This window comes from Rhyacophila brunnea, unplaced genomic scaffold, assembly GCF_057557595.1.
Source record: "Rhyacophila brunnea isolate RB1 unplaced genomic scaffold, BYU_Rbru_1.0 scaffold_17, whole genome shotgun sequence".
Taxonomy (NCBI): Eukaryota; Metazoa; Arthropoda; class Insecta; order Trichoptera; family Rhyacophilidae; genus Rhyacophila; species Rhyacophila brunnea.
The window spans coordinates 30,354,227-30,415,174 of NW_028232827.1; the positions used below are offsets into that span (position 1 = coordinate 30,354,227).

At 34.1% G+C, this 60,948-nt stretch overlaps 1 protein-coding gene across 1 annotated transcript; it reads right to left on the minus strand.

Annotated features, from left to right (window-relative positions):
• Positions 1 to 5,960: 5,960 nt before the first annotated feature.
• On the minus strand, positions 5,961 to 60,639 carry LOC147073942 (uncharacterized). Its single transcript, XM_085944705.1, has 8 exons — positions 60,348 to 60,639; positions 45,485 to 45,708; positions 30,569 to 30,768; positions 20,169 to 23,629; positions 12,887 to 13,072; positions 9,712 to 9,790; positions 7,142 to 7,317; positions 5,961 to 6,183 (listed from the first exon to the last, which is right to left on the minus strand). Exons 4-8 carry the CDS (start codon positions 21,520 to 21,522, stop codon positions 6,020 to 6,022), a joined length of 1,959 nt encoding a protein of 652 aa, XP_085800831.1. The 5' UTR covers positions 21,523 to 23,629; positions 30,569 to 30,768; positions 45,485 to 45,708; positions 60,348 to 60,639; the 3' UTR covers positions 5,961 to 6,019.
• Between the last annotated feature and the right edge of the window lie 309 nt (positions 60,640 to 60,948).

The following is a 60,948-nucleotide window of genomic DNA, read 5'->3' on the forward strand; positions in this document are numbered from 1 at the left end:
ATCTTTCCACAAACATTAGTATTCACTAAATTTAAATTTCAACACCTACTAGAATCACTTAATACTATTGGTTGACTAGGTACTCAAATGATTACATACATGAAACATTTGGTTTAAGTATATATCGTCACTGTTCTGGCAGAAAACACTAATTCGAAAAAATGACATATTGAGTTAGTACCAAAATGTTCCTTATTTCAAAGTTTACCGTCTGGAAACCTTCTTAATAAATAAACAGTCTTTATTTTAAAGTTACGCTTTTTACGATTACTTAATAAACTCACATATTTCTTACAACCATAGTTTATAACTTAGGTATAACGGTATAACTAATAATTCGTGGATAAAAGTGCATATGTATATAAATTTCAGAGCTTAAGAGAATATTAAAACAATACCTATACAAGCAAATTATGCAATCTAGGAAAATAAGCACATCAACAAAATATTTAACACCTGCTAGAATAGTCATCTAAAACATCAATAATTATAAAATAAACCTCTTGATGATTGTAGGAAGCAAAACAATTCAATCTCACTATGTACAAACAATTAAATTTTAAAACAGGTTTTAAGTAGATAATGCTATTTGACTACCAGCCCTCGAAATTTTGACGTTAAAAACTCTCAACAGCAACATTCTTGACAATCATTAAATATATTCTTCATGTATGGATGTGGCACCAGTGTTCAAATATGACATGGTAAACATATCGCTATCATTTGGAGCAATAGGCGGGTCTTGTGTTTCTGATGTCTGCACACAGCTGGATGTTTTACACATAATCTGTAGAAAGAACAGTAGAAAGTGATTATTTTAACCATAATATTATTATCACTAAATCTGCGACTTGGATAATAACATAACGGTAGGTAAACACATTTTTTTAGTCAACAAACGTAAGTATGCATATTTTTACATTCTGCCATACAGTATGCTACTCAGTGGCGAAGGGTGGAGGTAGGCTGTTAAGATCCGCCATAAACAGTGCACACTAAACTTTATCAGGCATACGTATTTGTTTTCATTAAAATAATACTGCAATTATTTACAGATGGTGTTGGTTAGTTTTTAAAATACAATTAAAGCCTGCGAAACCACGCCATAATAGATAATAGTCAAATAATACTCGTCTAGCTATAAAATATATAAAATTATGCAATTAAATCAGACATAACTTGAAATATTTTATAGATAGAATGATATTTTTTGTCAGGGCCTAATGAATTTAAAAAAAATAACCAACAATACTTGTAATATGCATTACTAATCCAACGAAAACAAATAAGTGTGAATGAAAAAGTGTGTACAATTTCGCCGTATCGCCCAAAAAATACCAATACCATTATGGTTTGGTTTTCAAGGTTTAATTGATTTTTAAAAACTAACGAATAATATCTGTAAATTGTGGTCTTAGTTCAATAAAAACAAATACGTATGACTAACAAATTTTAATGAGCACTTTTTATGGCGGATCTTAACAGCCTATCTTCACCCTTCGCTCCTGATGCTACTACTATGACCTAGTCAAGCATATTGTTAACAAAATATTATTGGACGGATAATTCAATCTGTTGGTAGATTATTTGTGTCGCCTTTTGAATTCTTTTTGATAAAAACTATCATCATCATCGGTACTACAACCCAATGTGGGTCTGGGCCGCATCCAGAAAACGTCACCACTCCCCTCTGTCTGCCGCAAGCTCTTTTCACTGCCCTTATCTCAGGGATGCTGTGTCTCTTTCTATACAGTCCAGCCACCGCAGTTAGGTCTCCCGACCCTCCTTTTCCCTTCTGGTCTGTTGAAGAGTGGTGGTTTGGTGGTTGGGTGTCTTCCATCCTTGAGACATGGCCTGCCCCACTTTCACGTATGAGACTACAGGGGGATCTACGCATATATTTCATGGTTGTACCTTCCTCGCCACTCTTATTAATATCTTTCTTTCAGAGATATCCAGCTTCCTCTCATCTTTTTTTGATAAAGCCCAGCATTCCGACCCATAGGTTAATATGGGTCTGATGAGGGTTTTGTATAACTTTATCTTAGTTTTCTTTGAGAGGAGTCTTGATCTGAAGTGTCTTTGTAAACCGTTGTAAGATTTTTTTGCCGGAGTAATCTTTCTGCTACCTTCTTGGCTGATGTCGTTTTGAGGGGTAATGCACTCCCAGATATATGAACTCGTTGACCCTTTCGAACTGATACGTGTCAATCGTGAGTGGTGAGCTTGAAGGAGCCTCACTTGCAGGCATGTATTTTGTTTTTTCTTGATTGACTGGAGTCCCATTTCTATGGCAGCTCTATCCAGTGCGATAAATGCCTCTTTTAAGGCTGGTTCTTATCTTGCCACTATGTCTATATCATAAGCATAGCCAAGAAGTTGCACAGATTTATTGTATATGACCCCTGTTGTTTGTATTTGAGAGTCTCTGATGACTTTTTCCAGTACTATGCTGAATAGAAAACAGGCAAGCGCATTACTCTGCTTGATTGTATCCTTACTTGACATTCCACTTTTGCCATTGACATCTTAAGGGGGGACATGCTCGTCGAAGGTCAAAATTGAGTTTTTATTGTATTTTCAAACCATGATCCTGGACACTCCTTAAACGTTGTAGATAATCTATTTATATAATTTTGAAGCCTTATTATCCTTTATAGTTATTTTAAACATTTGATGACTGCATGAAGTATTTTTGTTACATAAAATAGTATTCTTTTAAACCTCTCGCTCTAATGTTTTAGAATATAGTCATATTTCGGTACAGAACTGTGCAGTGGTGTTAAAATTTTTTACATTTATTAATTTTTAAACGCATTTATAAAACCATTAGCATAATTTATTACGAGATAATTTTTGTAAAATATTCACGATAAAAAATTATATTGATAATCTCTGTGATCCCAAATTTGACAAGAATTAGGCATTTTATTATTCAAAAAATCGGCAAGATTAACACATTTGAAGATGATTCTAAAGATATTTATTATAAGCTATGTCTTTGACCATTCAAGTGTGATAAACATCTTATGAATAATGATTGCTTTATAATAATTATTGACCTAAGAATAAGGTAGTGTTTTTTTGAAATACGCCATTTCTTTTGTCATTCCCTAGTGGTTAAGCTACAACATACGGCCGTAGCCATAAAATGACAAACTATAATTAAAGTAGGGAGTAAAATTATGTTAACGCGCGTGTTTGAACATGTACTTAACCGAATTTTTTTTTATTTTTTTTTAAACGGTACATGTTCAAACACGCGCGTCAATATCATTTTACTCCCTACTTCAATTATAGTTTGTCAATTTATGGCTACGGCCGTATGTTGTAGCTTAACCACTGGGGAATGACAAAAGAAATGGCGTATTTCAAAAAAACACTACCTTATTCTTAGGTCAATAATTATTATAAAGCAATCATTATTCATAAGATGTTTATCACACTTGAATGGTCAAAGACATAGCTTATAATAAATATCTTTAGAATCATCTTCAAATGTGTTAATCTTGCCGATTTTTTGAATAATAAAATGCCTAATTCTTGTCAAATTTGGGATCACAGAGATTATCAATATAATTTTTTATCGTGAATATTTTACAAAAATTATCTCGTAATAAATTATGCTAATGGTTTTATAAATGCGTTTAAAAATTAATAATTGTAAAAAATCTTAACACCACTGCACAGTTATGTACCGAAATATGACTATATTCTAAAACATTAGAGCGAGAGGTTTAAAAGAATACTATTTTATGTAACAAAAATACTTCATGCAGTCATCAAATGTTTAAAATAACTATAAAGGATAATAAGGCTTCAAAATGATATAAATAGATCATCTACAACGTTTAAGGAGTGTCCAGGATCATGGTTTGAATATACAATAAAAACTCAATTTTGACCGTCGACGAGCATGTCCCCCCTTAACAAGGCTTATTAGCTTATTGGGGATCTCCATTTCATATAATGCTTCGTAGAGTTTTAGCCTATTGATGGAGTCATAGGCTGCTTTGAAAACAACAAATAAGTGATATGTGTCTATCGTATGTTCATGGCATTTTTCTAGGATTTGTCGTCGGGCAAATACTTGATCGGTGGTCCACTTTGTTGGGCGGAAACCACATTGATACTCGCCTATTGTGCATTCCGTGTATTTAACCATTTTTCTGTACATGATATTGGAGAACACTTTATAGGCTGTGTTCAGAAGAGTTATGCCCCTGTTGTTAGTACAATCCATAACGTTTCCTTTTTATGAATGGGGCATATTGTTCCCATGTTCCATTCTTTGGGTATTCTTTCTTCCTGCCACACCTTACTCATAAGTTCATACATGCATGTTAAAAGGTTTTCACTGCCACATTTGATTAATTCAGCTGGGATATTGTCCATGCCAGGGGATGCAGGGGTTTTCAGTTTATAAATGTCGTTAGTGACTTCCACCAGTGAAGGCGGTGTGCTTTCTTCGTCGTCATCTGGATATGTTTGTGGGTCAGAAGTCGATTTCGTTGTTTGATTACTGGAGTTACTGTTTAGAAGAGTATCAAAGTGTCTGTTCCATCTTGCTAATATTATAAATATACAATATATATAAATACCTGTTTTATAAATATTATTCAGTTGAAAATGTCCCTCTGAGGTGGACGAAACCGGTCCAGATTTATTTATTAAAAGTGGAATAAATACTATTTTTTTTTGTTAAATTAAATCAATAAAACATTGCATTTCCACCCAATACAAGAAAAAAGACGGTGGGTTGTGCAACACTGGTAAAGATCTAAACTAAACTAAAAACATACATTGTTCACGACGTGAAGGTATTTTAAAACACCATTAACTGACGAGTCTTTCTGCAATTTTTGACAGTGGTGAGTGTATATTTAAATTAAAACAACTATTATATTGATAAATTTATAGCAAAAAGCATGTTATGTTTTCTCCATATGGCTACACATAGTTGTCAGGTTGTGTTGAATATTGACGATTTGTGCTTGTGTTGAATTCATATGGGCGAACTCGTTTACAAATCGCATATTAAATTATTGTTTAACAACGACATTATCAAAATATTAACACCTGTGTTGCTTACCTGTTTGATATAGTTGTACATTGCATTTATCATGTGATCTTTCAAAAATATGGACGATAGAAATGTTCCTTGAAAATAAATGAACACAATTGCCGCATATCTTAGCTCACCATTGTCCTGAAATATGGATAGCATTTCCAGTAACCATCCCAATGTTATAAATACGTCTCCAATAATGCAATCCACAACCCTGAAAGAAGGTATTCAATTAGTTTGACTGAAATCAGTTAAGTATATCCAGCTTTTCAGAATTACTGGAAATGCACCAAAATTGGACACATTGTGTTGAACTTTACGCTAGAGACACCGATTGGTGATTCTAATCGGATGCGAATAGAATCAAGTAAGACTTGCATCGATGCACGTCGACTGCAATGCCGTATGTCTGGCGTCTGCACCCTATGCATCAGTGGCGAAGAATGGAGATAGGCTGTTAAGGTCCGCCATAAATAGTGCTTTAAATATAAACTTTGTCAGTCATACGTATTTGCTTCCATTGAAATGATACTACAATTACAGATGGTGTTGGTTATTTTTTTTTAAATTAATTAAACCCTGCGAAAACCATGCCATAATACTCGTAGATAATCGTCCAAAAATGCTCGACTATCTATAAAATATCTAAAATTATGCAATTAAATCATACATAACTTTATTCAAATGAACCAACAATATTTATTGTGTAATATGTATTTTTAATCCAACGCAAACAAATAAGTATTAATTAAAAAGTGTGCACAATTTTGTCATATCGCCCAGAATATACTAAAATTATTATGGTTTGGTTTAGGCAGGGTTTAATTTATTTTCAAAAACTAACCATTGCCATCTGTAAATTGTAGTCTAGTTCAATAAAAAGAAATACGTATCGCTGGTTGTCCACACTGGCCATTAATGATAACTCGCGATGCCAAAAAGTTTGCGAAATTAAAAAAATACTGACCTTGTTCTGTCTCTGTCAATACGTGGTATGGCCAGACTCTTGTCATTGTACAAATTTGATATCCTCGCTCGAACTAATAACACAACAGCAATAATCAAAGAGATTCCAACTGGGACATAATAGGTTACGAACATATGTACTGTATTTTCTGTAACATACATACAAAATATTATTAATATAGTTACAACAATGTTTTAATTTTATTTTGGTATGTCTAAGGCTGCAGACACACTGCATTGCAGTGAACGTGCGTCGATGCAGGTCTTATTTGATTCTAATTTCATACGATTAGAATCACCAATTTGATAAAAGAAATTGAATTGGTGATTATAATCGGATAAAATTGGGATAAAATAAGACCTGCGTCGACGTTTGTCTTACTTGATTCCAATTGCATACGATTATAATCACCAATTAGGTTTTTTATCCAATTGGAGATTCTAATCGGATGCATTTGGAATCAAGTAAAATGGAATCAAGTGTTAACACGCTGCAACTGCAGTGCTGTGTGTTTGAGCCCTTAGGCCGAAAGGAATAATTAGAAAACATGTCTTTCGATTGCTGAGCGAAATATTTATAATTGAGATGAAATATTTTCCTTATAAGGTCGCAGACACACACTATTTCAATTGACGTGCGTTTTTAATATAATTACACTATTTCAATCAAAGTCTGAACAAAAACGAACCATAAGTGCGAGTGAGAAAGCATTCGACGCGGACGGTTATAGCTCCTCAAAATGCGTTAGAGTAAGATAGAATATCGACTTTAAATAGATTTTGATTTGAATGACTACATTTATTTAAAAACTGCATGCAGGTGTTGCTGACGTTTATTGTTTTTGTGTTAAAAATAAAGTTAGTGGTAATTATTTTTAGTTAATTTAGTAGAAAATATAGTTAACTATGTTGTGTTCTGATAGCCGTACTGAGAAGCAACATGATGGTATAAAGTTTTATAGTTATGTTAAGAATAATAAAATTGTACGTTATACGCAAGAATTACGGCTTCGTTCTGCCGAACAATACCCACTCTCTTTATATTGTTACTCTGAGATTTCAATAGTGTTAATTTCTGTCATAATGGAAACATGTTATTTCACCTACCATTGAACTGACGCTGACTGGCAAATTCAATTGTCTCTTGGCTGAAAATTGGTATCCACGGCTTTGCGCCAAGCGCTGCAGCAACAATGATAATTATGAACATAGGTGAGACGCAAATCAAAATGTTATTGCGATTAAAATTGTTTCCATGCTTGTTATATTCTTCTGTGGATAGCCTGTAAATAATAAAAAAAAACTTTCATTTTCATCGATTTGTTACCCAGTTGAGGATATTATCAGACAGATGGAGCGGCTCTACCTTAAGGGTTCATAGGGACCATCCCTGCATAATTATCATGTCAAAAATATATATTTATAATATATATATATATATATATATACTTAATTACATGATTAAGTGAAGTATTTATTTATTTTATCCATCTAAACCCGTTCCAATTTTATTTAGATATTTATTATTACATATTATACAAATAAATAAAGCATTGATTGTAACTGATGGATTACGCGGTAGGCATTAAAATAATTAATCAAATGAAATATTCCCTATTTCACGGTGACACCTATATACAAATTAAGAAAGCTATTGCGTCTATTTTTTGATGACCGGGGTTACTCAGTCCCATCCCGTCGCCACTCGTCGCCTTCGCTTGAATCTTCGTGAATTGTGGCAGACGGAAACAGGATTGCTTCCAATTTACTCACGATCGTTTACGATCCCGGAAAACCGTAGATAATAGATTTTTGGTAATCGTGGCAGACTATCGGGCCAGACGAAATCTGCCAATGTAATATGAGCATAAGACCACCACTGACTACATGTTGTATCTACGAACAAGTACTGCGATACACGTACTTTACTCCGCCTGCTGCCCAACCCATGCCTGTCTTGATCATACGCTATTAATTGTAGTAACGTATAGCTGCCGTAATGAAGGCTGCATACACACGACATTGCAGCGGATGTGCGTAAGCGTACGTCGACACAGGGTCTTGTTTGAATCTAATCGGATGCAATTGGAATCAAATAAGATGTCGCTGCAATGTCGTGTGTCTGCAGCCTATGACGAACTGTGAACAAAAAGCTGTCGAATCTGACTTTGAGAGTAGTTTTTTGGCCGGAAAAACTAATAAAATAAATAAAAATACTCGAATTCGGCTCTGAAGGGGAAATTTTTAATCGAAAGTGGGGCACGCCGGCAAAAACTATATTATATGTTTTGGAAGCACCGATGTAAGTCATTGTCCTCGCAGAAAATCATCAATTTGTGATTGTGGTTCCTTTCTGATCGTCAATGGTGTTGATCAAAATGATGCAATGAATAGTCAAGTAAATAAATATTATCGCTCCTTCAATGGCATCTGAAACCTACACACATTCGTTTATATAATAATAACACCTAGTTAACATTGATAACACGATAATATTATTATATTTTATTTGAATACTTGCAGGGCTATTCTAACTAGTTAAGATTGTAACACGTTTCTGTTATTTTTCTTCATAAAAAATAACACGATTATCACCCCGACAATTCCTGAAATACTGAACCCAAATCAAACCCTCAAGTTTTTTATTAATTAAACTTTATTAAAAAAGTCAATGCTTAATGATTTTTAAATGTAATAATTCCTAAATTGGAGGACCATTTTAATTTGTCGAAGAGGAGTTGATGAAGGGAAGAGATTTGCCATCGTATAATGTTTGATATTTTGTTATAGGTTGAAAAATTGAGGCTATCACAGATACGAAAGATTGTGTGTATCGGTGTATTTTTGAAGAATACAGCATTCTTTTACAGGCTGTTCCTTTTTTGATAAGTTCGTTTTTTTTCCTAAATCACAACAAAGAATCTCCCTTTTTAGAAGTCGATTTAAAAATTTTAAACATACTGTTTGTAAACAATGCGTCTGTGTGAGTATTCTGGTCGCCTCAACTTTCGGTAACAGACCTTCACCTAGGGACGTTAACGAATATGTCACTGTTTGTGACAGTATCACCATTTTTTTTTTTAAATATGAAACAATCATTATTCTCTATAAATTGTTTACTATATTGCATTCAAAGAACAAGCAATACCTAGCACAACGATCGAAATTTACAGTTTCGTGCCATGGAATGACTATTACAGTGGGCCTTGGGTGTAAGTACATAATATGTCGTTCCTACATTCATCATGCTATTTTTAAAATGCACCCCCGAAAATGCTTTTAAATATTTATAATATCTTAAAAATGTCCAGTGCCCTCTCATTATTGTTACATTAAGCGCAGTGATCAGTTTCGTAGGTTAGTACGAGCCTGACGACAGTTTTATAAAGATTACCTGATAATATCGTAGGGTTGCTGCCAAAATTTGGTAAGTCGATAATTTAGTTATTTAGAGTTAACTACAGATTATGTGTTTTTAATTTTATATAAAAATATGTATGCTAGAATAAAAACTCAAGGTCATCTGATATAATTATATAACATGCAAATTTATTTTAGAGGACACGCCAAACTTCAAATCGCAATTACCCCATAATATGATTTTGAGACTTACCAATTTTTGGCAGTAACTCCACGAATGTAGTAAGTAATTTTTGAAATGATTTTTTGTTACTTACTTGAATATGCGATAAATATCAAAACATAGTATGGTGAACCAAAAATGATATATCAGGAAACCAAAGTGGATGAAATAACCTGAAAGAAAACAATAAAAATATTTGTCAGTCGCCTTTAATGATGCAAAACATTGTCCAATAGTATCTGGAAATTGTCCGTAAGGAAATGCGGACTGATTCCCAAACTTATTAAAGAAATCATTTAAATACCAAGTCACTGCGATATCAAATAACATTAGACATTTATTAGTAATCAATCAGTAATCACAATCACAATGGAATATTATTAAACTATAATTGTTTATTGAATACTTCGTTTCACATAACATAACATAACATGTAATAATATAGATTGTCTCGTTTAGAATCTTCTGACTAATAATTCTAGTTTATTATCGATTCAATGTATTTTTTTTACCTTTTCTGGAAAATACAGCAACCATAAAGTGATAGTATTAAAAAACAGTTAAGTAACGAAACGAGGGGGGGGGGGGTGTTGCAAAAATCTGGTAATTTTTTTTAAATTTCAAAAAAATATTTTTATTTTTAAAAACAATCCAAGTAGGTATATTTATTTATACGTGATTGAATGCCATATATTTTTTAATAATTATTTCAGACAAAGCTGCAGTCATAGACAATAATATTATGGCAAAGGTTTTAGGTTTGGCGTTTGAGCCTACCATATTGAATAGAATACGATAGACAGACTGAGGTCACGTGACCTAAAAATCATACAAAAAAACATCATCACTCCCGGCGAATAATCCGATGAATAAGAACCTTTAATAGATGGTGCTATAATCTTCATTTATTTATAATCAGCGCTCGAAATGGAAAATTTTACAAACCGGAGCGTTTGATAACTTTACGAGAATATTAACACAGCTATTTAATTTTATGGGTATTTTATAATAATAAGTGTGTTAGATTTTTTTGTTATAATATGGCCGGTAAAATTACATTACACTTTTGGGGATTTTATGAACCGGAACATCGCTCCGGTACGCTTCAGTCAATTTCGAGCCCTGTTTATACATTCTTACATATACGACATATTTTTATAGAATATAAGTGATTATTTAAATACGTCAATATGCAATTAAAATTTGTTAAGAAGGTATGCTTTAAATAATCGCCTAGTATGGAGACCTCGCCACCGGTAGGAACTTATATAGGGGAGAGCAGGTAGGATTCGTACACTTTTTACTCTAAGCCGTATAAAAACAAAACTGTAAGATATTTTTAAATAACTTCAATGCTGTTATATATCCAATATATTTGGCTTTAATAATAGTGAAGTATTAGTTTAGATACAAATCAGCATGGCGAAGCTACGGTAACTTTTCTGAAAAATGGAAAACGTACGAAACTACCCCACACGTGGGGTAGCTTCGTACATAGTGTGGGGCACATTCGTACATAATGGGGAACCTTCGTACAGTCAAAGAAAATGCTATTTATTCAATGTAATATATTCATTTATTGAGATCAAAGCTAACACAGAATCAGCCTTCATGTAATAATAATTAACAGTTATTGTTTTTAAAGTGCTTATAACTACTTAGTCATAAAAACATAACACTTTTATTTATTTTTTTGTTAATAAAGGAACGAATAAACCAACATTATAAAATTAACCATTAGAGTAATAGGTCTTAATCGTATTTAATAGTTGTACTATCCAACATTATATATAGATAGGTCTTTTTCGAAGCTAAATATTATCCGGGCTGTTCTTGCTGTAAAAGCAGATTTTGACAGCGGGAAAACACATACCACATCTGATATGTAAACTGTTCCTTCATCTTTGGTAGTGGGAAAGACAAATTTCCAGGTATGAGGCTTCTTCCTTAAAAATGAAACTTTGTATTCAACGGGACTATATTTTTTAAGCACCTGCCCAAGATAATTTAAACGGTCTTTGTTTTCTTGAACTCTACTATCATAAAGCGTTCTTTTTTGATGTTCTCTGACGTAACTGGAGTTTCATTGTCATTATCCGATCCTTCAGACGTCTCTTCGATTAGAGAACAACAACTTTCTCTTAAACTCATATTAGCCTCATCCTCACAATCAGTTTCATCCTGACTATCAGTCTTTACAGTTTTATTTTGCCTCTTTGGTTTAGTTGTCCCTGAAGTTTTCTTCTGTCTCTTTGTTTTGGTTCTTGTATCTGACAGTAAATATAATGCTCGCTTCATCTCCTTAGCCCCTTGTTTCCTCTCTTGCTCTTGCTTCTTCAACTGTTTTGCTTTTTCTATTTCTTCTAGTCTATTTTTTCAGGGGTATCTGTATATATTCTCGATTTTCCTGGTAGTTTTCCTTTCTTCGACTTTTTTAACGCATTTCTGTCCACTCTGGGATAGGGTCGGATAATTTCTGGAGTTATTAATCCTACAGTTGATGAAGATGCAGGTGCAGTTGTAGGCGATAGCAAGGAGGATGATACTGGCGCTGAGCTCCATGGAAGATCTTGTTGAGTAATCTCTGTTTCTGCAGGTAGAGTTTCTGGCACATTGGCATCTTGGCCCGCTGTAGAAGTTGATTGTCCACCTTACGTGGATTCTAACGGCTGCATCTTGCATCATTGCATCTTCATCAACGTCTCCTGTTCCTGTCCCCTTTTTCACATATATTCGCGGCATGGTTCTGTAACAATAATATTTTTGGTGAACAATCTTTCTACTGCCACGCAGTTAGGAATGGGGAGCATTCGTATTGTACGAATCTACCCCACTCATAACTGCACGAAAGTACCCCAAACCGAGAAATCAACAAATTAATTGAAAATAAAAATAACCGCTATAGTTAGCCTAAAATGACTATTTACATATTAAACAAAGTTATCACTTCATAAACTATACTAAGTCACTTATAACATTCGTGCAAAACTTATAACAGTTAAGCGTGTTCAAAAGTGAATACAAAAAATACTTACGTAGAGCGAAAACACGTATCGGCGTGCTCCGTCGAAGCTGTTGGCCGCACTGATGCCCTGCCCCGCGGTTACACTATGCGTATGAGCGGGAGTCTTACATACAAACGTGAGCACGCCAATGAATTGGATAGTGAAGATATCGCCACTGTACGAATGCTCCCTGTGTACGAATCCTACCTGCTCTCCCCTACTATTATAGTAACATCATTTGACATAAAAACTTATTGTTCTGACCTACAATTGGACAGGCTTTTGGTAGATTTTGGCAACCAGTGGTCCCAATGACGATTACCATAATCTCTTTTGTGAGCATGCACGCTAAAAGGATGGCCAGTGAACAGGAGCAAGACGATCTGAATTCCTTTATCCAGACGTGAGCAGCGAATGCGACTGCGAGGAAAGGTATAGAAATCGTCGAAACTGGAAATTAAAAATATTTTGTTAGTAATGGTTTTGTGTGTTGTGGGAAAAGCAAGGCAGTGGCGTCTTGAATAACGAAAAATAAATTATTTAATGACCTATTTCAGGGTTGGCGAAATTTTTTATGTACGCTTGCCAAAATTTCCTAAATATTATTTTTCAACTGTCTGACGTGCCGAGCAGTTTCTCATGAGGAAAAATTGGCTTTTAATAATATTATTAAAAAAAATGATGATATTCTAGATACCACTCAAAGAACATAGCACACGTATTAATAGCTTTATCGCTTTTTTCAATTACGCCATACATTTCGGTCCACCAATTTTGAAACAGAATTACTACTATTAGCCACACCAAGTTTTTTATTCTTATTTGGTGCAGTCATTTTTATGTGGGTAGAAATGAAATTGTGTATTAATATATTAATTAGTTTAATTCTTATCGCATAAATTGACATGATAATTGCTCCGTTCAGATGAGACGTTCTCTCGCTACAGTGGTATCAAGCATCGTGAATCGATCAAAATTAGAGGTTCGCGGCGCGGTATCCTCCGCCGCCTGATGATGTTAGTGTGATAATATTATATGTGACGCATAAAGTCTAAGGACCGACCTATGCAATTATATACATATTTACATTAAGACTATACTTCAGCTGAGGCATGGTCTAAAACGACGCGTGACGAACAAAACATAATTTGTCATAAAAATTCAACATGCATCCATGTTATTTTATGTTTATTGTTATTTAGGTAATAATAATAATATATTCATTGACATGTTTTGTTTTTCGAGTAAATACGTAGCGTTTTTTAGTCGTCTTTACATGATTTAAGAATAAATTCCTTCGACGCCATCACAAAACAAATTGACGTGCTCACAGGTCGACTATTGCTCTTCGATTGGCAATGCTTGCAAAATTACGTCCCACCTATTGCTAAAATTTATTTGCCGTTTCACTGAAGTATGCTCTTAAACGTAATGCTTATTCTTGAAGAGTATTTGCCATCTATTTTTTATATAATGCAATCTGTCATTTATTATTATTATAGGTAAGTATTTTTTTTCTCTTCAAACGCGAGCCATGCAAAATCATCTCGCGTGGCACCAGTGGCACGCATGCCATAGGTTTGCCACCCCTGATATATTTGATCGCAGATTAATTTAAAATCGAATATTTGTATAACGTAACAGATTGTATGTCAAAACATTCATTTCAAATTGCAGATTCGTTTATTGCAAGATCATAGTTTTGAGCTGTATTTGTTTGCCAGGGGTGCACTGATATAAAAATGGTCAAGAAAATGACTCCTGCAACGAGCCCGAAACGTCGATAGCAGAACGAGGAAGAACACACGAAGATAGTTCAAAAATCTATTACGATATTATAAAAATCAGTGGCGCACCCAGGGGGGGGGGCAAGAGGCCCTGGCACCCCCCAAAAATGAAAATTATCAGAATTATTTTAAACATTGAAATTGAAAGCCAATAAACTATACATTTGGGCTTAGACAAATAAAAACACGGCAAAAAAATGATTTGTAATAATTCTCCAGCACCCTTTTTAGAAAAATTTCTTAGATTTTAATTTCTAACACAAAAATTTCGAAACACTAATGTCAGGTTTTTTAGAAACCCAATCTCTAGTGGAACTGTCAAAAAAAGATAAATGAGATAAACACACATCATAAATTAGCTTTAATAGTAAAAAAAGTCGCCTGCGGCGCTATTATACTTCGTGCCCATGAACATTTTCAATTAATTATATAATTGTGCAATATATTGTTTGATTATTATGTGTCAATACTCGACAGCTCCATTATTAAAGTAGATATATTAAAAATCGCCAATAATTCACTGTATAAGTACCCTTAATTTGAACTAAAACACAATTTGAAAAACGTTTCACACTGCCTTTAATCTTAGCGGTAGGTAGGGGGCCCCCCAAATATTCTAGCCTGAGGGCCCGCTTCAGGATGTGGGGACCATGGTGTAGGTATACCGAGTGCAATAGACAAAATACCGATAAACGAGAAATTAGGCTGTGAAGAAGAAAAAGAGTCTATAGGACTAATTTACATTCTCCTCCTTGGCCCCCCCCCCAATATTAAATCCTGGGTGCGCCACTGATAAAAATTATGATATTTTGAAGTACGTACTAATACCTAAGAAGAAGGATGACTCACATGTAGGCTGGTAAGATCCTTCATCCGGCATTACTTCAGGTTTTGGAAGTGTGGACGTCTTGGGACACATTTAGTTATAACGCGGAAATTTGATTTATGATTCCGCGTGGAAGCAGATTTATTTACACTAAATTATACAAGCTTGGTATACATAGGTTCGGCATTACTGAGATAAAATACGGCGTGCATTTTTGAAGCAAGTATTAATAGACAATTTTGAAAAGTTTTTAAATAACAACTGTCTGTCAACTGAATTTTAAATTAATGGTAAGTATTTATTTCAAAGTATCGGTATAAGCCCGCCAGATTTAATGTTGAATATAAAATATTGGTACAGCAAGAAATAATATTCAAAAATCAGTAGTAAAAATAAATAACCATTATTTAAATGACATGGGCCAATAGATAAAACCAATATCCATTATTATTTTGATAGTATGAAAAGTAAAAAACTTTCAATGGGGCGCACGGCATTTAAGGGCTACCATTATCGCATATAAAGTATATTAGTCTATGCATTCATGAATATCGGTAAGAACAAATTTTCATGTTCATTATGAACATTTATGATTACATTATTACTAAAAGAAGTCAACTAAGAAGTCGCACAGGTGCAGAAAAAAGAGCTAGATGGACATTTCACACAATAAATGCGAATAACCTCAAAGATTAAATTAATAATTGATCAAAAATATAAGTAATCTAGGTAGGTACCTACTACAAATATTACAGAAATCATTTTAATAAATTTTTATTTTTTAACTACTAAAGTACATTTTCATTACCTATTATTGTCTAATTTTATAAAAAATGAATCTCAGTTTGGGTACAACAATAATTAATAGTATGGTATTAAATTTATCTTAATTAAAATTGTATGCTTAATTAATTAGTTAGGGCTCGGGGATTTTTTATAATTTCACATGTTTTGGACTCATCACTACAAAAAAGGTTTTTTCAGCGTCTTTTAAAATTACTAATTTAAGTACCTAAGTATATTAATTATTTATATGTAGGTATATTATTATTTTTACTATTAGTGTAAATGCCGAATCTGATAATAATTTAATAATGTCAATTTATTATAGTACCTATATAATGTAAACAAGACCATGAAACTTATTGCCAGCACTCCATTGGCGAGCCAAAAGTCCGAGGACAATCAGTCGTCCGATTTGTCTATGCTCTGATACTGATCAACGAACGAATAAAAAAGTCGAGCTGTCAAAAAAGTCAAAAGTTGCGATTATCGGAATGTCTTCCGATAATCCTAAAATTTTGTGTTATTTATAATTATGTAGACTTTTATATGTTTTCTTTTATGAATTTCATAAATACAAATAAATAAAATAATTTATAAATCTCTCATTTTCTAATGTTTGAATTAACAAATTAATCAATAAAAATGTTTAAAATAATAAAAAAAAATCGTTCCGAATGATTGCATATTAATGACAAATCGAATTTATGTAGTGATTGACGGACGAATTCTGGCAACTCGGAGAGTAAAATATCAAACATGTTTGAAATCCAATGGGCCTGGTCAGCGGATTAATAAATCCGCAGATCTGAGGTGCTCCACGCGAAAAAAAGTCCGAAGACTGTAAATTGTCTGACTTGCGTGCCAATGGAGCGCCCGCATAAGATCTTTCATCTTTTAAAAAATAATATAGTAATCCACCCACGAACGTTTCAAAATAACTAACCTTTCCCTTACCATGGTAAAAAAATTACGCCCGTTCCCATGCCGTCCACTCAGTGTCCCGCTAGAAATTTGGCATTTTAAGGCATTTTAAAAGCTAATTGATTGCTTCAAAAGGTAAAGTATGTTTTTAAATACTATTTAGTCATCGTTTAACATGTTATTCTGTGTATATCACATGCAATTATCTTATAATCGTGTATAATAATCGGACATCGATAAATGTACGTCATAACCAAACCACGGTGTGTCTCGATCTGTTTTAAATGGAACAACGAACACACGCTGTCATTTCACGGAGAGTGGGGATGGCTAATTCATCCGAAGCGGACGAGGGTGTTGTAAGGTAGAATAACACGTGTGCAGGCGTTCGTTATTACGTTCGCCACATAAAATAATAGATACCTAGCATATTATGAAATAATATTGGCTTCGATATATTTTAATGAACACATTAAGTTTTATTGCTTACATTTTGTCCAATATATAGTGGACAAAAACATATATCTAAATATATATCAAACTCAAAATTTTATGAAAACCTTTTTAGGGCTTCTGAAACTAGGCGCTTCACTTGAAGAGTTAAAAAATACCAACAACATGACGTGTAATAATAATATGTATTTTATATTTAACGAAAAGAGAAGTATGAATGAAAAAGTGTGCACAAAATTGTAGGATTGCCCAAAGCGTACCGAAACTATTATGGTTTTATTTCGGCCTGGGTTTATCTGATTTTTAAAAACTATATAACACCATATTATGTAAATTATTGTAGTATTAGTTCAATAAAAACAAATAGGTACGTATGACTCACAATGCACTATTTATGTCGGATCTTAACAGTCTACCTCCACACTTCACCACTGAGAAATAATATAATAGTATATTATTATGTATATACCTACATCAGATTGAGTATGATAATATTTATTTATATAATAATATTATTTGGTAAGTACTTATGAAATAAGAATGATTCAGTAATCTTAATATGAATTTCTTGTACCTACATACAATCCACCGATATTATGGACATATTATTATATATAGTTAATAATAATATATAATATTATAACACAATATCATGTAAACACAACAGGTTCACTATGATTATTTATTTACATATTAGGTATGTAAGTAGGTACCTACTTTATAATTTTATTATTGGTACTTGTAAAATTAAAAAATAAAAATGCTGCAAACACTATAAAATATTTTTTGCAACTGTGTGTCTACTTCATAAACAAAAGAAACTCCACGTGTACTACCTAGTTGCACTTAAATTGCATTTGCTGACTCATTATTATTTTCGGATGAAAGCTATTATTAGTGATTTACGACGACAATACAATTTATTACGGTTCAACCATGGACCAACAAAATAATGTCTCATTTATAATCTTTTATAATTAAAAAAAACTAATATAGGTAGGTATTAGTAATATCGTCAAAAAAAGGATATTTTAGAATATCGTATTAACCGCACCGCACCGCAATTTACAAAGCTACAGTTAACTATAGATACAAATATATTATTATTGATGCTAGTCATTAGAACATACCTACATTTTCTGTAGCTGTCTGATTTCAATGCAGGGTATTTATTTAAACGGGTTTAATATTTGGGTTTGAATACAACATTTGAATGGGTAGGTACATCAATATTATGAAATTTATCGCATTGTATTATTTTCCTAAAATTCTAAAACAGAATGAAATAATATTACCCTTGCCAATATTTAACATATTGCATTGCCTAATATGATAATAGTATAAACATGTAGAACATGTGAATACGCCACGCCACATGCTGTGCTGTTTTTATTTAGCCCGCTCGAGAATTTTTTTCAATTGCCTATGTCCCACAAACTGATGTAATCTTTACAAACCTTGTAGCAAGGGTCTGTATTCTAAATCCGGGAAAAAAGGTTTTATGACTTGACTAGACAATGGTCAATAGCATTGGATCCTTTTCGTTAATTGTTTATGAATAAACGCCACATGTAGCGAAGTTAACACGGTAAAATGAACACTAATAACATTGCGTTAAGGGTTGCTTTGGCGTTTATCGTCAGATGTATTTAAACAATGTATACTTCAAGGTTCGATATATTATGGGAGGCTATAACTGATTGCATTATTCACAGAATTATGTTGAACAAAGACATACATTTCTATCTCTGACTAACAAATGACATTTTAAAATAGTGTCTCATGTTTACATTACTATTTTGCGCGTTTCTCTAACGTATATCTTTCTAGATAGCCCTATCACTGTCTTATCGAAATATTGATTAGACTTTCGAAAAATGATTAATTTTACATATAAAACATTCAATTCAACCACCTATATATTTTTCTTTTTATGCCTAAATATTTTATCTACAAATAGCTAAAAGTAGACGTTTATATACATAATAATAAGTGGGGTATCTATGATTTAAGGTCATTTCTAAACTGCGAGACCATCGTGGCAACGGGAGTGCTAATATTAAAAAATAAACAGAGGATTTAATATTTCTATTTATTATAATATTATAATTTTATTTATATGTACCTAACTAACTATAACTATTTTCATAAATATTGATAGTAGGATTCATTTTCAATGATATTAAAACCATGAACGAACCACGGTCAAGGATTTAATAATTTAACAAAAGATTTCACTACAAAGATAGGTAGATAAGTTATGTGAAATGATTAATTTACACTATATACCTACGTCATTCCAAGGAAAATGTGAGATTCATTTAAACATTTTGAATTCATTGATCAACAATAAAATTAGTACTCTGTCCACGCCATTTGCGTTTGAGGAAATATTTTTTTATATTCAAAATTTTCAATAGCCTGGCCACACTGTTCGTTTGTTTACTAGCTAACCGTTCTTGTATGTAATTGAAAGACAAGATTTTTATGTTATCGTTTGACTGTAAATAATTTGTTTCCCATTGTTTATTCGAGGGATGTGTATTCTATCCGCCCCCCTCTTATTGGCTAGTGCTTCTTCTTGTGCCGCTTTGCAACGGCCCAAATTCCACTGAATTACTTTTGTGGTGCCTGTAGTATTTAATTGGGTCCCGGTGGTATTTGGAACGATGGAGTTAGCCATAGTTGACTCTTTTCATGGTTCGCATCATCATTTTAATCCGATAAGGACAATTCTTGTCGTTGGCTCTGTGTTTTGACACCTCGGTCTTACCTTTGGCCATTTTAATACAATTCCAGCAGTGGTGTTCGTCTTCTTGATCCTTCTTCGTGCAAGACATAGATTTGTGCTCGCCAGCGCAGTGTAAACAACGATCTTTGCTCTCCATGCACCTGGCTAATGAATGTCCAAATCCCATGCACTTGTAACATTGCATAATGGGGCAGCTGTCCTCTACCTGCACTCGTTGGTATCCGATACTTATCCTTCCCTGGCTGATCATGGCTTCTCGGACGTCGCTGTTGACGGTTAAGACGGCATTTCGTAGGCGGTCGCTGTTTCTGTTCCGGAAAGTCCTTTGTAGTTTAATGGCTTCTTTGTCCTGGCCGACGGCTTCAAAAATTGAATCATTTTGCTGGAGAATATATTCTACGATCTCATCATCTTTGGTTTCTTTTTCGATTCCTTTGAGAACGACGGTTGGCGCTAGGCGTTTACCTTCCTTAGCGACCAAGTTTCCTTTGGTCAGCCTTGGAAGAGCGGCTCTGATTCTGTCGGCGTCGTTGGAGGTCGGGCATTTGATGATTACTTTGTTGTCCTTGGCGGCTATGAGTCCGCTGACTCCAACTTTCAGTTCAGAAGGCCTCAAATCTTGCCTTAAGGCTGCTTTAATATCGGAGGTAGTTTTGGTTTTATCAGCTGCACTGACGATTACAGCATGGGAAGAACCCGACGCTGCCACCGAAGCATAGCTGAATGAGGTAGGTCCGGCTGTTGAGGGAGGGTTGATCATAGCGCTCTTTTGGATTAGCGCTATTTTCTCCTTCAGGAACGTCGTTTCCTGTGATTGGCATTTTTTCGTTAACTCGGCGGCCAGGTCGATGATATCCGTGAATATGGACATCAATCCTTCTCTGGTCTCTTTCGTGATATTCCCCTTTAAGGGGTCTACCATGCGCAGGCCTTTAGTTGATAAATTAATAACCTGTAAAGAAAGAGAGTCTACAGTGTTAGTTTTTAACGACGCGGATTCAGGCTGGGAAACAGGCTGTGTCGGGGTAACGTCCTGGATCGGTTGTGTCGTCTGGGTGTGAACGGTCTTCTTAGCAGCCATCTCAGGAGATGCCGAAGTGAGATCCTTCTCCACCGCCTTCCTTGTCTGCCTGGTAGTGATCTTTGTTGTAGACTTGGCTGGTTTTGTTGTTCCAGTTGAGGTGGGAATAGTGACGGGCTTGGATGGTGGCTTGGGTTGGACGTCTAAAGTTCCGGTCTTCTTCTCCGTTCCCACGATCGCTGCGCGCAAAGTTCTCCCAGTCTCAGTCAGGTTCGGGCTCGATCGTGATCTCTCTGAGGGCCTGGCATCGTCGCCAGACGGCGTCGACGGCGGCGACCTCAGCACATTGGGCATGTCTAAGGAAGGGAAATTGATGGAAGTTCAACTCCCCTTCGTGAAAGTGAACGTCGTCAACGAACTTCGGTCAACCGAGTGCGTGAGACTGTTGAACTGAGTCTGTCTGACTCCGGTTGATCCGCACCAGTCTTAAACTGTAGCGGACAACCAGACTCAGAAGAAAGGTCGTGCGCAGCGGAGCCGGTATGCACCAACGCCGAATCACCGAACAAGGGACTGGTTACCCTTCGGACGGGACCCAACTGCTAGCGCTGTCTCTCCCTTTTGCAGCCCACTAAGCCGTGTCAGCGACCAGTTGACCGCAATCGGGGTAAGACCTCTCCAGTCGCGCGGGTGATATGGATTGACACCCGAGTCGCTGCCCTGGGTAAGGAATACTCAGAGAGCGGAAGGGATAGAATATGAATCGTCTCCAAATCAAAGGGACGACGATGAAGGATGACGTGCACTCAATGACAAGCTTCGAGACTCAATGCGAATCAATCCGACCCGAGAAACAGGATCGATATCCTGCCGAAGTTGAATAATGCTCTACGGTCTACGCAGTCGTAGCCTGAGATATCAACGCTCGGTCAAGCGTCAAGCTCGAAGGAGATCTTAAAACGCGGGAAAAATCCGAAAGCAACCCGAAGGAAGTTTTCCAAGAGTTTTCCGGATTTCACTGGATTTTTCCGAGCTTTTCCGACATTGTAGGTGCTCGGACTTCGGAAAGAATTTTTCCGGAATTTTCCGCCTACTCAATCTGCTGGGACCAGTCCGAGAGGAGGAGATTGAGAATCCGGCAAGAGACTTCAACGCACGGACAAGTTTTCGAAAGAAAACTTAATCTTGAAGGTCAAAGGATTTTCCAGGAGTTTTCCGGATTTCACTGGATTTTTCCGAGCTTTTCGACATTGTAGGTGTTCGAACTTTGAAACGAGTTTTCCGGAGTTTTCCAGCACACAATCGCCGGGAGCACGTCCGTTCACTGTCAATGTTAAACTAAGACTAAAAGTAGGTATTTATAAAAAAAATCGGTATGTAAATAAGTCGATAGGTAATAGTAAAAAACAGATTAAACAAATTGTCACAAAAATATTGGACACTTTAAAATGTACACATAACCTCACTTTCGGCAATGCCGAACACGTGGTTAACACACAAAACTTAATATCCTAGGAATCCCTCAGGATATTTTAGAGATAACACTCACACATATATATTACACTTGTATTTTCACTTAACAGCAAAAAGAATTTGTAAAAACAACGTATTTTTCGAGATATAGATTTTTAAATGAATTGAAGGCAAACATGCGTGTGGTTCCCTGCAAGATAAAAAAAGCAACTGGGTAATATTAGGTTGGGGTAGGTTAGGTTAGGTTAGGTTAGGTTAAGTTAGATTAGGTTAGATTAGGTTGGGTTAGGTTAGGTTAGGTTTAGTTCAAAAAAGATACTTATACAATCTCATGACGGCATCTGCGCCACATTTACCAAAATTTATATCGATGAACCAAAAAAGATATACCTAGGTGATGTTATTTGGTTGTAGATTTACATCAAATTATATATTATGAACGATAGCAGCACGAATATATACATATTTATATTACTGCGTTAAACATAAATTATATTGTCACCTAAGCATCATTTTTGCGATTGCCTTCTAATAAATTGTATTGCTGCTACAATTATTAGTTTGACATTTGTGAATTTCTACCTTTTCTTTGTGCGATATACTATTTATCGATGAAAACTATTTTACAAATGTGTGCAGTTGTCAAAATTGAGTGAATTTATATTTTCAATGAGTGATTTATGATTTTTGTTTTGTGAAACAAACTATTTTATGTGATTTCATCTATTTATTTGTGAAATCATTTAATATATGTGAAAACTACTTTCCAAATGTTAAAGTTATTTTTTTTTGTGAATTTTGATTATTGCATTGTGCGATTAATTTCCACACCATTATTATATTATAATACTTACCAATAATCATTTTTTACTTACTATTCATATTAAATAGTTCCCACCTTTTTAATAAAATACTTGCTGTATTTTAATTAATATACTTGCTGCTATATCCAGCAGGAGGCTCATCCCACGGTTTCTTTCAATGTCCTCTGCCATAAACATAAACGGATTTTAGTTCTCCCAACTGTTCACTCTTGCAAAGTTATAAATATCATTAATAATTAAGGATCTGATATCAGGAGCTTTTTTATTTGACCTACATCGGTCCCGGTGACTGTTCTAACCACTGAGTTATTGGTCTGCTTGTCGTTATTTATTTGGTGCCTTGCTTGAGGCAAATCAATAGACAGTGAAAAGATGTGAGGATTTTTTATAATACGTATGTTTTCTAAGACATTATATAAAAATTATATATTAAGAAAACGTAATCTATATTCATATTATTGTAAAAGAGTAAAAAGTCGAATTTATGAAATTATTTTTCATGAAAATGAAAAAAATGGTGAAACGAGAAAGATTCAGAAAACTCCATATAAACAAAATGTCACCCAATGAGTGCTTATTGGAGAAAGTTTATATTTTATCAAAATATAAACTTACTACATCATCTACTACCTACATTTTACATGGATTTTATGAGAAACTAATACATTCGCCTAGTTGCCCTTGTATGAAAATATCATTATTCATTATTTAAATTTAGTAAAAATGCAAAAATTCTAAAAGGAAACATGTAGGTAGGTAGGTACTATTAAAAATAATCAAAAACAATTTTCTTTAATTGATTATAAAGCAATAGATATACCTTCATACATTTATGAGTGCCTAATAGATTTTCCAGTGCATCGATAAGAATGAAGTGAATATTTGAAAAGTAGAATACATTATGATAATTTTATATTTTTTCACAAACAATCTACCTGCAGGGGTCTATGAAAGCCTGATACATTTTATTTTTAAAATATGCAATATCTTTATTATTTTAAGTATAGTAAAATAGGTGAAAATTGTAGAAGGCATTGCCGTTTTTCATAAACAATCTACCTGCAGAGGTTTATGAAAGCCTAATACATTTTATTTTTAAAATATGTAATATGTTTATTATTTTAAGCTTTGTAAAAAAGGTAAAATTCTAGAAGGCATTGCCATTTTTTATAAACAATATACCTGCAGTGTCTTATGAGAGCCATATTCCTTTTTTTTTAAATATGTGATATCAATATTATTTTAAGCTTAGTAATAAATAGGCGAAAATTGTAGAGGGCATTACCGTTTTTCATAAACAATCTATCTGCAAGGTCTTTTGAGAGCCTAATACATTTTTTTAAATATCGTCGTTGATTCTACAATACCTGCTATGAGTACAAAACCATATTGTCCAGGAGACAAATAAAACTGTTTTAAAAAATCAGTGTGTATACTTATGTACGCGCATTAGAAGTTATACTTACTTCTTTGGCGTAACAAAACAAAAAAAAAACTTGTGATAACCTAGATTCTTCGACTAGCTCTTAATTATCTTGTTAAATTGCACACTCAAGAAAAAGGACCGCTTATTGAAACGCCGTTGGTTTATTTCTATACACTTTAACTTATATCACTAAATTATATAATTACTAGCTGACCCGGCGAACTTCGTACCGCCTCAGAATCTATAAACTTGTGTTAACTTATTAGCTGAATTAATTCCAGTTTTTTATTAAGTTAAAATGAATAAGTTCATTAGATGTGCAACAATCAAATCAAAATGAAAAGTATTTTAATTACATTGAACTGTACACACTGTACACCCACGATGACCGCATGGATTAAGCGCCGGTCTATAGTGTCGAGGGTCCTAGGTTTAAATCGTAGGTCTGGCAAGTTCAAATATTGTTTTTAATTTGTGCATGAGTCAGAGTATGGTCCTAATAGGTTGAGCAAGAAGCTGACATCCATTTCTCGTAAAAATAAAATCTGTTAATACAAACCTCCACTCTGTGGAGGCCCATATGATCCTATTAGGATCGAACATGGCCAAAAGAAAAAAAAATGTAATTCACGTAGCAGCAAGGCATTTGCTTTATTGAAGCGAATTGAAATGATTCGCGTAGCATTATAGCACTACTTTCTCCTAAATTATTTGCTGGATGGGTTGCATTCGAGTTGATTCCCTTCATTGAAGCACCTTGTGATATACGACATTTTTTGTTTTGTTGTTAGGTGCGAAAACGAACAAAGCAGATGGTTTGCCGACACATGAACATGCTACGTACAATTGACCGTGAGAGAAACATCCATTTTATAGATTCAGGCCACTAAAGCCCATATTCCATTGGCAGATTGCGTCTGGCCCGATCGTCTGCCACGACTGTCAAACTCTATTCTCTATGGTTTTCAAGGATCGTGAGCGATCGGGTCGAAAGTGGAAAATTTTCTATTATCCGTCGTGCGATCCTTTCATTATCAAGCGAAGATTGCCGAAAGCGTACGAAAATAGCCGAATATGCGCCTGAGTCATGCAAACGGTCGTTCATTTCATTCTACTGGTCGATTTCAACTGAACAACTACAAGATGGCGAAAACTTAAAAAATATATATGGAGTATCACCGAGGACACAGTCCTCGCCGAATAAATACACGCCAAAGATATAGTGTGGAACGTAAAAAAATCCGCCATATTCAATGGCGATCACGCTGTTCTTCAGTTAGCCAACTTTTGACCCAGTGTTTTCGTTTACGGCGAGTCCTGACCGCCTGAGCCAGTTGAAATATAGCCATACTCGCTACAATAAATTAGTCTTTGGATTATTCGCTTTCGATATTCGAATTACTCAATTGGTTTGGAGATTCAAGCTCGCCCAGTTATTCATGATGTAAATTAACAATAAGTATACAAACTTTCTATAAATGTCAAACGGCCGCATAAATTTTAACAGATCTGATGCTCGCTAGGTTTGACAGCTGACAGCTCAGTTTTGTTGACGTAAAATTGCGCGGGAATGCGTTCAGTGTAGCCACCAATCTAAGAAATATCTAGTTTTCACTCAACCTATATTTTTAATAATAGCAACACTAGTATTATTTTACCAATCAAATCAAGGACCAACGAGATTGAATCGTTGCGTGTAATTGCAAATAGCTAGCGACGACGGTTGGCGTCGATCGTTGGATCGGGTTGGGTCTGTGCGTCTGCCAATGGAATATGGCCTTAACACTCAAGAATTGGCCTTGTAATTTGATGATCGTCATGCCGAATGCAAGACGAGTTGGAAATTGAATTTGTTTAAGCTCGAATGGCATATCGGTTGGGATCATTGAAATTCTCGGAATGAGAACTTCCTCACCTTTGAACATTCCTTTGATTATCGTCACGTGAATCACCTTGCTCATGAGTTTTCTCACCACCAAACGCGTTCCGTTACATAGTTTTGGTTGGTTCAGATTTCAAAGCATGATGACTACCAAGCCAACCTTCAGTTGTAAATTGTGCGGTGGCAAGCCAGGCAGATCCAATGAGTTTAAAAATTCAGTTGGATAGTTGGTTGCTTCGTCTTCGTTTGTTACACAGTCGATAGATTTGAAGGAATGCAGTGGACCAACGATTTGATTTTGAATTGTGAAGTTTAAGTGATATTTATTATTTGCCGCAAGAATGCTCGTTCACTCAACCAATTGTAATTTTTGTGGTTAGGTTAGCAATGATGTTCGGGAACACTTTGTTGATTATTTCGTCCTTAGTTGAGACAAAATTGCAAAAAATCATCGGAAACGAAATCAATCCGTTCGATTCATCAACAGGAACACGGCCGTTACCAATAGTCAGCAATTGCTTGGAAAATTTTTCGGCAGATGGATCGTTTAGCAATGTAACTTGTATGTTTAGCGTCAGCTGAAGTTTCTTCACATAGCGCCACAGAGTCGATGATATGAGGCGAGCATTTATTTCATCGGCAGCGGTCGATCTTGGAATGACTGGTAGTGTTTGGCGGAAATCGCCAGATAGTAGAATCATTGCGCCTCCAAAACATCTTGATCGCAGATCTTTCATAGTTCGATTGAGTGCTTCCAATGCGCGTTTGTGCGCCATTGTGCATTCATACCAGGTGATGATTTTACTTGCTTCCAAACCTTTGGCCATTGCTGAGTGTTTCGCAATGTTGCATGTCGGTTTTTGAGTCATTTGAAGGTTTAACGGCAATTTCAACGCTGAATGAGCCGAACCGTTCAGCATCCTTCTAGCAAAGTGGACGCTATCCCGGAAGAAGCAACTGCTACATCAATTTCGGATCTCGCACGAACAGTGGCAAAATCATGAACATGAGGAATGTCTTCCCAGTTCTACCGGACGTATTGAGGAAAAATAAGCTACCATTTTCATCATCAATTGCCTTCATTAACGTGTCGTACACTTCCTTCTGTTGGGGGTTCAACATTGGTACATTCGTTCGAACTGATTGGTTCAATGCGTCTCAATCATATTCACGTTCACTCCAATTCTAGATTGAAAGAGTCGTTTATTCCACGATGTGGCGTTGGCATTCCTAACTTGACTAACAAATTGCCGCACATGAGGTAACATATGTCTTCGATCAAAAACAAAGCCTGGTTATGTATCTACTCATTCACCCCGAGATCGGGATTCCCTGAACTGATACTAATTCAATGTAAAATGTCTTCTGATATGTCATCCTTGTACTTGTTTCCCAGTTCAGGTGGATTTGATGGGAAACATGTCGAAATAATGATAGCAAATAATGTGCGTGTCTGACTTGGAGATGCAGAAACAATAATTACTTCAGCGATTGTCATGTCCCAATGAAAATCGTTTTCAAGTAAATTGAGCCGTTGACATGCAGTACAAAATATTGGACACACCACACCATTGACAGTTTGAAGTGATTCAAATGATGTCGGCCCACGAACATTCTACGGCAACAACCGCAAGTAGAAGCATTCGTCATTCTTCGGATGAACTGTGTTAATGCGACCAAGAGCATCAGCAAAACACACATCCGTATGATCAAGAACTGCATCGCCTTGCTTCCGACATTCAAATTTCTTCGATGAAGCGTTCCAAGTGTAATAACGTGGCATCTCAGAGTAGAGCAACGTTCGTGCAAACGGATCGCTTTGGCAAATCGAAAAGAAGCTGGTCAATGTTGTCGCTGGAGGTGTTTCAGTACGTTCAACAACATTCTATGCGTTGAAATAAATTCGTTGACCATTCTCCAGATGCACCGCCAAATGTACAATGGTGTGATGACGTTCATGAATGGGGAATGAAAAAATACGCCAAATCGCTTCATTGCAGCTCACATATCGACTAACATGATAGTGCGTGATTTTATCGTTGGTATTGGGAGTTTGAACACAACAAAAACCGACATATCGCTGCCTTTGGTGACATATTTGCAGATGTATTTGATGGACTTCACTGAATTGCAATACTCCACGTCGCAATGCGCCTTGAATGTTTTGGAAAGAAGTGGCAAATACAGAACAATCCAAGTATTGTCAACCACGATATCGTTTCCTTTCACTTTCGTTGTGATAGTTCTACCGTTATCATTGGGTGATCGACGCCGATATAGTGGATAACCATTATTTGCAGTGATAGTCTCCGTCGTCAAATTTTGTGGATAACGCTTGTAACACTTGCCTTCGACCATGCACGGTGATTGGGGGTTAATGGCACCACACGGTCCGTGAATAATGTTAGTAATTACAACATCATGCAGGTCTGGATCGGTTTCGGGATCAGGAATCTCGTCACATATGATGTCATCTATTTGGTCTGGTCGAATTCTTTCAACTAACTAAATAAGAATGTGTGCATGCGGTAACCCTCGTTTTTGCCATTCAATCGAATACATCAAGCATCGAGTATCCCCAAAGACGCGATGATTCACAATGTAAGTTCATCAGCGACAGAATATTTTGTTTGAAGACACGTGCGGTGATGTCGTGCTGATCATTTGATGTTTGTCCGGGGGCAGCAATTGAACAATTTCTATCCATCTCGGATTGCACGTAAAGGTGATGAGTAGATCTGGACGACTGTAATGACGAACATAATATTATGTCATTGCATATTGCGCATATTCATGCATACGACGCGGGCTGCCAATGTACGTCGCCAGTAGAATAGTCAATCGACCAACATCAGCTGTATCTCCTTCGGTGCTGATTGCATTGCGTAAATGAATATACTCCTCCGAACGAAGTTTGGCTTGGTTCAACCGAATGAAAGTGAAGCGCTCTGTCTCGATTTTAACGTACAAAACGAACAACAAACGACGAACAAAGGACGAACAAAAAAAATCATCGAAATCAGTCAATCAGTTCTCGAGATACGAGTATCATCAAAAAAAGCCGCTCCATACGAAATGTATGAAAAAATGAATTTTCTTCACAATTTTTTTCCGTGATTTTTCGATGTTCAGTTATTCTGATATTCGGGGCGGAGACAAATCCAACAAATCAAAGATCATAAAAATCGGTCCAGCCGTTCTTGAGTTATAAATGGTATAGATAGATATAGATTTATCATTGTTTTTATTTTAAAACTAACAACTGCGAATATGACGTTTAATAGTTTGTTTACGTAAGGAATTGCAAATGGCCGACAATAATAAATTTGCTTCCTAGGCAACCATTATATAATTTAGTAAGATAAGTTAAAGTGTATATAAATAAACCAACGGCGGACCAATATGCGATCCTTTTTCTTGATTGTGTAATTTGACAAGATTATTAAAAGCTAGTCGAAGAATCTAGGTTATCACAAGTTTTGTTACGCCAAAAAAGTATAACTTCTAACGCGCGTACATAAGTACACACACCGATTTTTTTTTATCATACCGATGTTTGTTCTGCCACGGGTATTTAACAGATGATCAAGTGTACCGCATAGATAAAATATTGTTAAATTTTCTATAAGTAGTCTCCAATATTTTATATAAATTGTCACTTGTGTGTATTATTGTACCTATCAGAACATAGGCTTCTTTAATTCTTGAATAGGGATTGAGTTAATCATAGTAAAGTTAATACTTCACAAACAATCCTCTTATTCCTCGTTAAAATACTGTTAATAATATACTTACATGACACGGTTAATTTCCTCAATGTTGGAATGGTTGTATCCTCATTCTTAAAACATATGTAAGGCGCGGCTTTTGATTTCGAAGAGTACCACGTGGACTCCATGCAATAGCTTCCTGGTGGCAGCATTGTCTTCTTATTATTTATAATCGTCATAAGTGTTCCGTTTGCGTACAGAAAGAATATTTCTTCTTGAAAATATCTGTAAGTAAAATAGAAAAAATACTCCATCACGCATTTATTCTGTTAAAAATATTTTAGCATTACAGGTTATGGGCAATGTTCTACATGTATCTATACAATGGTCGAATAAATGCGTAGAGAACGACAAGCTTAACGTGATGCTCCGTGGCGGTGCTGCCGCGGAGCCTCACGTTAAGCTTGTCGGTCTCTAGTATCAATATAAACATGTATAATGTTAATAATAATATTAAATCGTACCTACATAACTTTGAATATTTTATAGATAGAATAATATTTCTTATCTATTATAGTTTGGCTTAGGCAGGGCTTAATGAATTTATAAAAATTAACCAACAATATGTGTAATATGTACAGCGCTCGAAACGGAAAAGTTTACGAACCGGAGCGCTCGACAAATTTTCTGAAGATATTTACATAGTCATCAAGTTGTATGTGTATTTTATAAAAATAAGTGTGTCAGATTTTCTATTCTATGGCCTATCTAGCTTAGATGGTCAACATATTTTTTCCACGAGACGGAGCGATAATTTTACGAATTTCACGAGCCGGAACGGCGCTCCGGTGCGTTCCGTTCCATTTCGAGCCCTGAATATGTACCCATTCCTAATCCAACGAAAACAAATAAGTATGAATGAAAAAGTGTGCACAATTTTGTCGTATCGCCCAAAATATACGAACACTATTATGGTTTGTTTAGGCAGGTCTTAATTGATTTTTAAAAACTAACCAATAATATCTGTCAATTGTAATCTTAGTTCAATAAAAACAAATACGAATAACTAAAAAATTTAATGTGCACTTTTTATGGCGGATCTTAACAGCCTACCTTTACCCTTAGCTCCTGGTGTCAAGAACACGTCATACGTCGAATACTGGCAACTGCTCTCGGCTTATGCAATGACGCTCATTTAATATTGGTGTATTACACACACTAGTGCTCGTGCATAATGCGTGTTTCATTTTCGTAGGACACATTCAAAACCCTGCACCAAAATGTAACGTATTGAATATAGCCTATCGGAATGGGTTTAGGACGATTTGGCACCGGGACAACTGGACGCCACGCAATTCAAAATTAAATAGACGTTAGGTACCTTCCTATAAGTATGGCAATATACTGGCAAATATTAATTTTCATGTTCCCACCAATATCACTCGTAGCTCCACGGTCTTCAAGATACATCGTCGCAGGACAGATGTTATGTTTCATGATGCTGTGTATCGTGCAATTAGCTTATTTGATGGCACCATAAAGGTTGATTTGTTTTTTATTAACTATATTATGTTTGTGGACGTATTAAATAGGCTAAATTTATAATTGTATAAATTATCATATTTCATTAATATTTACACATGCTGTCTTTTTATTGTTATTAGTAATTAAGATATTTTTATACATTTGTATTTATTAACCGGTTAAGTGCCCAAAGCGTCTATGGACGCCCTAATTACACCAATTCTTATGTTAATTACTATCAATTAACTAATTGCGGCATAGAAAGGATTAAGTATTATGGCGCATTGGCCAATAGCTGTAATGCCGTAATACTCTTTTTATAAATAAATAAATAAATAATTACTTAAAAATATTATTATTATTTATATTTAGATTATTATATTATGATTTAATAGTTGGTGAAAATTTATACAATATGCACACGTCAATAATGATTTAATCGTGGATATGTTTAAGTTCCAACGAAAAAAGATTTTATATGAAGCCTTAGGCATGGTCATTCTCAATCCGCAATAAAAAAAACATTATGTTAAGAGTAAAATGAATTAAAACTGCTAAGTAGTAGATAGAAATTGATTAAAATTACTCGTCTATGTTCTGTATACGTGTCTACGACAGTACGGTGTCCAATTATTGTCCTGGCGTCCAGTTGTCTCATTCCCTATCGGAATTTTATTATCTGTTCTGTGTTTCAACGTGTCCGTCCGAATTCATTGTTCTAATTTTACTCTTTGTTTACGCTATACTTGCAAATACTCAGAAAATGTGCATACGTGCTGCTAAAAATCGATTACATCTGTGACTAAGGCGTGATTGTGAAGATAAGAACATTTTTATCGGACAAGATAATCAAAGTGATATCTTTTTCCAGTAGTAGGAGTAGAGAAGTAGACTATGAGAGAATCCGACGTAAATAAGTCAGCCATACTTATTTATGTTAATTGAATTTGGAATTCAAATTACAGATAGTGTTGGTTAGTTTCTAATATTCAATTTAAACCTGCCTAAACCAAACGACAATGTACATAATTTGAAAACACCTCAAATACAGTGGCGAGGGGTGGAAATTGGTTGTTAAGATTCGACATTAATAGTGCACACTGAACTTTGTCAGTCATACTTATTTGTTTTCATTGAACTAAGAAAACAATTTGCTGGGTAAACCGATCCATAATAATATAGGACATATGCTATGAGTGATCCGACAAAAATGGTGCACACCTTTTCAGTCATACTTATTTGTTTTCATTGAAATAATAATGCATATTATTACAGATGGTGTTCGATAGCTTTTTACAACGATTCTATTAGCTCGTATTCTTGTTTGTCCGGTGGTTGTTTGTCCAGTACAAATCTTGCAATCGATTTTTAATTAACTTCCCGATTAGCTGGACATTTGAAACTTTTAGAATATATCAGAACACTATGCCAATGCATTTTTTTAATACTTTTAGCCATCAGCATCTAAATTATTAATATATACGAACGTTACTATGGAAATCAAAATGAAATGTCAAAATGACATTTCAGTATTCAATATTTGTTTGTTTTTTATTTACTTCATATCAACTACAAGTTTGAGCATATTGAGCATAATAATTCAACAGAAAATTTACCCACAAAACAATTAACCCCTGCCTAAGCTTAACCATAATCGATAAAAATATATATATGAAATATCTAAAATTATGCAGGGACGGTTTAATGGTACTTATAATTTTACATATTTTATAGATAGGTACACGAATATTTTTTGATTATTATACTTATTATTACACCATGGCTTGGATTAGGCAGGGTTTACTTGAATTTTATAAACTAACATACACTATCTACATTCTACAGGTTATAGGTAGTCTTGGTTCAATAAAAAGAAATACGTATGACTGAAAAAGCTTAGTGTGCACGGGTCCCGACAAAACCGCCCGGACATTGCCGCCAAAACAATTCAGAAATGAGACAATTTCTATTTTTACATAATATTATATTTTAGATATGTACACAAATATTATAAAGATAAATTAAAAATATGAATTACTTATTTAAAATTAAATTTCAATATTGTGTGCCAACCTTCTTAAATATTCTAAATTATAAATACTACCATAGAAAGGCATTTACTATGTGTTAAAAGCATGATTTTAAGTTATTACTCTACTATCAGCTGCAACTGGTTAAATCTCAAATTACACTGATTATTGTAAGTATGTAAATTTCTATCAATACGCAATTCGAAAAATCAAAAGAGCACTTGTTTTATATACGAGGGTGGGTCAATAAGTCCTTAGAAAAGCCGACAGGTGGCGCGACTAGTACTGCAAGCGGTTTGTTTTCATGCAGCGGCACTACCGATTCAGTATGCTGCGAAGTTTCAATCAGATTGGTCGGGTTGTTGTGTGTTTCTCGTACATTTAAAAAAAAAATTTGCTTGTGGAAAATGGAAAAATGGAAAATGGAGAAAATTAAGTTTAGAGTTGTTATTAAACATTTTAATATAAAAGGGTTAACAGCAAAGGAAATAAAAAATGAGTTGGATTTAGTTCACGGCATATCTGCTCCTTCACTTGCAACTATTTATAACTGGTTAAATGAATTTAAACGTGGTCGTACATCAACAAAGGATGAACCACGCTCAGGACGTCCTGTAGAGGTGACTACACCAGAAATGATCAATAAAATCCACGATATGGTGTTAAGTGACCGAAGATTAAAGTTGAGTGAGATAATTGAGGTTACAGGGATCTCAAAAGGTAGCGTCATTTCTATTTTACATGACAAATTGGGCATGAAAAATATTTCTGCAAGATGGGTGCCGCGTTTGCTCACAGTCGACAATAAACGCAGTAGGGTGGTGGCCTATAAAGCCCTGTTGTCGCTCATGCAACGCAATCCGGATGAATTTTTTCGTCGATTTGTGACTGTAGATGAAACATGGATACACCACTATACTCCCGAGACGAAAGAACAGTCAAAGCAGTGGATTGCGAAGGCAAACCATGTCCAAAGAAGGCGAAAACCGTAAAATCAGCTGGTAAGGTTATGGCTACTGTATTTTGGGATGCACGTGAAATTATTTTCGTTGACTATTTGGAAAAAGGAAAAACAATAACAGGGGATTATTATGCATCTTTATTGGACCAGCTAAAAAACAAAATTGAAGAAAAACGGCCTCATTTAAACAGGAAAAAATCCTCTTTCATCAGGACAATGCCCGTGTTCACACATGTTTACGATCAATGGCTAAAATTGAAGAATCGAAGTTCGAATTGGTCGACCACCCACCGTATTCGCCAGATTTAGCCCCCAGTGACTTTTTCCTTTTCCCAAACTTAAAAAAATGGCTAAGTGGACAACGTTTTTTTTCAAATGAAGAAGTCATCGATCGGACAAATGCTTATTTTGAGGACCTTCCGAAAACTTATTTTTCTGACGGTTTAAAAAAATTGAGAAACGTCTAACCAAGTGTATTGAGCTCCAAGGAAATTATGTTGAGAAATAAAAAAAAAAATACAAAAATAAAACCTGTTTTAATGCTTTTTTCTAAGGAATTATTGACCCACCCTCGTATTTTGTATTTTTTGCGGGCGGTTTTGTCTAGGCGGATTTGTCCGGGCGGTATTGACGAGCACTGGTACGGGCGCATTTGGTTTGGTGGCAATTTCTGGGCAGCGGTATATAATGATTTGTAAAAATGTGACGTCAGAAAATCAATAAAATAACGAATTTAGATAGGAATGAAAAAAGACTTTTTGACAAAGTGTGAGGATAGATGGAGAGGGTCAAAAATACTGTAAATCGTCATTAATGTAGATGTTTATTTTTAGCATGCAGTCTGTTTACTTTTTAATAGGTACCTATATAAACATTTTATCGTGTTCTGAGAATTTGCAAATAAAATTAGTCATATTTTTAAATGATAGGTATTCGTGTGTTTTCAAATTCAAATATTCATTTAAATAATATTGATTCACCGGTTAGGAAAAATGACCTTTTAATTAAAGAATAATAATAGAGGAAAATAATATAATTATTAATATAATATACACTGATATTTTAATTAAAATGATTCACTTTCAACATACCTGTCTAAAGGAAAACAAACTCTTTTAAATTTTGGCGCCAGATATTTAGGTAGGTATATATCAGCGATGGCAAATACGTAGCACTCATGCCACACTTGGCACGCTACAAGTTTTCGACGGCACGCCTAAAAATAAATTCCTTGAAATAAAAACTTGCATACGTGTGACAACTCTGCTATTCTGGGCAGTGTTGATAATGTGCCGCCCTTATGCAGTGCGTGACCTGCCTATCCCACGGGACGCCACTGATTCTGTGTATTTAATTACTTTTAGAATACGGTGATTGACGTCCTTTTTGTATAACCTCGTCCATTGTAAATAAATATGATATGACGTGGAAAAAACTAGTTTTCAACAATGTTCAAGACTCAAGAGAATGAAGCAATCGTATACCTACTACCTGATCTTCACCTTTGGTTATCGTGATAATGCATTTATCACTAATTCGTGAACAGACAAGACATGTTATTGATTACCGATTACTTATTTTGGCAACTACATACTTAAGTACTTGTTTAAACGAATGGCTCCTATCAAGGGAATCCAATCCCGAGCCAAAATTTTGATCCCGGGATTTCGGGATTAAAATTTGATGATCCCGGGACTGATTCCGGAATTGGCATTTATTTCAATAGTTAATATTAAATTTTTATATAAACAAACAACATTGATAAAATCGGTCAAACATTTCTAGTAGGTACTTATAATTTATACTGTTTAAGACATTAATTTATTGTTAATATTGTGTATCTACATTTAATCTTGCAAATATAGGTATAGGTTCAATGAAGTAAATAATAGTATATAATAGTATGAGTGCCGTCATTAAACACTTCCTCCGCCAATTTTTACCACGTTTTTATAAGCTAGTATTCTTATTTGTCCGGTACAGATTTTTTCTTGTGAAGTACAAATTTTTTAACTAACTTCCCGACTAGCTAGACATTTGAAACTTTTAGAATATATCAGAACACGACGACAATGCATTATTTTAATACCTTTTGGCCATCTTTAAGCAGAATTGAATTAATTTTCAGTTAATTCTGTTTTGTATGTTTCGGAAAAAAATCGTTAAAAGTAATATTTACTACTCACTATTATTGGTTGCTAAGGGGGTCCTACCAACTAAATTATTAATATATACGTGCGTCACTATGGAAATCAATATGAAATGTCAAAATGACATTTCTGTATTCTATAATATTTATTCAGTATTTCTATCAAGTACAGTAAAAAGTTTTTATTAATACATTGAATTATTAAGTTTATATGATTCAAAAGAAAATTTAAAAACGTGGTACGAGTAAGATAAAAAGTTCTTTTTAGCTTGAAATTATTTACACTTAGCTGTAGCTCGCTGTAGCTAGATGCGAAATAGTATTTCCAAATTGAATTTATATCACCATCTTTCTTGTGAATGTGCAATTTAAATTCTTAAATATCCGTGGGTGTCCTCCTGTCGAAATGCGATCTTAGAACTGATTGAAATTAAAAAGAGTCCAGGTTAGATAGTACCTATCTGAAAAGAGTGATTTTTTTGTCGATTCGTGACATTTTCAAATTTCTCATTGTTATTATTTTAAAACGAAAGATAATTAAAAGCAATAAATGACGTTTTTATTGATGACAAATGCATTAACTTCCCCATATTATGTTATGATCGAGTTTAGATTTTAATGCATTTTACATCCATTAAAACATTATTCATATTAACTGCATATTTCTTTTATTCATAATTAAGAGGATTTTAAGAATGTTCCTACCATTCTAATTATTGAACATATAAAATTTGTCGCAATTAAGCATGGCAGTCGTAGCATAGTGGTAATGCACACAGCACGATACCCAAGAGACGCAGGTTAGATTCCTGCCGGGTGTCTTACTTTTTTCAAAAAAAAAAAAAAAGATTCTTTTCTATTGGCTTTATTTTCTGTGTGAGTGTTTTCAAAATTATATATGTTTTCTATTTGAAATTTTTCGTGGCATAAATTTATTTAAATAAACAGATTTATTATTTTTCTGATGTTGTTACGATTGCGTATTTGGCAGTAAAAACAATATTATCCGTGAGCGTCTGGCGATTCCACCTGTGACATGTGGAGGTACATACATGTCGTTAACATAATATTTTTTTTCGAGATTATGTTTATTCATTGGTATCGAAAATTGTCCGGTATCCATGGATCCCAAAATTGGATGAAGAAAAAATTCAGTTTCAAAACGCATGTCGTTTTTTCGTTTTTAGCATGTTCCTGCTCTAATTATAAACTGATTGCACTCGATTTGACAAAAAACAGCATGGAATACCACATCCATGGCACCCACATCTTGAAGTGTGCCCCCAGGCTAGGATGTTTGGCGGGTCCCCCTACCTATCACTAAGAGTAAAGGCAGTGTGATGCGCTACATTAGTGTTTTCCATGGTGTACGCGGTAAAATTAAGGTGAGTTTTTGTATTTTCCCAACCATTTGTATTATGGAGTTATCGAGTATCGGCACACAGTTAAAAATTGCATCGTACAATCAAATATTTAAATTATTAATAATTATTGAAGCAAAATAACCCCGCAGGCGACTTTTTTTACTATAAGAGCAAGTTTGTGGTCTGTGTTTATCTCACTCATCCGGTCAACTTGTCACGCCGGGCCTTTTCTGAGCCCGGGCCCCTAGGCTAGAGCCCTGTCAGCCCCCACCTTGTGGGGGCCATGGCCACATCAATCAAGTGTTGTAATCAAAGGTGCGTTTCCCCAACGCAACATGACGCAACCGATTAGTGAGAAAATTTGAAAGGGGGCCTCCGAAGTGTTAAAACCTGCCACTCAGTTATTAAATTATATTTAAATTTGAAAAAAATTATTAATTTACAAAAAAGACACATTGAGCACATAACAAATTATTAATTCAAGACGCTCACAATATGACATTTAGAATAAAGGGTACAGGTAAATCAACTTAGTAAAGAAAAAAGAAAAAAACACTGCAAAAATAATTTCATGGAAAAAGAAATAAAATTAAAAAAAAAAACGACAATTCAAGAAGAATACAAATTAAACAATAAAATAGAATTGAAAAAACAAAATACATAATGTATCGTTAAAAATTTCTACATCTCTGCGGAGTGCACGATGCACATTTATCACAAATTCAGTGGAAAATAGTTATTGCCCAAAGCATAACAAAATCTGTGCATAAAAATAAGGGTGATAACCTCTTTGGGTCGTATAGTACTGACGTAAAATTAACGTCAGTAGGTACTATACGACCCAAAAAGGTTGGACTTATAGGTAGGTATGGCCATATATTTCCGATACAACATTTCACGGTGAAGTGTGATATGGCGAACTGCGTAGGTACAAGTTTCCGGACACGATGTCTTCGCCCTGTCACACCCCAGTATTGGGGCATAGGGCAAGTTGCACCACTTCCCTCGGTCCATCGTCACGTCTCGCGCTTCCCACCGTGTGAGAAGATACATCAGATAGTCATACGCGGACCAAAATTATAACACCCGTACTATACATAATTATTATGGTATATACCAGTGGCGAAGGGTGACTTTTCGAAAGAGGTAGGCTGTGGAGATCTGATAAAAAGAACACACTTGTCAAGTATACTTACGAGAAATAAGAAGATAATTCGATATTACTACTAATGAATAGGTACACACTTATTTTTCTTTCGACCATGTCCGATCCTAATAGGATCATATAAGCCCCCACAGAGTGGAGGTTTGTATTAACAGATTTTATTTTTACGAGAAATGGGTGTCAGCCACTTGCTCAACCTATTAGGTCCATACTCTGACTCATACACAACCCCATACCCAGGATTCGAACCTGGGACCCTCGACACTATAGACCGGCGCTTAAGCCACGCGGCTATCGTGGACACGACGTGGAACGACACACTAATGTAATGAAACTTCACTGACGACATAAAATTAAGCGATAAGTTTAAATTAAGTACATATTTTTTCAAAAAAATAATACACATCAAAAATCATTAGATGAAAGTTCTTTTTATTTTTAAAAACAGTCTATATTTATTAATATTCGATTAAACACCATAGAATTTTTTTTTTAATTATCTAATTATTAATTATTTAGTTTTAGGCTCTGCGATCGGAGCTTACCTTAGATCATACAATTCGATAGAATGGGCGGGACTACGTGAAGTAAAGTCCATATGTAAAAAATGAGAATAATTTGAAACATACTCCGACCTTTATTTACGTCGAGACAGATGGCGCACTGTGGTATGTTTTTTAAAACCTTCTCAGATTGTTTTGTAATGATGTGTGTAATACATTTCTACACATACGGCATTTCTCATTGGCAAAATAAATTATTTTATAGAATATATTATAATCAAGTGATTATATAAATAAGTCAATATGCAGTTAAATAAATATTTTTTCTTAAGGGGGGACATGCTCGTCAAAGGTCAAAATTGAGTTTTTATTGTATTTTCAAACCATGATCCTGGACACTCCTTAAACGTTGTAGATAATCTATTTATATAATTTTAAAGCCTTATTATCCTTTATAGTTATTTTAAACATTTGAGGACTGCATGAAGTATTTTTGTTACATAAAATAGTATTCTTTTAAACCTCTCGCTCTAATGTTTTAGAATATAGTCATATTTCGGTACAGAACTGTGCAGTGGTGTTAAGATTTTTTACATTTATTAATTTTTAAACGCATTTATAAAACCATTAGTATAATTTATTACGAGATAATTTTTGTAAAATATTCACGATAAAAAATTATTTTGATAATCTCTGTGATCCCAAATTTGACAAGAATTAGGCATTTTATTATTCAAAAAATCGGCAAGATTAACACATTTGAAGATGATTCTAAAGATATTTATTATAAGCTATGTCTTTGGCCATTCAAGTGTGATAAAAATCTTATGAATAATGATTGCTTTATAATAATTATTGACCTAAGAAGAAGGTAGTGTTTTTTTGAAATACGCCATTTCATTTGTCATTCCCTAGTGGTTAAGCTACAACATACGGCCGTAGCCATAAAATGACAAACTATAATTAAAGGACAATGCATTATAATATTATTCAGTTGTGGAGGCCGTGAATATAATTGGAATCATTTACATTTTTTTCATGTACGTATTATTTTTTATCAGATATCAAAATAAATCCAAGCGAATTCACTTTCCAATCTAAGCGAATTCTGACTTTTGCAAAGTGATTCACGAGTAAATTTACGTCTTTCTGAATTTGGGTTTGATCCAACGTCTCAACGCGCGGTAGAGTAGTATGTATATCAATTAAATGAATACGAAAGATTCTAGTGAATTGCATTATATTTTTGATAATGTTAAGAGGGGGCTCAAGAGAAGGAGATTGAAATATAATCTAGTATAAAAAGCACATCGGCGTCGTTAGGACGTTAATTTAAATCGATATTTTCGCAAAAATCACTAATCATCGGAGATTTTATTTAAAAAAAAAAAAAAATATTATTGTTATTGGTATTGTCTGCAGTCTTACAAATTATTATTTGATAAACACCCTGCAAGTGTCCGCCGATCAGAAAGCAGGGCTGTCAAAATAATGTTTGAATTAATATTTTTAAAATGTTAATTTCATCATAGTTTTTAATCAAACCCGTGCAAGTACATACTGATAACTTGGGTGGATATCGTAGCAAACATACTATTGATATATCTACGGGTATTTTATTGTTATTACCTAATTCAAATTGAGCAAAGGTTGATACTCAAATACTATTATAGTATGTTTATGATTTCGAGAAAATAATACGATGATATATTATAATCCATATCAATTATTTGAAAACATTACATTTGCATGTAGGTACATGTATAATATGGTGAAAAGGTCAGATACCTGTTTAATTTGCAAGATAACATCAAAATTTGTATATACTTATCTAAATGAAGAATGACATTCATGAGTGAGCACGGCTCAAAGCTTGGAAAATGTGTTTTTTTTCCATTTGTAAATATTTTAATTGTGTATTATTTTATGACAGATTCATAATACATTAATAGAACATACTGTTTTTTTCTATGAATAAAAAAGACTAGAAGGAACATATTGTGTCACAGCAATCAAGAAAGGCCGAAAAATATGGCCAACAATGCATGATACACAAACATAAAATACACAAAATTACCTATTTAAGTTTACCGCACACGTGCAGACCACGCGATATTTGTTTACGCAAAGTCGTCGCTTTCCAAAATGGCGAATTTGTTTGCTAGTTTTTATGGCGATGAATCAGTATGTTCCTTCCTATCTTTTTTATTCGTAGGTTTGTTTACTATGTACACCAAGAAATTTCCATTTATAAAATCGGAAATGAGTTTTGGAATATAATGCAACTAAAACTGAAAAAGTTCTATCATGGGTGTTTACTTCTTGAATTAGTTGACCCCAGAAACAACAGGTCCATTCCACTACGTGAACCACAGTGGATATTATGCCGGGTCCACATTGGCAACATGTCGCCGGCAACCTCGTTAAATTTTACGATAAGTATGATAATTATCGTAAAATTCGAGGTTGTCGCGCGACATGTTGCCAGTGTGGACCCGGTATTAGATGCACAAAACTTAAATAAAATAAATTATAAATAAAATTTTAAAAGTACAAAATAATTAATTGCGTCGACAGCCCTGGCGTCATCTTTTATTTGCCCGCCAGTCGGATGGGCGAATAAAAAAATAATGTGTACAGTGACTGTATGTTAATAATTATTTTTAGGCACTAAATTCTACGTTTTAAAAAATATGCATTAGAATTAAACAATACTTATTATTTTTAATACGTAGGTCCTAAACATTACAAATAAACACTATTCATTAGTAATGTTTTTTGGATAGCACATGAAATAAAAATGTAGGTAGATAATATGTATTTCAACATCCTTCGTATGTTTAGTTCTCGGATAATTTCAGGTTAAAAAGTTATTAATATATTATTAAGTTTATATCGTGGCTAACACATAATCAAAAAAGTTATCACATCCATCAAATCAGTTGCAATACTTCCCACCAAAGAACTGATAAACATATTGAATCTAGTAACATTTATTAGAAAATACTATTTTTTGGTCACCCCATAGCTTCACTTCACAAGCTTCACTTGGAGGGAGTTTATTGAGACACACATTGGCGGCAACCTTTTTATATTAACTAGTAGACCAGTTACTATGGACTACATGTAAAAAAATCATATTTTCAATTCTCAAGGCCGATTCTGTAGAGCGTCAACTTAAGCCGCGTACTTATTAGGACAATTTGGCACCGGGACAACTGGGCGCCACGCAATCAAATGAAATTCGAAAACAAATAGACATTCGTGAATTATACGTACTTTAAAATATATATATATATATAATATTATTAATTATATTTAAATTATTATATCACACCCACGGTGGCAGCGCGGCTTAAGCGTTGGACTATCACGCCGTGGGTCTCAGGTTCGAATCCTGGGTCTGGCAAGTACACATATTGTTTTTCAATTTGTGTGTGAGTCAGGTTATGGACCTAATAGGTTGAGCAAGTGGCTGACATCCATTTCTCGTAAACAAACAGAAAATCTGTTAATACAAACCTCTACTCTGTGGAAGCCCATATGATCCTATTAGGATCGGACATGGTCGAAAAAAAAATATTATATTATTATTTAATAGTTGTGGAGAATTTAAATATGCATACGTAAATAATGATTTAATTGTGCATATAATGTTGTTTTCATATTAAGCCCCAGGGATAATAATTCTCAATCCGCAATAAAAAAACATTGTGTTAAGAGCAAAATTAATTACAACTACCAAGTAGTAGATAAATACTTCTTTCTGTATAAAATCGTAACAAGCGTCTATTTATTTCATTCAACGGCGCGACGCCCAATTGTCTTTGCGTCCAGTTATCCCAGTCCCCATTAGCGAGCCGTAACTGTGACCGTTGCACTTACAGTAACTACTTTAGACGCCAAATAATTATCAGTTTGCATCTAGTGTTGGTTACAGTATCTGGAACGGCTACAGTTACGTCTCGCTAATGCGGCTAATGAGTGTTTGGCATTATGCTTTCGCATTGGCGAAGGGTGTAGGTAGGCTGTTAAGATCCGCCATAAATAGTGTAAACTAAACTTTGTTAGTCAAACGTATTTGTTTTCATTGAAATAAGACTACTATTGTTATTTATAGATTTATCTCGTCGAAATTTATTGAAAATATAAAGATCCTGATTGACGTGCTAAATTTATATAACATGTCAAATATATTGTTCTAGTTTCATTTCATAACATCTAGATGTTACGGGTAAGTCAAAAAATCAGTAGAGTCTAGAGACGTATTCTACGCTGCAAATCATGGTTACATCCAATGTTACCTGTAATGTGTCCGCACACATGTTTTTATCCCCCGCACAGTCCTCATACAAAAAGAGTGTAAAAGAAAGTTTCCTTTGCTGGATTTAACTTTTGCTCGATTGTATAAACATATCATTATTTTAGTGTCCGAATTAAACTCATTTATATTAATAAATAATAATAATATTATATTTTAAATACACTAATTCATAACATTTTTAGTCATATTTTTGTCGAGACAAACAAATAAGTGTTGTGTTTGAAATTGTGCAAAAAATTGGTTGACCGGCTGGACTCCAATGTAATATAGTACCAAACAATTGGGTATTACCAAGAATATTATACAATTTTCATAAAATTAATTACTTTCCAGTGTTTTCGCTTTGCCTGGGGTGTTGAATCGCCTAGAGCCGGTCCTGACCATATACTATATAAAAAATAGGTACAATAGAAATGCGAAAAAATTCGGAAAAAGAATTTTTTGAACGTAGTTGAAAAATAACACATTTTTTATAAATGTTCATTTTGCATAAAAGCGTTTATATCGAACGAAAACAACCCAACATACAAATAGGTATATACCTAGATTTAATGTTGTAATTTTGTTGTAATTATGACAGACGATTGAGCATCGCGCTCTTAGATTTAATATAAATATTAAAAAAAACGTTCTGCAATTTTAGTGGGTATTTCATATATTTTATCAACGAATACTTTTTTTCTTTATTTACTTACTTCAAAAATAATTATTGTTGTTAATGTTATTGTTATTATTATACAAAATCACTGAAATTAATAAATACTTACCTTAAAAATATAATGTTTAATGAAAAATTGTATGCGTGTGTTTTGGGGAAGGGGGTGTAAATTTGCCGCACCGGGTTACACCAAGCTACTGCTCAGATGCGTTGATGATCCGCATACACAATAAAAAAAAATATAGTGAACGTTGGTTACATCCCTGACAAAATGTACTGCCGACTTCTTAAAGAATACTTAATATGTTTGTAAAAATACTTACTTTCCATGTTCGCACGGATTTCCGACGTCAATAGCATAATCAATATCTTTGGCATATGTCCCGTTGCTGTGAAACAACAGTGGTTTGAACCCCAACACTGTGTCACGACAGTCCTGTGATAGGTTTCCATGCCCAACTGTGGTGCTGTTTGTTTCTTCCATCGACAAATTTTGCCCACGAGGGCAACATTTGTAGACTACTGGTATTTTACTCGACAGCGTACTCTGTAAAAACAAAAACAAAAATATAATATGTAAGTACTTATTTTTTTATCCACGAATAAAAATATTTTCACTGCATGCGGCGAAGTTTAGTGAGTCAACGTGATTATCTCTGTTTGCCATTTTATATTTCTTAAAAATATATGTATGTAAATTCATTTCATTGTTTGCAAAAATAGTTAATATACTTAATTTTTTTTTATTCAACGAATAATTCGAAAGATTTAAGAATGTAACATTCTTTTTTTGAACATACATAATTTGAAAACGCTTCGGGATTCGATTGCCAATGGTAACTCAATTTATAAAGCGCTTCAGATAGTATTGTAAAAATATTTGTTAAAATTTGTCGCACTTAGATAAGATGCATATAGCATGTGGCCGATGCGCGTGGGCGCGAGTCCCGAGAGACGCAGGGTCGAACCTGCTGGGTGTCATATTTTTTTTAAAAAAGATTTTTTCTATTGGTTATAATATATTTTTCAGAAGCGTTTTCAAATATAATATATTATGTTCAATAATTAATATAATCAAATTGGCACATTACATAATCTATGGAAATTGGTAGCTATACAGTCGAACTTGGTTATTACGATCACGAAAATAGCAAAATATCAGTTTCATTCGTTGACAGAAACATTCGTTGACATTTTAGTTTATGATTTTCTCCATACATTTATTCACTTTTATAACGAGCTACTTCTCGGGTATACCGAGCAAAACTGTTAATGAATGTGTCAATCGTTTAAAAACGAAATTCTCGACGCTAAGGAATAAAGTCCGACCGGGCAGTTAGCTAGACCAATGCCGCCGGGATCGGATTACGTTTACGGATTTCGTTAATTCTAAGAACAAGGCACAAGATTTGAGAATGTAACAGTCAATTATATTGAATATACTTACATGATTCGAAAACATATCATGCATATACGCACTATAAAAAATCATTTTGTAGAAAAAAATACGACACCCGACGGGACTTAACCCGTATCTCTGCTGGATTCGCGCCAGTATGCTTTTCCAATTAAGCTACGGGCATCTTACACTAATTCTCGCAATACAGGTAGGACGGCATAGATACTTGAGTAATATGCGGACTGATATCTCAAAGGGCAAGTGCACTCACTCGAACAGTGAAAGATGTGAGGTTTAATTAATTTGTTCGAGTCCCTGTCACTTTGAGTCTAGCGATAAACTCGTAGCCTCACGATCATAATTAATATGATACTTAGCGTCCGTTTGTTTTGTCCCCGCTGTTTTGTATTTTAGACACGCCGTATGTATATATATATATATATATATATATATTAATAAGCTACGAAGTCTCAATTAAGTCTTATTTAGCTTTACGTTTACATATACACTTTTAATACATATTATTACAATAATTATTCATATAGTTATCACAATTTAAATTTACAGGAGAGAAAAAAAAAACAAAAACAATTTACACTTGTATGCTCTACATACACTCACTCAGAAACACTTGGACACACTGGAACGCCTTGATAGAGCCAAAAATATCGCAACATCCAGTGGCAATTGGTACTGTTGTTTTGTTGTTTACTGAGATCTTCAAGAAGTCGCTGTCTCTGGGTATCATACAGAGGACATTGCCAAACAACGTGATTAACATCTTCAATCTCACTTCCGCACTGACACCAAGGGTCATTTATTATACCCAAGAGAGCCAGGGATGCGGCAAGATTAAAATGGTCTGCTCTACAGACACGCCGTATATTAAAGCAAACAATGGATGCACCAGATGATTTCTACGAGCCTTGTATATCGTAGATTGGCAAGTGGAGTGGAGCCATCCAGCTGAGAAAGCTGTTCGACAGTCATATAGGTCACGATCCTCAGTTATGAGATTCTGGCGAAAAGGAAGAAAAAGTAGTTTATCATTCACTTAACAGTGCTTTCCAAAGTGTGGTACGCGTACCCCCTGGGGTACGGGAAGAGTTTGATGGGCGTACGCGCTGCACCTGGCTTTGGCTGCGCTTGGTGCAACAAGCATTCATACGATATCAATAATACAATATCCATGCTAGAAGGCTTATCGCATGCTGAAATAGATGAATTGTTGGAATTAGCTTCAGACGGATTCTTTAAAAATAAATATAAGGAGTGTACATTAACATCATTCTGGTTGCAAATGGAACATGTGTATCCAGTTTTAACAGAGAATGTCCCGGAAAACATATTGCCTTTTCCAACTCCATAACATGTGAAGTTATATTTTCAGCATTTTGTAGACAAGTCAAAAAAAGGAACAGGTTTTTGGATGTGGAACCGCATCTAAGATTAAAATTAATAACCAGGGAAACAAATTATGATGATTTGTCGTCTCAACATAAATAATTTCATCCTTCTCATTGATTACAATGAATGTTAGGTATTTATAATATAACTTTTATTTATATTTTACTATGAATGAGTTTTATTTTTCGTTTATTATTATTTTGTTTATGTACTTACTAAAAAGGAAAAATAAATATATTTTGATTGTATATATATATAGATAAGTATCTGCATTTTTTTTGACGAGGGGTACTCAGTGTTATGAAAATTATAGAAGGGGTACACAGATGTCGAAAGTTTGTTGAAAGTTTTTTTTTTAAATAATATGTATTTTTTTTGAGGGGGGGTGCGGTCACGAACCCCCCCCCCCCACCTTATGTGCGCGCCAGGAAATATGTTATAATATAGTACCTACTACCTACCTATATGAAGGTCAGCCAAACTAGCCCTCTTCACAGCAGACAATAATTATTATTGCTCTGCTTGTATGCACCCGCCTACGTATTTTTAAAACATTTTGCGGGCATACGTTTATGTAGTTGTCATGAATCACTTGAATGGTATTAACTTTACTGTCAATGCTTGGTGGAAGGACAAGAGTTGACGTGCTACTGAAATTTTAGTAAGTACATAAATGATATTTTTGCCAGGAAAACAAGAATATAATATGTTTCTATTATTGAATCTACCGATATTAATTATATTTGGTAAAAGATTCGAAATGGACCGGAGCGCTGTTCCGGTTCATGAAACCGGCAAAATATCGCTCCGTCTCGTGAAAAAATATGATAAGTATATAAAAAATCTAACAAATTTAATTTTATAAAATACACAAAAAATAAGCAACTATGTTAATATTTTCGGAAAATTATCGAGCGCTCCGGTTCGTAAAATTATCCATTTCAAGCGCTGAATTTTTCGCATTGTTTTTTCTAAAGATATTTATGTAATTATAACAATAAATAACACTAAGTATTTATTTATTTAACGCGGAATAAAATAAATGCTATTTTTTCAGGTTACAGGTCAGTTTTATGAATGAAATTTTATTCATATGACGGCATTTGTCTAGCGGCTGTCGAGAGACATGTCCCGCCAGGGAACACAGAATTAGTGGTAATTTAAAAATACTGAACTAACGGGAGTGGTATAACGGGCAACCGTTCTCGAGTGTGGAAGAATATGGGATAAACTTAAACACATGTCAAGAACACGTCATTCTTACCTTGCCCTTCGTTCTTAAGCTGCTCTCGGTTTATGCACTGACGCTTATTCAATATTGGTGTATTTGATGGCAGCAGCCCATACTATTGCATGTCTATAGTATTTATTTCATTTTATTAGGACACTAACATATTCAAAACCCTGTTTCAAAATGTAGGCTATTGGATATAGCCTATGTGAATTCTATCTATTAATCTGATGTGTGTCCAGTTTATATTATAGAGTTTTCATATTTTAAATTGTTTTGTTTTTCACTATTCCCCGTTGATAGCGAAATTTCGCTTATCGCGACCGTATCAAGAACGTATCCCCTGCGATCGTACTGTATTTAAATTATTGAAATAACGATTGTATTTTCCATCATGATTTATGATACTTACAATGAATGCTTAAGAAGTGTAAATTGTGCAGTAATTACGTGGACGCTTATTATAGTTTTTGTAAACAAAATGCTTCGCGGTGTTAATTTCTCTAACCGTTGCGAAGGTTGTTGTGTTTTAAATATTGCTGTTTATTTCACCATTCCATCTCTCTTGTGGTACAACACACGAATGCAAAATAACAAAGCAATTTTAATGGTTTATCGACAGATACAACACAGCAGCATCAGAAAACTAAGACAATGCTATGCGCATCTCATAGTACCTACGAGTATCTAATAACTAGGGAACACATAATGGGAACTTCGCATCTATTCTATACACAAGACTGCTATCGACCGCTATCGGCTGTTATCCAGAGCAGTATACTCGTATCATATTTCGTATTAAGGTATTATAATTTTATTGTTACAATAAGTTAACCATCTAAACTGTCTATCTCGCTCTAAAAGTTAGCAAGGCTAAGAGAGTTGATGTTAAAACATAGCACTTATTGTAACAATTACAACTAATTTATTGTAAAAATTATAATACTTACTTCAATACAAAAATATGAAAAAATATCCTCGCTAGTCACCGATAGCGGCCGTCAGCAGTTTTGTGTATAGAATAGATGCACTGAAATACCTAACGGGTGTGGAGTAACAGGCAACCGATCTCGAGTATGGAAGAATATGGGATGAACTTAAACACATGTCGAGAATCGTATCTGGATACTTCATGATTTGACATGTTAATAACCATTAATGATTATTATTTGAAAAAAAATATATTATAAGAAATACCGACTACGTTTAATATAATATTATAAAACGAGTAGGTATATCATTTGGAATTTACCGCATACATATTAATGTTCACTCACATTTTCACTCATAATATTTACGTATATGTTCAAATTACAATGTTATTGTCGGTGTCCTTAAACTTGTACGTATGTAGTTCGCCGTATTACACTTCACCGTGAAATTGTATATCGGAAATTTATGACCACATATTTAAGACAGTCCAACCTCTTTGGGTACTGACATAAAACTCATGTCTAAATAAAACATGGTTCTTATCGGTTTACACTTTGAAGCAAACAAATTTTGAAAATAGCCAGTATATTGGACTATTTGTAAGGTTAGGTTCTCATCCTAGAATTCATGAATTTTGCCAAAATCAGCTATGAAAATTGAATTAATGGACATATTGAATCTAATAAAATTGGAGACCGTATAGCATACAGTCATCTCTTTCAGATCGAAAGCTTACAGCGAACTGTTCCACGGTGCAATGTTTTACGTACAATTTACATGTAACCGTCAATAATACATCATTCTTAGCTTGTCCTTCATTCTGACAACTGCTCTCGGTTTATGCACTGAAATACCTAACGAGTGTGTAGTAACAGGCAACCGATCTCGATTGCGGAAAAATATGTGATAAACTTAAACACGTGTTAATAATACCTAATTCTAAGCTTGTCTTTCGTTCTGACAACTGCTCTTAATGCATGCATTGACGCTCATTCAATATAGATGCATTTGAAGGTTGAAACACACACTATTACAAGTCTATATAATGTGTGTTTCATTTTCGTAGGACACTCACACATTCAAAACCCTGCTTCAAAATGTAGTATATTGGGGTATCGCCTATCGGAATTCTATTTATTAATCTGTTATGTGGTAATAATCCAATATCCATAAGATTTTTTTATTTTTTTTAAGGTCGAAAATCTACTTGCCACTGACTTCCACATTTATCTCGCCTGCTACGTATAGCTTCACGTCGCTTAAACCCCCAATGTACCGCACTTTTCCAGGTACATTCACCATACCCAGACACTCCGCACTTTGAGTCTATCTATAATGATCTGGCCCGAATGTATAACTAAGGGTGTTCACGTATGAGTTAATGCGATTTGTCGCATCCAAAAGTGTTTTTTTTTTTTTTTTTTCAAATTTTAGATATTTAACAGATAGAAGAATAATTTTTATCTATCGTGGTTTGGTTGGGCAGGGCTTAATGATTTAAAAAAAAAATAACTAACACCACCTGTAATACATTATATTCTTAATTCAACGAAAACAAATAATTATTATTACTGAAAAAGTGTGCAATATTTGTGTCGGATTGCCCATTTCATACTTAAACTATTATGGTTCGGTTAGGCAGGGTTTAAATGAATTTTAAAAACTAACCAGCACCATCTGCAAATTGTATTATTAATTAATTCAGGGAAAACAAGTAAGTATGATTGACAATGTTTAGTGCGCACTATTTATGTCGGATCGTAACAGCCTCCCTCCATCCTTCGCCACTGCCATCCATTCACTTGGCAATAACTGCACTAATATCAATTTACCTGATTCAATGATTCAGTGAATTTACAATTATAATTGTCTTTAAACTTCAGGCAATGATAGTGTGAATTTTCCAGCTAATTTAATCATTATTCTTTTTTTTTATCATTATCACATAGACTGCATCTATATAGATAATGTTTTATTGAGCGTTTTTTTATCTATAGGGGAAGGGAGGGAGACTTGATCCCCATTTTATATTTTTTGTTATAACTTTTCTCCTACTGTAATTGTAGTAATTCTTTATAACCTATTAGTTGCAAAATTTATCTAGATATTCGTTTATAATTCACAAAATATAACTGAAGATAGGATAACTGATTTAAAAAAATATATTTAACAAATTGTCCGATAAGGGAAAAGTGATCAAGTCACCCCCAATGAGGGTGACTTGATCACTACATATGGGAGATTTGATTAGGGGGGATCCTAATCAAATCTCCTGTCAAGTCATAATCATAAATAATACCTCTAGTTATTAAAAGAAAATATTTTATTGACCTTAAACTCTACATAATAATTTATGCTTTTAATAATTAAGTCAAGGCACATCATTCAACACTAAAATTGTGAAGAGACTTGCGGAAAAATGAATTCGCTTGCTCATAGACTTAAAAATTGGTTTAAGTAGATTCTTTGCAATCTGATATCTCGCTACATCACCTATGTTTTCGACTGCACTCTGCAGGTCATTTAAATGTCTGTTAAAGGTCACGTTTTCTGGCAAATTTTACTTTAAATCTGTTTGCTGTCTGTTCACTGCTCGAAATAGAAAATTTCACGAACAGGAACGTTCTATAATTTAAAAAAATGTGAACATACTGTTGAATTATCTGTTATATAAGAAATATCTCTTAGTTTTACATAATGTAGGTATCTACCTACCTACTTTATAAATCATGTTCATTATCATCTTCACCCAATACGCTATCGGCTATATCTATAACAATCAGTGGTAAAGTTTACGAAGTCATTTACTAAAAAATAAACAATTCATATTAACATTAATAAGTATACAAATTTTATATAAATACCTATATGAATCTAATTGGAGTTGGAAACATAAAAATATATAAGTAATGGACAAACCAATGCAATTTCTCATTAGTTTCGTCAATGTAACTAAGTGTAGATGAAAACACTTTGGTTAAACCAAGATACATGCTGTTTTATTCAAAGCTCTGATTTTTCGCAAATTGAAAAATTATGGTTAGGTAAACTATTTTTTAATAAAAATCAAAATCCATCGTGTACAAGCACGTGTAAAAGCAAGGACATGTTTCGTAATAAATTACTTTAGGAAAGTTGGTTATACTCAAGATTTACGAATGAAGCATTATTTATTAAATATGCATAATTTTAAACAATCTCAGAAGTATAGATACATATTAGAAAAAAATATTAAAATATTTACACCACGTGGGCATGTGAGATAACTTATTCTAATAGGTTTCTGATGTTGAAATTGTTATTTAAAGGAAATATTTTATATATATTTTCCGAATTCTTCGATGATTTTATTTAATTTTTTTCCATGTACCTATCTACCTATTTTTATTTCGTCAACATTTCTGGCATGAATTTTTGCAATGTATTATTTGCTCAATGCAACAATATATGGATACCTAGGTATATATTTTCTGAGATTGTATGAAAATGCAATTAGAGAAATATACCTGCAATACTCTCCATAGTACTACAGTACAAGTCAGTGAAGTCACAGAACACGAGGAGATGTTAGCAAAACACTGGTTGATGGTATTAACAAGGTGTCATTGATTTTTCGACAATTTATACATATTATTACATTATCAATAACCAGTGCTGGATAAAGGTCTCTCATGGTTCCTACCGTCCCTCTCAAATTTATTTACCTAAGTACCTACTTATTTTTTCACTGCAAAGTATTTCCGCCGCATTTAATCAATTCATAAGTAATGAAAGTAAAATAAAAAAATAAGAGTAGCTCAGCTTGATATAGGTGACACTATTGAAGTTTAAATTTGCTCGATGTCTCTAAAGAAGAAGCCCATATACGAAAAAATCGTACAGAGACCACTGATATTTTAATTTACTTCCCCTACACGATTTAAAACCTCCTTGTATGCATACCACTCCATACCAATGGGGCGAAACCATATTTTTTGCATACCACCTAACAACTATATAAGGTTGACCAATGAGTGGGCTCGATTTTCTAATATGCCTAAAGTCAAAACTATGAACACGTCAAGCCTACCTATGTAAATTTATCTGCTAAAAAGCTATCCTATATCTATATTTATTTATCCTAAGTTAATCGGATAGTTATGGATTTGTCTGTCTCATTAATTTCTCTCATTTCATTCAAAAAAATATTGTGGCCACTTTCCATCACGTATTGATTACAAATGTGCTCAAGATCAAAACTGGTTGGGAACCCCCGATACGCAAGTCAGCTGAGTTATATGGTTGACACCAAAGAGTCGAAATTCCAAACCTTGGCAGATACCTACACGTAGGTAAATTAATTATTCACTTATATAATACTATTCATATTTTACTATTTTTGTATAACAAACAAATAAATTATTTTTTACAGTATGTCAATGTAATTACATATTCCATGTGTTTTAATTGAAAAACCAATCCTGACAGTATGGATAATTGTACGTTATTTAAAGTACCCTTCATAAATGAATTCTTTTGTGGTTTTTTCTGCAAGTAAAAAAAACCTTGTTGAACAGCAGAGATACTATTTTCTTAGTTAGACTGTCTTAGAGAATAAAATAAAATACTATTATGTCATATTGTTTTATTCAGAAGACCTAAGAGAGCCATACATCTAACATTCTAAAGGGGGCTTTCTTTAAAAAAAAATAGAAATCCATTGATAGAAAAAAATATACCTAGATGCATTTCTAAGAACAAACTTGCCTTGCACGTATTTGTATCAACATATTATTGTGCATGCCCATTCAAAAATGCAGGGATTCTCAATCTGTAAAATTGTTGTTTAAACTTTTATATAATTTTTTTTTTGATTTTTTTTTTTAATATTTTTATATACCAATTCATGTTCCTCAATTTCAACACAATCTGAACCGGAACGCTATATTAAATATTCTGAAGAGGTTCGAGAATTTTAGAAGGCACGCTGTCCTCGAGGATTCCACGAGAAGGAACGGTATCCTCAAGAATTCAACGAGCCGGAACGGTGTCTTTGAAGAATCCACGAACCGGAGCTGCGCTCCGGTGCGTTCTGCTCCATTTCGAGCGCTGTGTCTGTTGCTGAATCTGCCCAACGTAACGCTGTAGCATAGCTTCTTTTTGTGTGAAATAAAGTTGACAATTAATTATCCAATCATCTACCGTCAAAGTCATCATCGCCGTCCGATTCGCACTCTGTTAAAAAATCAGCTTCGAGGACTCGTCACTTAGGTTGTAAAGAGAATCAGGCGATGGAGGAACGGGTACATCATCTTCCGATGAACTCGAAGAATTTTGAATTTGTTTCAAATTTTTCTTAGTTTTTAAACTTATTTTTGCTTTTCTGATTTCCATTATATTTTCTTTGTCCCCTTTATGTTCTCTGGCCATATATTCTGCCTCAATAGCCTATAGAAACTAACTATGGGAGATGTGATCCCTAGGGATCTAGTGTCCCATAGTAAACGTGATCAAGTGTCCCCAATACTAGTAAAATCAAAATTATTTATTTAAAACGGTAAATACAAACGAAATTAAAACAACTACTAACAGCAAATAAATCTTGAATATATACATATAGACTGAATAAATACAGCAATCACTCACCGTTATGTAAAAAGCAGATATTGAAGTCCAAAGATTTAGAAAAAAACTTGTCTAAATTGTCAAAAAGAGTTCGGTCAGACGTGTTCTTTACTCCATTGATTTCGACAGCTCTGAATATACTCTAACGTCTATGGTATATGGCGGGCAGCAAGTGTTACCAATATTGAAAGAATTTTTTTCCCTTCCCCTACAGTTTGTATTATCTATAAGCTATCACACGCATCAATACCCCCTATCTATCAAGGTTATTGAGGACGTAAGTATTAAAAAGGTTCAGTTTATAAATACCTACTTGTATTAATTGATTTTAGATGTGTTTTTTATCTATTGTAGGTATTTACAAACTGCAATATAATAACAAAATATCTTGCATCTAGCTAATGCACTATTTTTAACATACAAAAATGTAGCTACGTTTTCTGAGGTTTACTTGGACGCTTTTGTGTGAATCAAAGAATTTCGGCTCTAAATTGAAGCATTCCGTATTAGAAAATTTTGAAGCAGTTCTATTTTTGAATCGGAAGATTATACCTACGCATGGTTGCATTGGTAGAGGTGAATTTAATATTTAAAACGGTCAATAAACACCAACATAATATTTGTCATCCGATAGAATTTGCTTTATATGGCTACCCATTGGCCGATATAAATAGTCAGTATTATCAGTTATTTTAATTAAAGTTTATTGTATATACTCTTTTAGTTTAAACTTTTATTTTTTAAAACAAAAAGCTACACAAAACCGTCTTATAAATTTGTAGTGAGTCTAACAAATTCATTAAATTCGCCTTCTATTGGAATTTTGATTTGGTAATTTTTATATTCAAATATCTGCTTAGCTCAAATTGCAGTCGAATTTCATTATTATACTAATTATACTCTCTATATACTAAAGGCTTATTTTGCCAATAATAGCCTGCACATAGTATTTATAATCATGTATTTAATGTAATACATTTATTTGTATGAACCAAAAATTGTAGTGGAATGTCATAATAGAAGTGTGAAGTCACTCGTAGCTAGGGAATCCAATCCCGAGCCAATTTTTTGATCCTGGGATTTCGGGATTACAATTTGACGATCCCGTAGTCCCGGGATTGGCATATTTTCGATAGTTAAGTAATAATATTTTTATATATAAGCATACAAAAAAAATTATAAAAACGGTCAAAAATAAATCTAGAGTAATTAAATTTATACTATTTAAGACATTAATTATTGTGAACGTTCAATCTTGGAAATACATAGGTTTAATGGAGTAAATAATATTGTCATACAAATAATAATGTGAGGGTAAAACAGTTTTATCTATTTATGGAAAGGTAACAAATACAAATACAAGTTCAATTAAAATTAAAAAGATAACATTGTGTTTACAATAAATACAATATAAGAAATTAAAGATTTAAGTAATTAAAACATTATTCTGTATAGTAATATGCCCGAAGGTCCTAATACCAAAGCATGAAGTGCTAGTTTTTTTAGTTTTTTCTAGTGTTGTTACGATTGCGAAAGGAAGCAAAAAATGGTTATTTATTATCATATATAGATACTATAGATAGCATTTTAATTTATTCGTAGAGCGTCAAACTGACTTTATCCTTAGCGATAGGTAGAGGGGCCCACCAAAGATCCTAGCCTGGGAGCCCGCTTCAGGATGTGGGGGCCATGTACTCAACCCCCGAGTTCAAAATAAGATTTGGACGGCCAAAATTGAGATTGCTGGACTGCGCCACAAGAGATTTAAGAATGCTTAGTCAAAGCAACTGGAGAATGTCGGCGATTAATCGTCCAGAATAGAAGACGTTTTTAAATGAGACCAAGACCCCCATAAAAGATGAAAGTGCACTATAAGTATGTAAACAAATTAATTTTAATTTGAATTGTGTTGGCATTATCAAAATTTTCTGCTGTTTATTATTATTATTACACAGGGCTTTTTTTAAAACAAAGGTGCCGGAACTCGCTTCATGGCAAACTTCTAATCTACTAAAGAAAATTATAATCAAATATCATTAAAAGCAACTTTTCCTAAGCCACAAAGCGCATAAAAAATTAGACAAATACAAATAAACAACTAAAGTTATAGCCCCCACATCTTGAAGCGTGCCCCCAGTCCAGGATCTTTGCCCCCCCCCCCTTATTTATCACTAAGATTAGAGGCGGTGTGACGCTCGATAGTAGCGTTTTTAAAATGGTATGTATTCGAAGTAAAATTAACGGTAGTCAGTGTATCAACAAACATTAACCAAACAATGCAACTACACAACCACATATTAAATGAGTCGTACCTATAGAATCATATGTAGAACTGTGCGTTATCCATCGTTTCGAGAAAATGACGAAAAACGTTTTGTTGGCTTTTTGAGTTTTATAATAGCATGAAATATTTTTCTACTTTTAGAAATTAGAAATTCAACACAGAATATACGTATTTCAGAATTTTGATTGGTGTGAATAATTAAATATACAAGTTTTTAAAATGAAGAGTGCTACGTTTGATACTCACCTAGTAGACAGTAAAGTTCTGTCTTTATTACTAAGGCTGTGTGACGTTCTGTATTTATTTGAACCCAAACGATTGTAAATGACGTTACTAAAGCGTCAATTACATTGAGCTTTTTTACGAGCTGCTTATTGGCGAATTTAAAAGCGGGCGGTTCAGCTACTTGAGCTACTGCGATTTCATGATTACACACAAAACTTTCCATTCGCTGATAAGCCACAAGCCAGCGAGCGATTTTGACGGAACGTAGTTCGTTTTTTTACCGGGAGGTCGCTACGCTCCATAACAATGTTTCCAAATGTAAATTTCAAAATGAGTAGTTCGTTTTTCCACCACCATCGCTCTACTGCGCAGACGCAGTAAGCCCACACGCCGGCGTGTAGTGTGAAAAGTTGACCGGCTTTCAACTTTTCTAGGTGGAGTGTTTACAACCTGCTTATTAGCTTATTCGATGATTACACTGGGCGAATTTACAGGCAGATTATAAATTTGCCAATAATCAGCTCATAAAAAAGCTCAATGTAATTGACGCTTCAGAAGTAGTTCAAATTTACCAGTGCAGTACATCATTATAAAAAAAACCGAACCAAACAGTATATAACCGAACAGTACCGTAAATGTTTATTGATTTCTATTTTAATTGGTACCTACATAAAAAAAATATTATACTCTAATTTTAAATTGATTAAATATTTTGGTTATTAAAAAATAACACAAAACCATAAACATACAGGGAGACAGAGATATTAATGTATGACTGAATACGACATATTTTACAATGTATTAGGTATTTAGAATAATAATGGAATAAAATCTATACTATAATATCATCTAGAATGTCATCTTATATTATTTCACCTAAGTTCACGTCCTCCGAATCTCGTTAATTATTCCGGGAGTTATTTTCATCGAATGTTTTTTTATAGAATTGGAGAGTACCTAGGTACAGTTTACCATTGTGGCCTGTAATGCTTAGTTAATAATTTATTCAATAACTTCTTTCACTCGGCAACCTTTTGCAACTGGAAATGGACGAATCATATCGATGTTATTATTTTTCTTGTATAATATTCTATAGTTTCCCGTAGTCTGTCTGATCGATATAAATTCTTTCCCTGGACTAAAACATTCCGCTAACGTTTTGAACGCTTCATATATGTTTTGCACTCAGATAATATAATATGCCATCGATATGAAAAAAAGAATGAACTAAGCAGTTGTTAAAAAATAAATAACAAAAGATTTCAGAACATAAATAAAACTTGAACAAAAACAATCTTATTCTTTTCAATTAATAGTCAATTATTGTTGGTGGAGGGGAGGGACATTGTTTTAATCTAGTTTTAATAATATAAATAAAACTTTATAAAAACAATTGTACTAAAATCCACTTTATTTAATAAATCAGGACCGGTTTCATCCCTATAAGAAAATTTTCAACTGAGGTTTCATTTCTCCGAGGATGAAAAAGAATTACCACTTAGAATTTGAAATAGTTTAAACTTATATAAATAAAATAACCTAAAAATATTTAATAAGTAATATTTTCAAAACATTTGATGTAGGTACGCCTATGGATTTTACAAGCACTGACCTGCCAACTTTGTCGATGTTTGCCATTAATTTTTCAGGATTTCTGCTTCTCTTGCGAGCTTTGATTTTTGGTCTTCAACGAAGCTCTTATTGAAGTAATAACTAGATTCAATTGCGAAAATTCGCGTTCAAATTAATTTGAAGAAATTGTATTAGAATTCAATTCATATATCAAACGCGATAGTTTTTCAGGATATGTCTTTTCATATAAGATGATTCAGGAAAATTAGCTTGTACTATGTAAGCGCGAGCATTGTTTCATCTAATTAATTTTGAAACATTAAAAATACTGCGAAAAAGAGCTGTTCTAGAACGCCGTTCCACCGCGTTACATGACAAAAAGGCCTGAATATTACAATACCGACATGTTTTTTTTAAATATGAGTGCTAATTTTGTACAAAATCGAGGGTGAGTAATAATAAATTATCACCTGTTGTGATTTGTCTGATAACAAGTTGCGTAATTCCTAATCACGTTATTATTTAAAATACCTGTATCGATTCCAACGTTGTCAATGATTCTTGCTCAACACTTTTTGAAAACAAATTCACATTTTCACTGACAGGATTTTCAGGTAAATTCTTAATAGAATAAACATTATTTTCCAACGTAACTTTAAGATTGTCATTATAATAAGTCACTTGCTCTATACTTGTTAACACATTATTAGCACACATCACTTTTACTAATATAATTATTAAGAATACGAAGCGTTGGTAAAGCGCGGGAGAAAATGATGTAAACATTATACAATCTCAACGCTGGTCAAACTTGAACTGAGACCATAGACTAATATACTATATGACTGAGACTCTCGCGAAAATCGTTCAGTGGTTCAGTCACTGAACCACTGAACGATTTTCGCGAGAGTGCGCGCGCAGTATTGGAAGAAACATGGGTGCGAACTTCGCACTGAAGGTAAGGCCTACCGCGCATGGACGATTACATTACCGGCCGGTAGCATTCGGACAATCGTTGGACGACGCGGGAAACGAGCGAGTTGCGGGTGTCTCAAACCATCATGAGCTTACCGCGTGCGTCTGGTGTATTTATGGTATTATTTTCACAAAGCATAGATAGTGCGAAGTGATG

Excerpts from the sequence above, each read along its gene's own strand:
- LOC147073942 (XM_085944705.1), bottom strand. The coding sequence starts at position 21,522 with ATGCCCAATGTGCTGAGGTCGCCGCCGTCGACGCCGTCTGGCGACGAT. Across the intron at positions 13,073-20,168 it reads TTGTATTAAAATGGCCAAAG|TTTCGACGATTTCTATACCT; the intron begins GTAAGACCGAGG and ends TTTAATTTCCAG. Across the intron at positions 9,791-12,886 it reads AAAAGCCTGTCCAATTGTAG|GTTATTTCATCCACTTTGGT; the intron begins GTCAGAACAATA and ends GTTTTCTTTCAG.